Here is a 71,818-nt window from a genome sequence, read left to right as displayed (position 1 = left end):
GTGGTGTAGGTCGCAGACGCGGCTCGGAACCCGAGTTGCTGTGGCTGTGGTGTAGGCCGGTGGCTACAGCTCCAATTCGACCCCTAGCCTGGGAACCTCCATATGCCGTGGGAGTGGTCCAAAGAAATAGCAAAAAGACAAAAAAAAAAAAAAAAAAAAAGAACCCAACTATCCATGAGGATGAGAGTTTGATCCCTGGCCTGGGTGAGGGTTAAGGATCTGGTGTTGTGGCAAGCTGCAGCATAGGTCACAGATGTGGCTTGGATCTGGCATTGCTGCGGCATAGGCTGACAGCTGCAGCTCTAATTCAACCCTTAGCCTGGGACCTTCCATATGCCACAGATGTGGCCCTAAAAAGACTGAAAAAAAAAAAAAGAGGAACATCAAAACTTTAGCTATTTTTTCCCTTATCTTCTCATCCTTCCTCTCTCTTCAACCCCAGCCCAGTTGTAAGTAACCAGCAATCTACTTTCTGTGTCTATAGATTTCCCTATTCAGGAACTTCCTGGGGACAGAATCATATAATATGTGATCTTTTGTGACTGGCTTCTTTCACTTAGCAACACATTTTTGAGATTCATCCATGTTGTAACATGAATCAGTACTGCATTCCTTTTTATCAGCTGAGTAATACTTCACTTTATAGACATACTGCATTCTGTGTATCCATTCATCAGTTGGTGGACATTTGGGCTGTTTCCACTCTTTGGCTCTTATGAATAATGCTGTTATGAACATTTATGAGAAGGTTCTGTGCAGACATATGAAGTTTTTGTTTCTTTTGGGTAGATACCATAGTAGAATGGCTGGGGCATACAGTAACTCTGTGCTTCTTCATTTAAGGAACTGCCTTTCTGTTTTCCAAAGCGTTGAACCATTTCACACACCCACCGGGAGTGTATGAAGTCTCCAATTTCTTCACATTCTTGCCAAAACTTAGTGTTTACTGTTATCTGACTTCTTCTTTCTGGTCATCCTAGTGGGTATGACGTAATGTCTCATGGTGGTGTGTGTTTTCATTTCCCTGATGACTAGTGATATTGAGCATCTTTCCCTATACTTAATTGGCCATTCATTTGGATTTGAGGAAAGGAGCTCTCATCTTCCAGAACCTTGTACCATCTCTCCCCCTCCCCCTCTTCCTCACCCTGTATCCTCCCGAATTCCACTCGGCCCAAATGCTCACCTAGGTCCCCTCTTCTCCCTCCACTATACAGAACGGCTTTCCCCTCCTCTGAAGGTGCCATGCCAATCACCACGAAGGCCAGGGCTCAGGCTCTGCCACAGGTGGACTTACCCGACAAAGGCAGGACTTCTGACACTAGCTGCTTAGAGGAAAATTTCTCCATCTTCTTCTATCTGTGCAAGTGAAATATGGGAAGGGCTTACTAGCATATAACTCTTAATATTCATATGTGTTTGCATGTCTGTAGTTACTGATTTGGAGTGTTAAAATTGACAAGCTGGAGTTCCCGTCGTGGCGCAGTGGTTAACGAATCCGACTAGGAACCATGAGGTTGCAGGTTCGGTCCCTGCCCTTGCTCAGTGGGTTAACGATCCGGCGTTGCCGTGAGCTGTGGTGTAGGTTGCAGACGCAGCTCGGATCCCGCGTTGCTGTGGCTCTGGCGTAGGCCGGTGGCTACAGCTCCGATTCAACCCCTAGCCTGGGAATCTCCATATGCTGCGGGAGCGGCCCAAGAAATAGCAACAACAACAACAACAACAACAAAAGACAAAAAACAAACAAACAAAAAATTGACAAGCTGAGGAGCTACTCCAAAATTTCAGAGGAAAGGGAAGAGATTGGTGGCCTCTTAAAATTTTGGACCCCCAAAGGGCTCACTTTTCCTAAGGATGTACTTCCTTTAAAGTAAGACAAGTGGGGAGTTCCCTGATGGCCTAGTGGTTAAAGAGTCAGCACTTTGCTGTGGCTCAGGTTTGATCCTTGGCCTGGGGAATTCTGCCTGTCGCAGGCATGGCCAAAAAAAAAAAAAAAAAAAAAAAAAAAAAAGTAAAGCAGGTTGCTTTCTAAAGAAGGAGAATGAGAAACTCACCCGAGCCTGACGGTGGGCATGGTGAGATTTGTATGGAAAACTCAAAATTTCTAGAGCCATGCACCTTCAAGGAAACTGCTGGGGCTTCATAAGGAGTTCTGTGACCTCTGATCTAACCAACCTTGGATGAATTCCAGTCTCAGGCCAGTGCCCTCAACAACTCTTTGCTGTTCACTTGTATCAGTAGAGAGAACAATCACCAGTTTGTCCTCAATGTCCTCTTGTTGAGGGACAGAGGGACCAATCTCGGTGCGGTCAGGTGAGTGCAGGGGGGCAGGCTGGAGTGAGGCAAGGGCTGTGCTCATCATGGCACAACGTGAGCTCCATCCAGGTGGGCGCCAGGGATGATCAAGAGCAACCAACAAAAACTCCAAGGTAAGTCTACACCCATGTAAAGGACAGTTCCTGCCGGGAGATGATAAAGCCAGTCTGAGTTTGTGTCTTCATTCCTGGTTGACACAAAGGGATGAGAAGCTAACAAGGTGGATGACTTTGCCAAATGGACAAAGCACCTGTAGGCCAGTTTCTTCACCTGTTGAATTCGCAAATTCATTCATTCATCCATCTCTGAACAGTTATTGAGTACCTGCCAGCTGCCCAATACAGGACAAAAGGAGGAGCTAGAGATGAGTCACATGCTTGGAATCCAGCCAGGATGGAACCAGGCAGGACCCTGTGAAGCCCTCCCAAGGACAAGAGCTTTTCCACGTCCCCCCCCTTTTTTTAAATTTTTTTATATGTAATTCATTTTTATTATGGTTGATTTACAATGTTCTGACAATTTCTGCTGTACAGCAAAGAGACCCCATATGTATGTATAAATATACATTAATTTAAAAAAATTTCTGTCCTTTTTTCTTTTTTTCTTTTTTTTTGTCTTTTGAGGGTGGCAACCGTGGCATATGGAGGTTCCCAGGCCAGGGATCTAATTGGAGCTGCAGCTGCCAGCCTACGCCACAGCCACAGCAATGCCAGATCCGAGCTGCATCTGTGACCTACACCACAGCTCACTGCAATGCCTGATCTTTAACCCACTGAACAAGGCCGGGGATTAAACCTGCAACCTCATGGTTCCTAGTCAGATTTGTTTCTGCTCAGCCACAATGGGAACTCCTGTCTTTTTTTTTTTTTTTTTTTTTTTTTTTGCTTTTTAGGGCTGCACCCACAGCATATGGAAGTTCCCAGGCTAGGTGGTGGTGTAGCTCCCAGTCTACGCCACAGCCACAGCAACACCTGATCAGAGTTGCATCTGCGGCCTACAGCACAGCGTGTGGCAATGCCGGATCCTTAACCCACTGCGTGGAGGCCAGGAATCAAACCCACATCCTCATGGATACCAGTAGGGTTCTTAACCCGCTGAGCCACGCCCCCCATTTCTTGTTTGTAGGAAAATAATTTCAGCCCCCTAGACCTTCCCTGAGTTCTGAAGGGCAGATTCCGACAGCTACTAATTAGAGGAGTGAAGTCCTGCAGAAACAAAGGAAAGACAGTCGAGAAACAATAGCGCAGCCGTGCGCAGGGTTCTCGTTCCTCCTGGAGGGAAATACCTAACAATGGATCTCTGAGTTCTTCTCTAGGAACCAAACCCACCTCCCCCCTAGTCTGGTGCAGGACCCCAGATTGGTTGGAACCAGAAAGCTGATCACCACTCTGTTATCTCATTACCTCACCACCAACCAACCAGAGCAAGGTCACACACTCCACGGCTCTCCCCCCACATTTTGCCTATAAAAACTCTTCCCCCAAATCTTTTGGGGAGTTCAGGCTTTTCGAGCACCAGCTGCCTGTCCTCCTTTGCTCTGCTCCCAACTCTGAGATTTTTGGTTTTTTGACCTCACTGTGCATGGGGGACATGAACTTGGACTCAACAAGGCTAGAAGGCAAGGGGAAGGGACTGGGCCACTTGACCCGAGGAGATGCAAGAAAGGTTCCTTCATCAACATGAGGCTACTGTTGACTCTTGACAGACAGGAAGGACTCTGCCACATGGACTGAAAAAGGGAAGCTGTTTTAGACAGGTGGCACCAACAGCAAACTCACAGAGATGGTGGGTTTACTCAACTGCCCCCACTTCCCAGGGCACAGACATCCCTGTCCTTACCAAGGTATGGACTCCTGGATCCACACCCGCTGGTTTGTGATAACACTAGTTCAAAGCCCCCTTAGGGATCTAGTGCTCCCCAAGGCTTACAGAGGTTCAGGTTTATTGAGCTCATTGTTTCTGGAACACAGAATTTAGCTGAGATATACCATGACCAGAGAGTCAATAATAATTTAACATTATTATTAATATTAAATATTAATAATTGATAACATCAATTAATTATAATCATATAATTAATCATAAATCAACTAGCCCACAGAAGTCACGGACACTCCAAGTGCAGAGCTGGCCTGCAGCAATAAGGTCATAGTTCAGGGGTGGGTTCTCATGTCTGGATTTGTTCCTGAGGTGCTGGCATGGGGCCCAAGGACTTAGAGCTTTCCTTGGTGTACCCACCCTTACACTCCCAGGCTCTAATGGATCTTTAATAGCCAGTGTTCTCACCAACCACGCCTCTTGGACCCAAAGACTATAGCAGCCTCTCATCCACCTCCACCCAGCCCTCAGGGGCCTGAAACCCCCGCTTGTGCAGGCCCTGAAACTTGCAAGATCTCATGATCTCATCTTCTTGCTCAGACAGTTGAGTATCTACCTCTAGGCCCACAGGGAGAGTAGAGTCCCGGAGATGGGCTTATCCTCCCAGAGCAATGGGTACCTGTGTCCACCTCCATGCTAACGACAGGGCTGGAGGAGGACAGTGACACAGGCAGTTGCAGAAGCCCCATAAGGGACCACAGAGTGAGAGGGAAACCTAGGGGCCTTGGGGAGACCACCGTAAGTTAATAACTGCTCAAGAAGACCATCAGAACGAGGCAGGCTTGCTAGACTAGTGGAGGCATGAGATATGCCTCAGGTTATTGGGGGGCAGGGGAATGGGGTGAGGCCTGCATTCAGGTTCAGACCCCGGGCAGGAGTTTAAGGACTACACTTCTGCTGATTTGAATAAGCACCCTGACAGTCCTAGTTTGACCTTATAGGACCAAATTCTCTCTCAGCAAATACCAAGGAGGAGCTACCCCTCCAAGAAAGAGGAAGAGGCTGTCTTTTCCCACCCTCACTCCCTTGGGTGATAAAACTGTAGCCCTGGGGCAGAGCCCCTTGCCTGCCTGCTTGCATCTCTCACAAGCGTCCTATCTTAAAACATCTATTTCTTGCCTATCACTTTATCTCTTACTGAATTCTGTGCTGAGACAAAGAATTGGAACCTCAGTAAGTCCAGACACTGGGTACATGAAAAACCCTGGGTTCAAGTCCCAGTCTGGGTTCTGGCTGGGTTCAAGATGGCTCGGTTTCACTAAGAAACCCCTTCCCCATTCCCAGAGAACCGCGAGCATTGGTCCTCAGGTCCTACCTGCGGAGTTGCTTGCATCCGCTGCCTGGAGCACACTTCTTCTGGGTCTCAGGATGAGGGGCCCCCTTTTTTTTATCAGCTTTTCTTTGGGTAATGTCTTACTCTAGAGATAAAATTGACTTTGTCTGATCCCCCTGGTACTGAAATGGTGTGTTAGACCCTAAATTTTTGTGGGTTTTTTTTTGTTTGTTTGTTTGTTTTTTGGTTCTTTTTGTCTTTTTGGGCCACTCTCACAGCATATGGAAGTTTCCAGGCTAGGGGTCCAATCAGAGATGTAGCCACCGGCCTACACCACAGCCACAGCAACACCAGATCCAAGCTGCATCTGTGACCTACGCCACAGCTCACGGCAACGTTGGAGCCTTAACCCACTGAGCGAGGCCAGGGATCGAACCCGAGTCCTCATGGATGCTAGTTGGGTTCGCTAATGGCTAAGCCATGAGAGGAACTCCTAAATGTTTGTGTTTTAAAGTAAAAGTCTTTTCCTTTAGCCTCCCAGGCCTTCGTCTCAGTCTCAAAAAGCTGACTCAAGAGTTAATGATTAAAAAATATTGTTATAGCTAAAAACTAATTAAAAAAGTCTCCAATATGCTGTGTCCTGCCTTGGCCCATGAACTTATTACCAATGCTTACTTTCTAGTTCAAAGTTATATTGGGAGTTCCCGTCGTGGCGCAGTGGTTAACGAATCCGACTAAGAACCATGAGGTTGCGGGTTCGGTCCCTGCCCTTGCTCAGTGGGTTAACGATCCGGCGTTGCCGTGAGCTGTGGTGTAGGCTGCAGATGCGGCTCGGGTCCCGCGTTGCTGTGGCTCTGGCGTAGGCCGGTGGCTACAGCTCGGATTGGACCCCTAGCCTGGGAACCTCCATATGCCGCGGGAGCCGCCCAAGAAATAGCAACAACAACAACAAAAAACAAAAGACAAAAAAAAAAAAAAAAAAAAAAAGTTACATTGTCTTTAGTGTCTGGCTTTTCACAAATGATCTCTTTCTTGATTAATTGCTTTCTTTTACTAATGGTTACTTTCCAGTTAGAGTTATATTGTACCTAGTGTTTTCTTTTGTAATTGAAACACTCCCTAACACCCCTTCGCCTGTACGCAATCTTTTTCCCAGAGAAAAGGTTAAGGAGCTATAACCTTGAAGACAACCAGAAACCATCACCAGACTGATTGATGCCAGATTTGATGACTCTAGAATGACTTATAGATGAAGAATAATATAGACATCTTAATCAATAACCAATAACCATGTCTTCTACAACCTAAAAGTCCACTGTCAGATGAATGTATTAAGAAAATGTGGTACATATACTCAATGGAATACTACTCAGCCATAAAAAAAGAACAAAATAGGGAGTTTCCATCTTGGCCCAGCGGAAACACATCCGACTAGGAACCATGAGGTTGCGGGTTCCAATCCCTGGCCTCACTCAGTGGGTTAAGGATCCGGCATTGCTGTGAGCTGTAGTGTAGGTCGCAGACTGTGGCTCAGCTCAGATCCCATGTGGCTGTGGCTCTGGCATAGGCTGGCAGCAACAGCTCTGATTAGACCCTAGCTTGGGAACCTCCATATGCCATGGGTTCAGCCCTAGAAAAGACAAAAAAAAAAAAAAAAAAAAAAAGAGAACCAACTATTAGGCATGAGGATGCTTGTGCGATTCTTGTTCTTTCTCAGTGGGTGAAGGGTCTGGTGTTGGTGAAAGCTGCAACGAAGTTCCAAGATGCGGCAGGATCTGGCGCTACTGTGGCTGTGGCAAAGGAGTTAGTGTTTGCATCAAGAAGTGCAGCAAGGGGAGTTCCCGCTGTGGCACAGCGGAAATGAATCTGACTAGGAACCATGAGGTTGCAGATTTGATCCCTGGCCTCACTCAGTGGGTTAAGGATCTGGCGTTGCTATGGTGTAGGCTGGCAGCTGTAGCTCTGATTATACCCCCTAGCCTGGGAACCTCCATACGCCGCGAGTGCAGCCCTATAAAAAGAAAAAAGAAAAAGAAAAAAAAGAATAAGCAGTGAGGCAAGGAGTTCCCCTTGTGCCTCAGGGGCTAATGAACCTGACTAGAATCCATGAGGATGTGGGTTCAATCCCTGGCCTTGCTCAGTAGGTTAAGGATCTGGCTTTGCTGTGGCTGTGGTGTAGGCTGGCAGCTACAACTCCAACTAGACCCCTAGCCTGGAACCTCCATATGCCACGGGTTTGGCCCTAAAAAGCCAAAAATAAAAATAAAAATAAAAAGAAGTGGGGCGAGTGTATCCTTATGAAAGGGCAGAAACATCTGCTTATGTCATCCATCAAATTCAAGTGTAAGGTAATTCTAACAGGGCAACCATAGAGGAGGGAGATTCTGGATCATTTTGTCTCTTCTCCACTGTACAAATTTTTGTAACATAGCTACATTTTGGAGGCAAAGGAAAACCAAATTCAGAATGATAAAAAGCATCATTAAACAATTTCAGTCCATGGCTAACATGCTGGTGGCTGATCTGCAGTTCCTGGGGTGGAATGCTGGAGATTAAACCCAGGATTATTCATCTTCAGTTTTATTCCCTTGTGTCTAACAGTCTGTGAAGGAGAATGACCCGTTTCCCTTCTTTGGGGTGGGAGCCATCGTGATTTTTTTGCTTTTTTTTTTGACTGCCCAATGGCATATGGAGTTTCTCCGCTGGGATCAGCTCTGAGCTGCAGTTACGATGTACATTGCAGCTGTTGCAGTGCCGGCTCATTAACCCACTGTGCTGGGCCAGGGATCGAAGCTGCGTCCTGGAGCTCCAGACACTGCGGATCTCTTTGGGTCATAGTGGGAACTCCTAGAATTCCTTAAAATGTAATGATAGAGCCTTTAAGGTGGGGCTTAAGCCCTGGGCTGGGGTTCAGGTTCATGGAAATCTCAAGAGACGATCTAATTAATCACGGCTTCTTCCCAGTAGGGGGCAGTGTTGCTGCTCGCTCCTCAACCTTGATGTAAGGTGCCCCCTACAGAGATGGCAAAGGTCTTCTCTGCTTACCTCGGGGTTGCGTCTCTTTTTCATCTGGAAAACGTCGATTTCTTCTGTATCTTCATCTTATCGTCAGCCTCCTCTCTCTCGATTGCTTTACCCTCCGGAGAGACTGAATACACACATGGACCAGGGTCCGCTTATATATAAAAAGAGAACTCTGACCCACAACCTGCTGTGCAGGAAACCGAGCCCTTGTCTCCAGGAACCAGCGCAGGAAGCCGGCCTGCTGTCAATCAATTGTGTAGGCAACCAGACTGCCGCCTTCAGTAACAACACAGGAAGTTCATCTATACCTTTTGCAACAACTGGCCCCAAGTGGACAGGACTTAATAACTGACAGCTCTCCAATTTTTCCACCTTAAGGCCAACCAGAGAAAACTGAATGTGCGCCATAAGCCTCACAAAGGAACTTCTGCTCTAATTACCCTACCGTCAGCTTCCCCAGCTGCAGAGGTTCTAATAGGGCACAAGGAAGCCTTCCCTTTTTTCCACTAGAAAAATTTCCCACGCTTCTGCCTGCCTTTGAATCTCTGCCAAAATGCAGGCGATGGTGGCTGACTCCCTGGCTGCAGAGATCTCTGAATAAATAGCCTTTGCTAGAGTTCCCTGGTGGCTTAGTGGGTTAAGGATCTGATGTTGTCACTGCTGTGGCTCAGGTTACTGCTGTGGTGTGGGTTCCATCCCTGGCCTGGGAACTTATGCATGCTGCCCGTAAGGTCAAAAAAAAAAAAAGCCAAAGGGGGGGGGCTTTTCTTTTCTCATTTTGTTGGTCTTTATTGATTTCCACACTCCTCTGTGAAACTGATCCCTCAACTGTCTCCAGACTTGAACCTCAGGCCTTTCTAGCTATCCTTTCTCCAGGGAGTCTCATCAAGTCCCCTGACATTAAGGACCACCAGAATGCCGATGACACCCATGTTCATACCTCCTGCCTGATCCCTCTCTGAGCTCCAGAATCATATACAAAGTGCCCACTCCTTTTTTTTCTTTTTTTCTTTTTGGCCGCGCCAGAGGCATATGGAAATTCCCGGGCCAGGGATCGAACCTGCACCACAGCAGCAACCCAAGATCCTTAACCTGCTGCATCACAAGCGTCCTCTTACAAGTGCCCACTTCTAGACTTGGACTTTGAAAATGGCATTCCAAACTTCTCATGTTCAAAAGACAAACCTAAAAATCTCGATATCTCAGGAGTTCCCTTTGTGGTGCAGCAGAAAAGAATCCAACTAGTATCTGTGAGAATGAAGATTCAATCCCTGGCCTTGCTCAGTGGGTCAGGGATCCAGTGATACTGTGAGCTGTGGTGTAGTTTGCAGACGCAGCTAAGATCAAGTGTTGCTGTGGCTGTGGTGTAAGCTGGCAGCTGCAGCTCTAATTCGACCCCTAGGTCGGGAACTTCCATGTGCCATGGGTGCTGCCCTAAAAAGCAAAAAAATAGAAATAAAAATAAGAAAAAGAAAAATTTCGCCGTCTTCCCCATCTCAGTTAATGACACCAGCCTCCACGGAGCCATTCAACCTTTGCAGTCAACCCCAGGTAATCTCTTAGATTCTTCTCACTCTTGGCTCTTGGCCTCTGCCCCCATTATTCAGAGCCACTCAGCGACTTCTGACAGCTCAGCCTCAAAACTGTTCTCATGTTTCTCTCGAAGTGTTTGTGTTTCTCCCCCTCCTTCTCTCTCCTCTGCTACTAGCCTAGGTCAGACCCCATTATATCTCACATAGGCCATGTGGATGCTCCGTTCATGCTGCGGAGTGAATGAACAAGCCGCAGGGTTGGTTTCTCCTTGACCTCCCATATCTGACTGTTCCCAGGGATTCTAAAGCACCTTGTCAGCAGATATAATTTATCTTCGGGGAAACTTTGAGATTACATTTCATGAAAGATACGACGTTAACAAGGGGCTGGTGAAATGCAAAGGTAATTAATCTTCAAGTTAGGACTCTTGATAAAAAGAAGCCAAAGGTTTCCATATTGCAAAGAAGGTATGGATCCATTTGTCCTCAGCACATATTGATCACAAAATCCTTATTAATTGTCCCGGGTCATTATTGTTCTATATGGCTTTGATTACATGTTCTAACAGAGTTCTCTCTCTCTCTCTCTTTCTCAATCTCTCTCTGTATATATATGTACAAATAAATGCATGTGTACTAGGATAAAGAGTAATAGCATTACCCATGTAGCTGAATCCAACTCTATCACAACTTTACATCTTGTACCATGTGTTCCAGATAGTTCATGTATACAAAACATTAAACAGAGGTACAGAAGTGAGACCCTTTACCCCTCCCTCTTTTGTTTTTTGCTTTTGAGGACCATACTTGTGGCATGTGGAAGTTCGCAGGCCAGGCGTCGAATAGGAGCTGCAGCTGCCGGCCTACACCACAAACACAGCAACTCGGGATCCAGGCCACATGGTGACCCACTCCACAGCTCACAGCAACAGATCCGTAACCCACGAAGCAAGACCAGGGATGGAACCTGCATCCTCATGGGTACTAGGCGGGCTTGTAACCCGCTGAACCACGACAGGAACTCCTTACACCCCACCTTCTTGATTCTGTTCGCCTTCTCTCTGCAGAGCAACTGCTGATATGGTATTTATAATCACATGTGTATTTTTATACTTAGACTAAAATAAGTCTATAAGCAAGAAGTTGTTTTTTTGCTCATGGTGAGTTTTAAAAATTGGTATATTTAATTATTATTTGGCTAATTACTTTTAAAATTCAACATTATTTTCTCTTTCCCACTGTAGCCCAGTGGGTTAAGAACCTGACTAGTGTCCTTGAAGATGCAGTTTTGATCCCTGGCCTTGCTCAGTGGGTTAAGGATCCAGCGTTGCTGCAAGTTGCAGTGTAGGTCGAAGATGTGGCTGGGATCCCACGTGGCTGTGGGCTGTGGTGTAGGCTGGCAGCTGCAGATCTGATTCGACCCCAACCCCATGAACTTCCACATGCCCCAGGTGCAGCCTTTGTTCCCGCCGTGGCTCAGTGGTTAACGAATCCGACTAGGAACCATGAAGTTTCGGGTTCAATCCCTGGCCTTGCTCAGTGGGTTAAGGATCTGGCGTTGCTGTAAGCTGTGGTGTAGGTCGCAGACATGGCTCGAATCCCACGTTGCTGTGGCTCTGGTGAAGGCCAGTGGCTACAGCTCTGGTTGGACCCCCAGCCTGGGAACCTTCATATGCCACGGGAGCAGCCCAAGAAATGGCAAAAAGACAAAAAAAAAAAAAAAAAAGCTATTATTTTTTATGTATGGAAACATTCTGATTCATTCTTATTTTCTCTCCATCATTGAGGTTTATTGAATTGTAGAGAAATAATGAGCATCCATTCAATTAATTTTCATAAAGTGAATATATCCATGTGCTAGGCCCCCCTCCCCCCAGCTGAGTGGAGACACAGAAAGCTAATTGCACTCTAGCAGCCTGTCACTTTCACGACATCACCTGGTCATCATCGGCCCCACCTCCCCAGAGGAAACATCCTCCCTAACTTCTCACACCATAGTTGCCCGTTTAAAAACTCCAAGCAGGAAGAATAAGAATTTGAAGACTTGTGCCTACCTTTTTTTGCTCAAGTTTATATATGAGAAATTCATCTATCTTTTTTTTTTTTTTTTGCATAGCAGTAGTTTGTTCATTATTTTCTGTATGATTGACTGCATTTTTAGAACCATTTTAGGTTGTCAGAAAAATGGAGAAGACAGTTACGGAGTTCCTATATACCTTATCCACGTTCCCCAATTTCTTTCTTTTGTTTGTATGTTTTGTTCTTTGTTTTCTTCTTTTTATAGTCCGCACCTGCCACACATGGAAGTTCCCAGGCTAGGGGTCAAATAGGAACTGCAGCCGCAGCCACAGAAACTCAGGATCTGAACCTGGTCTGCGACCTATACCATAGCTCACGGCAACGCCAGATCCTTAACCCACTGAGTGAGGCCAGGGATTGAACCTGCCTCTTCACGGACACTGTGTTGGGTTCCTAACCTGCACAATGGGAACTTCCTTTCCCTTTTTCTAACCTCTTCTATTAGTACGGTACATTTAATGAATCCATATCAATACCTTATTAACAAAATTTCATAATTTATTTCAATTTTCTTAGCCTTTACCTAATGTCTTTTTTTTTTTTTTTTTTTTTTCTGTTCTGGGATCCCATGTGACATTTAGATGCCAGGTCTCTTTAGGTTCCTGGTGGCTGTGGCGGATTCTCAGGCTTTCCCTCTTGATGTCCATGAGTTTCGAGGAGGACCGGTCCAGCATTTTCTAGGATGCTCCACTATTGGGATTTGTCTGACGTTTTTCTCACAATAAGACAGGTTTCTGTTGCTGGTGGGCAGACCAAAAGGGGAAGTGCTATTTTCATTACATCATAGCAAGCACATGTGCTGCCAACGTGACTTATGACTTGATGGTAGCCTTCGTCACCTGCCTTAGGTAGTGTTTCACGACATCACCTGATTCTCCACTCTAAAGTTACCCCTCAGAGTTCCCATTGTGGCTCAGTGGGTTAAGAACCCCACCAGTATCCATGAGGATGCAGGTTCAGTTCCTGGCTTGCTCAGTGGGTTAAGGATCCAGTTGTGGCAAGCTGCAGCACAGGTGGCAGATGCAGCTTGGATCCGGCGTTGCTGTGGCTATGGTATAGCCTGGCAACTGCAACTCTGATTCGACCCCTAGCCTGGGAACTTCCATATGCCACAGGTGCAGCCCTAAAAATTAAAAAAAAAAAGTTACCCCCTTTCTCTCCGTTCTCTGTTGTGCAGTTTGGAAAGAGGCCACTCTGCACGGCCCTCACTTTTAGAGTGAAGAGTTTTCGTGCCTCGCCTTGGAGGCAGGGTACCTACAGAAAGTCTTTGGAATTCTTCTGCACGGGATGTTTGTCTCTTCTTCCTCATTGGCTAATCTATTCAATCATTTATTTACATTAGTATGGACTTTGTGGATATTTCTTTCATGTTCTGGGTTATAATGCAATATGACTTTATTTTGCTGCCCAAAAGTTCCAGCTTTGACCACTGGGAACATTTTCAGTTGGCTCCTACGATCCTCTGCCCTTTGATATACCTAACAATGTTTTGTTTTGTTTTGTTTTGTTTTGAGTACTTCTTTACTTTTGGGGACTATCAGATTATCCAGGCTCATGCCATGTATATTTCCTACCCCTGTCTTAGAATCAGGGGTTTCTCCAAAGAGCCCTGGTTCATCTTATTGGAGAATGGTATTAGAAACCCAAATCGGGAGTTCCCGTTGTGGCGCAGTACAAAAGAATCCAACTAGGAACCATGAGGTTTTGGGTTCGATCCTTGGCCTCACTCAGTGGGTTAAGGATCTGGCGTTGCCGTGAGCTATGGTGTAGGTTGCAGACGTGGCTCAGATCCTGCGTTGCTGTGGCTGTAGCGTAGGCCAACAGCTATAGCTCTGATTCCACCCCTAGCCTGGGAACCTAAGCCACAAGTGTGGCCCTAAAAAGCAGAAAACAAACAAACAAGCAAAAAGAAAACCAAAATCTGGGTACTCAGCCATGCTTATTGTTACTGAGGTATCATTTCTTATAAGCCCTCTCAGATGACAGAGCAAAAATATATGTGTTTATACTACACAGTGAATATATACTTAGCTATAAACACTTGTTTGTGTAACCATCTGTCCTTCTATTAGGCAACTCATGAGTTCACACTGATATCACAAATCCATTACTACAGGGATCCTACCCCTACTCCTGTTTAGCCACAAACTCCCACTCTAATAGAGAACCCTAGTCCTACCATCTGCCACCCATTGATATAATTGATCCACTCCAGTATATATCTAGCAGTATCAGAATTGCTAACCAGCACCCCGAGGGAAACCACTTTATCCACGAGGTACGGAGCTCATCTGCAGTTCCTTTTGCCTTTAGTCTTAGGGAGCTATCTCACTTCCAAAGACACTTAGGTCAACCTCGTCCCCACACCCACCCGCCCATCCCCTTCGCTGAGGTTGTTTCAAATGTTTGAAATGCAGTTAACCACTCAGGTCACAGTCTGCATACCTTCCTGGGATCCTCCAGCTTCTTCAAGGATTTTTAAAAATTTGCAATCAACAAATTGTCCTCTTTGTTCTATAGATTTTGACAAGTGCATAATATCTTACTTATATCCATCCTTACAGTAATTTTACCACTCTAAAAACTTACAACAATTTTATCGCCCTAAAAATCCCCTGTGGTATTCATCCTTTCCCCCTTCCTCTTGAACTCTAGTAACCACTGATCACTTTCCTGTGTCCATGGTTTACGTTGTCTAGAGTGCCATATAACTGGAGTTCCCATTGTGGCGCAGTGCAAAGGGATCCAACTAGTAACCATGAAGTTTTGGGTTGGATTCTAAATGCACTCATTTCATACAAGCTTCTTTTACTTAGCAATATACGTTTAAGACTCTTCTATGTCTTTTCATGGATTAATACTTTTTTGGCTGAATAATATTCCACTGAATGGAGGTACCGCAATTTGCTTTGGTATTTGTTTAATCAGTTCCTTAGAGAAGTATGTTAAAATTCCACTCTGTAGATTTTTCTTTTTTCTTTTTTTTCCTACCATTTTGTCTTCGTATATTGATGATATACATATTTCTTTTCTTTTCTTTTTTATGGCTGCAGCTGTGGCAGTTCCCGGACCAGAGGTCAAACTGGAGCTGCATCTATGACAGCAGGACAGCTGTGTTAAGGATCCTGCTATCCCTAACCCATTAGAATCTAAATGTCTCAAAATAGAAAAGTGGTTACATTACAGTAAGTAAGATAGAAGATTATCCTACATACTGGGATATTTTATGTGGTCATTAAGATAACATTTAAAAATAGTTTGTAACAACATGGGGGGTCGCTGTATTATAAAGTTAAGTGAAACAATCAAAGCCCTGGATTATACATACAGGATGCTATGCATTATTTCAAAAGACCGTAAGAAAACACACCACAATGTTAATACCATCTGCTAGTGATGGGCTTATATGGGATTTCTTTTCTTTTTTTTTTTTGGTTTTTAGGGGAACACCCTCGACCTATGGAGGTTCTCAGGCTAGGGGTTAAAGCGGAACTGTAGCCACCAACCTACACCAGAGCCATGGCAATGTGGGATCTAAGCCTTGTCTGTGATCTACGCCACAGCTCAAGGCAACACCGGATCCTTAACCCACTGAGCAAGGCCAGGGATCAAATCCATGTCCTCATGGATGCTAGTTGGGTTCATTAACCACTGAGCCACAACAGGATTTATTTTCTTATTATACCATTCCATGTTTCTTTTCTTTCTTTCTTTCTTTTTTTTTTTTTTTTTGCAACAATTGCATTCTTTTTTTTTTTTTTTTTTTTGTCTTTTTGCCTTTTCTAGGGCTGCTCCCACAGCACATGGAGGTTCCCAGCCCAGAGGTCTAATCGGAGCTGTAGCCTCCAGCCTACGCCAGAGCCACAGCAACATGGGATCCGAGCCACATCTGTGACCTACACCACAGCTCATGGCAATGCCGGATCCTTCACCCACTGAGCAAGGCCAGGGACCGAACCCTCAACCTCAGGGTTGAGGGTTCGGTCCTAGTCGGATTCATTAACCACTGAGCCACAATGTGAACTCCTATATTCTTTATTATTTATAAAAAAATACATAAACTTATCTGAAAGTTCCCTGGATTCTACCTTCTCAAGGTCATGCTGTATGTATGTATATATGTAATGTCTTTTTGCTTACCTTTCCAAAAAGGACTCCACCAGGAAGGAAAAAATGGATCATTGAAGCAAAAATGTTTGCCCCATCAAGTTTATTTGCTACCTTTTTAGTAATAAGCCATGGGCTCGGTAAACGTGCATGCATGGAGCGCCCCAGACCAGCTGCAGAGACCTCTCTCCCCCGTCAGGGATGGAGCCATACCTGTTGCCCAGTTACTGTGCAGACTGTGTATTTGGAAGTATTTTCAGAAGGGTAAAGCATTCTGTTAGTGGAGATGTTCTTATTTCTCTTCCTGGTTCTCTCCATCCCACCTGTGATGAATTATTATGATACTGTTGTTTTAGAACAGAAATTATCAAAAAAGAGAACACAGAAAAACAGAAAGGATCAACTAAATGAAAAGCTGTTCAAGAAATACGATTTAAATATTTAGATAAAATATTTTTCCAGGAAATATGTCCAAATTTAATTCACAAATAAATTTAAACAGAAAGCTAGAATCTATAAAACATATTAATTCAGTGAAAAGACTTAGTAGTAATTAGGCAGAGCTGAAGAAAGGATCCATGAATAAAATAAGTAGGTTGAAAATATCTAGAGCAAAGCACAAGAGAAAAAAATAATGGAAAGTATGAAAAAGGAGTATAAGCAATATGGGAAAAGGACTAACACAGGCCCAGCTGGATTCCCAGAAGTAGAGAAGAAAATGAATGGAGCAAAAGAAATATTTGCAGAGATAGGGATTGAGAGCTTCCCAAAACTGATTTCAAAAAATCAAACTACAGATTTTAAAAAATATTAAAAAGTCAGGCAGAATTATTCCAAAGAAAATCACAGGTAGGCACATCATAATACAAGTGCAGCAAACAAAATACAAAAGAACATCTTAAAATAAGACAAAGGGGAGTTCCCTGGTGGCTAGCAGTTAAAGATTTAGCACTGTCACTATTGTGGCTTGGATTCAATTCCTGACCCGGGAATTTCCATGTGCCATTGGCACAGCCGAAAAAAAAAAAAAAAAAAACCAAAAACGAAACAAAGCAATAAAAAATCAGACAGAGGGAAGAAAAAGATACATAACTTCAAAGAATCACCAATAAGATAGATACGTTATTTCTCAAAAGGAAAGATAGGATTCCCTGTCCCAGAAAAGGAATAACATCTTCAAAGTGCTCAAAGAAAATAACTGCCAACTGAGAATTCTATACCCAGTGACAATACCCTTTAAAATTGAAGGCAGATTAAGATTTTAATAATTCAAGGAGCATGTTGTAATCTGTGGTGCTGTCACTAAAATAATAATGAAAGAATGTAGATAATAAATTAATAGTGGGGAAATATGAAATAAAAAAACACTTCATTAATTCAAAAAAGGAAAAAAGAAAAGGAACATAGATAAAACTAATAGGAAATAATTATATAGCTGATAGCTTTAAACCCAAATGCATCAGTAATTATATTATATGTTAAAGGCAAGATACTCCAATTAAAAAACAAAGATTACAAAGCAGTATAAAAACACAAAACCTACTATAAGTGCTTTATAAGACATATCTTTTAAATATAAGGGTATAAATATAAGGGTATAGAAATGCTGAAAGTAAAAAAAACACAAAACAGGGAGTTCCCATTGTGGCTCAGTGGGTTAAGAACTGACAACTATCCATGAGGATGTGGGTTCAATCCCTGGCCTCTCTCAGTAGGTAAGGATCTGGTGTTGCCATGAACTATGGTGTAGGTCGCAGATGTGGCTCAGATCCTGCGTTGCTGCAGCTGTGGTGTAGGCCAGCAGCTGTAGCTCCAATTTGACCTCTAGCCTGAGAATTTCCACAGGCCACAAGTGCAACCCTAAAAAGACAAAAAGCAAACAAACAAAAAGAGAAAACAATATACCATGGAAACACTAAACAAAAGAAAGTTGTATTAATATATTAATACCAACAAAATATACTAAGAATCATATTAAGCATTTCATAATAAGACTCAATTCAACAGGGATGCAAAAATTCTAGATTTATGTGTACTTAATACATCATCAATGGGAGTTCCCATTGTGGCTCAGTGGGTTAAGGACCTGACATTGTCTCTGTGAGGATCTGGGTTCAAACCCTGGCCTCAGGTTAAGGATCCAGCATTGCTATGGGTTAGGCTCATTTTGAGTGGCTTTTTGTTCTTACTCTTTTTGTTTTTCTGTCCCCTTGCCTTGACCCCACCCCACAAGCCTTCTCTGATGATCATTTTGTGACTGTTCTCACCTGGGCTCTGGGGTTTAATGCTGGACCAGAATTTATAAAGGCAGGATGGGGTTGCTGTCTCGTAAGGATGGAGGGGCCATTGGTGCCATCATAAGACCAATATGTGAGTAGGTCAGTTTTTGGCTGGGGGTGGGGTCTCCAGCCCCACATCTCTGGACTCTCATTCTTCTAAAATCATGGTCTCTGGGCAATGGAAATTCATGAGTTCTTTCTTTCAGGGCTCTCAGCCCAGGTTCTGACTTCAAGCAATGTACTTACTTCCTGTCTGCCATCTTGGTTGTTTGTGTCTTAAGTTTGTCCCGTGGAAGCCAAACTGCCTGCTGATTTGGACAAGGATCCCATTATGTCAGAGGCTTCTGGCAGTCTTCTTTGGCCTTCGTTGTGCCAGTCATCTCTTTTTAGCTGTCTATTTTTATACCTTATCTGTCATGGCTTTGTGTTCAGAGCTAAAGGGTGGATCCAAGCAAGAACTCATTGAGCTGTCTTGTTCAAAACACTCCTCTCTATCATTCTTATTTTAAATTTACTTCCTTGTCACACTAGAGTTTAAAGAAGCTATTTTACTTCATCATGTCGATGCCATGACTCAAAAGGAGTAGGTATGCCTATCACCCCAAATGACAAATGAAAAACAGAGTTCAAGGGTTTCAGCTCAGGTTCAGTGCATGAGCAAATGGACAGTGACCTGCAGAGCCTGTACCTTCTCACAGGGCTCAGAGCCTCTCCCATTTTACTCTTCACTTACTCTTGGTGCCAAGAGAAATAGAACACTGAACCATTGTGGCATTTTTTAGAAAGTGTTACTGAAGTATAATTACCGAATCATAGCATTTACTAAAGACAACTCCCTTGGAGTTCCCATCGTGGCTCAGTGATAACAAACCTGACTAGTACCCATGAGGACTTGGGTTCAATCCCTGGCCTCACTCAGCGGGCCAGGGATCTGGCATTGCTGTGGCTGTGGTGTAGGCCGGCAGCTGTCGCTCATATTCAACCCCTAGCCTGGGAACTTCCATATGCCATGGGTGCAACCTTAATAAGCAAAAACAAAAGCAAAAGCAAAAAAAAAAAAAAAAAAAAAAGACAACTCCCTTGACCAGTTTTTCAATACTTTTGGTACCTGGAGGATTTGGGGATTTCCAGAAGCATATCAGAGGAGATAGGGTCTGATTTGCTGTCATAGCACTGAGTTTTAATTTAGATACTGTTGGGAGTTCCTGTCATGGCTCAGTGGTTCATGAACCCAACTGGCATCCATGAGGACGCAGGTTCAATCCCAGGCCTTGCTCAGTGGGTTAAGGATCTGGCATTGCCATGAGCTGTGGTGTAGGTCAGAGACACAGCTCAGATCCCACGTTGCTGTGGCTGTGCTGTAGGCCATCGGCTATAGCTCTGATTTGACTCCTAGCCTGGGAACCTCCATATACCGCCAGTGTGGCCCTAAAATACAAAAAGACAAAAAAATTTTAAAAAATTTAGATACTGTGATTCCCACTTATGCCTCCCATCAAATTTTCTAGTCCAAATGTCCTGCTCCAACATTCTGTTAAACTCAGCTCAACTCAGCAAATGTTCACTGAAGCTCTGTCATGCCCAGACACCCCCCGGTGGTATGGTCTGGTCTGGGACTGGTCCAAAAAGGGGTGTTCCCCGAATCATGGCTAGATGAGCCATGAGTTATCTACTCAAGAAATATCCCGGAAGCCCTTTCCACATGTCAAGCTCCTTGCCGGTCGTAGAAGAAAGTCAAGTCCATTGGTGGAGCCTGTTCTCTGGCAGCTTCCAACATGGTCATTGCTTCTTGACATGTCAGGCAGCAAATGAAGAGTCCACACAAAGATGGAGGAAGAGGGTCCATTGGGCCAGGAGATGAGCCCAGAAACTCTTGTGAAATTCCTGGTCAAAGCTGAAATGTGCTGGCCTTTGGTAGGGGCTTCAGAAATGAAAAGAATAGCCCTGAGGGCCTTAGAGGGTGAAGAATGATGGTCAGACGTGACACCCCTGTGCTGTTGGAACTTGCGCAGTGGTCCCCACCCGGAGGAGATCACTTCTGCCAGAAAGTCTTTGTGTTGGGGGTGGGAGCATTGGAGAGGCTGGCGAGAGAAAGGACATTTCGCTCTAATTTGCAAGATGGGCAAATTGGGACATAGAGCGGATTGGGTATTCTACAGCCTGCCCACAGAGGCACTCCGTAAATGCTGTCTGGAACTGACGAGTCATCCAAGGAGGTTTATTTACTGAGAAAAATTGTAAGGAAACAGATCCAAGCTCAGATTAAGATATGACTTAGTCTAAGGATTCAGTCTGAAGACAAGATGGTCATCAGCATCTTTGCACGGTTTAAAAATTGTACACACGAGCCGTTCCAGTTGTGGTGCAGTGGGAAAGAACCCGACTAATATCCATGAAGATGCAGGTTCAATCCCTGGCCTTGTTCAGTGGGTCGGGGATCCGGTGTTGCCATGTGCTCTGGTGTAGGTCAGCAGCTGCAGCTCTGATTCGACCCCTAGCCTGGAAACTTTCATATGTCTGGGTGCAGCCCTAAAAAGCAAAAAGCAAAAAAAAAAAAAAAAAAAAAAAAAAAAGAGTATATCTAAAGAGATTTTGGAATCAGCTAGAGGTTTCCTCTGAATATATTTCCTCTCATCCTCCTCGGAGTCATGACAGACACCGCCCCTGATTTCTTTACATATTCCTTCTACCCCGTGGAGGACCTGCAGAAGCTCACATGCATCTGGACTTCCAGGATGAGGTCCTCATAGAAAAAAACACAGAAACCACGACAGTGGCTGTGGACAGTCCATTTCTAAAAAGTCACCTTCATGCACAGTCCCAATAAGACTGCCTGCACTAATTTTAAATTCAGGCTTGCCAATGCCCTTCCATTTCAGGCACTTTGGCCACAAGAGTGCTCCTGTCTTATCAGGAATTGGAGGTACACCAAAATAATATCAGACCTGCAACAGCCGAGCAGATGCTAATCTCACTCCTGCGTCTCCTTGTTCCTGGGCGAGTGAAACACCCAGCATATTGTTACCTGCAAAATCCACAGCATCTAAAAGGATTATACACCGTAAGTGTCAACCGGATGGATTGGATTTAAAAAAAAAAAAAAAGGAGATGTTTGTATTCAAATGTCAAACACTGTGCTTGCAGAGTTAGCGTTCTTTCTTAGCCATAAATAACATTCCAGGCTGTAATTAATTTATCCATGTTCCTATCAGCACAGCTTTACTCCAGGACATAAAAGGGTGGAGAAAGGCAGAGAGGGGTAAACCAACACTGTTATTTCTTTTGGAAGAGATTTCATAACTGGATTTGTGCTCTTTTCATAACAAGGTTCGGGCTGTGGTCATTTGTCAAACTCAAGGGCAGCTGTGATGTCTGAATCTGTGGGTTCATGGCCAGCTGGGTCATCTCTTTGGATGAATTGAGGGGGCCAAAAATTAGTGCTGTCATCCCCCAAACCTGGGCAGATACAATTTTTTTTTTTTCTTTTAAGGACGAACCTGTGGCATGTGGAAGTTCCCAGGCGAGGGGTTGAATCAGAGCTGGAGCTGCCTGTCTATGCTGCAGCTTGCAGCAATGCCAGATCTTTAACCCACTGAGTGAGGCCAGGGATCAAACCCACATCCTTATGGATACTAGTCAAGTTCTTAATCCACTGAGCCACAGTGGAACACGAGAACTCCAGATGCAGTTTAAATGACTATTTTTCTTTTTTGGCCATGCCTGCCGCATGTGGAAGTTCTGGAGCCAGGAATCGAACCCAAGCCATAGCTCTAAGCCACAGCAGTGATACCACTGGATCCTTAACCCACTGCATCTCCAGGGAACTCCCTCCAAATGACTACTTTAATGGACAATCCTTCTGTCCATCATCAGCTTCACTCAGTGCCACCACACACAGCAAAGCCCCATAGAATTGATGCTGTAGTGTTGAATTTGCTTCATGGGAGAGATGGCTGTCACCTGTTCTAAATCAACAGTTCCTAAAGTGGCAGCCCTAGGACATCGGGGGTCTCTAAGGCTGCAGAATTGTAGGTAAAATGTTGCACATGTGAGCATTTGGGGTAGGGGTTGGGGAGAGCCACAGCTTTTTTCAGATTCCCAGGCAGGATCCTGAAAAATTAAGAACAATTTTGCTCTAAAAGGACAAACAGGACATACAAAAGCGGTCAAAAAGCAGGAGTTCCCATTGTGGCTCAGCAGGTTATGAACCTAACAAGTATCCATGAGGATGTGGGCTGGATCCCTGGCCTCACGCAGTGGGTTAAGGATCTGGTGTTGCAGTGAGCTGTGATGTAGGTCACAGACTCGGCCCAGATCCCGCGTTGCTGTGGCTGTGGCGTAGGCCAGCAGCTGCAGCTCCAATTCGACCCCTAGCCTGGGATTTCCATATGCCTTGGGTGTGACCCTAAATAGCAAAAACAAAACAAAACAAAACAAACCAAAAACCTGTCAAAAAGCAAGCTGTGAGCAAGGCCAAAACAATTCAATGAGGAAATGAGTTCCCAGGCATACAAACTGAAGGAACAGCCAGAGAAAGGGCTTTGCAGAAAACTTTGTCCTGGAAGGGAAGGGCTAGAACAAAAGTGACAAAATACCTACAGAACCAGGCAGGACATTCGTCAGGCGAGGCCTGCTAAGTGTCCTTGTCAGGGAGTGGGTGGAGTCTGCATTTTTCTGGAAAAGGGCTGATGCCATCAGCTCCTGCCATTTGTTATTCTGCCAAATATGGGCATGAAGTTTCTAGATCCACTGAGCTTTGTGAGAGAAGCCAAAATCTAGATGTTTTGAGGAAGAGCTCTCAATTTTTTTTTTAACGTGAAAAAAAATTGTAACCTGAAAAAAATTGTTTGTACAGCTGGAAGCAGAGGGCTGACCCCATGAAGAAGGGTCTGGAAGGGCGAAAAGGAGGGGGGTGCACAAAGGATGGAAATGTTGCATCTGCTGGTCTGGGAGCAGAGAGCAGAGCAGGGGCAGCTGGAATGGCCTGTGGGGCCACGAGCAGACAGGAAGTGCTTTCTTTTTGGAACAGGAGCTGCCCTCGTGAGGGTTTTAAGAGAATGTTGGAGAATGACACATTTGGGAAGAATGGCTCTTGTGTGCTGGACTCCCAGCCAGAGAGGCATCCTGGGAGGAAATCGAAATAGGCCTCTTATGAATATACATATATGTGTGTCTGTGTGTAGACACACACATATATATACATACATATGTATGACTGGGTCACTTTGCTGTGCTGCAGAAATTGACACAACATTGTAGATTAAGTCTAATTTAAAAAAAAAAAGAAAGAAAGAAAGAAAAAAGAAATAGGCAGAGTTGCCATTGTGGCTCAGTGGGTTGAGAATCCGACTAGTATCCAAGAGGATGCAGGTTTGATCCCTAGCCTCGCTCAGAGGGTTAAGGATCCAGTGTTGCCACAGGCTGCGGTGTAGGTTGCAGATGTGGCTTGGATCTGGTGTTGCTGAGGCTGTGGTATAGGCCAACAACAGTAGTTCTGCTTTGATCCCTAGCCTGGGAACTTCCATATGCTGCAGCTGCAGCCCCTAAAAAGACCAAGAAGGAGGAAGGAAGGAAGAGAAAGAAAATAGGCCCCTGAAAAATGAGAGCACCAATGGCCAGGAGAGAAGACACAGACAGGTCCAGCTGCCTGCGTGGGATGGCGACAGGGCTGGGGCAGCACAGCAGGGACCAGGCCCCAGGCGGCAAGGCCAGGCTCTCCTCCATCATTCTGCACCTCGCCATCCCCTGGGGCAGGATGAGGACTTCCTCCTCCTTGGCCTTCTCACGGGAGAAAGTATTGTCATTTTAGCCTAGCCAGCACCCAGGTTATGTTCTGGGGCTGCTCAAGAAATGCTACTGACCTTCTAGGCATTTCTCACTGAGATATGGAGTTGCCCATTGGCATAGTAGAAGCCAAGGAGTTCAGGTCCAGAAGCAAGAAGGAAGGGCAGGGAATGCCCCCAGACTAAGGCAGAGGCATCTGGATGCCAATGGCATAGCAGCCAGTGGGAATAGCAAAGAGCTGTCTGCAGGACCCTGGGCTCCATACATGCATCCTGGGTGGATTACACTGGTCCTCCCTGGGGACAAGGCCAGCGTGTGACAAGCGTTAGGAACATCAGCAGGAACTCCAAGCCATGAGTTAAGACTGGAGGTTCTCCTAAGAAAGAAGGAAAAGTGTCTGCAGCTCTGGCTTTGGATGTCACTGCATTGGGGTGGGAGGTCCCAGAAGTGCCCTCTCCCAAGGGACAGCCCCAGTGAGGGGGACCAAAAAGAATGGAGAAGATGGAGAAGCCAGAGAGAAAAAAGAGGAATGGCTCAAGGACTCTGTGGCTCTGCTGGTATGATTAAGACCAAATCACACTGGTATCATGGGAAGAGATGCAAATGAAAGAATAAAAGGAGAAGGAGAGGAAGAGAAAAGAAGCCATTTCAAGGGCACCAAAGGCAACAAAATACTCTCATTCTCATCCATAATCGCGCTTTCCCATTACAAATGGGAAATGACAACAAAAGAGTATCAGCATCGTAAAATAATTCATCACGGGTGGGACGGAGAGACCTGGGAAGAGAAATAAGAGCACGTCCACTCACAGAAGGCTTTATCTTTCTGAAAACACTTCCAAACCCACAGTCTGCACAGTAACTGGGTGACAACTGGGCAGGCATGGCTCCACCTCTGATGGGAAGTCAGTGGTCTCTGCAGCCGATCTGGGGCGCTCCATCCATGTCCGATTACCTGGCCCATGGCTTATTACTAAAAAGGTGGCATGTAAACTCGATGGGGCAAACATTTTTGCTTCAATGATCCATTTTTTCCCTTCCTGGTGGAGTCCTTTGCGGAAAGGTGAGCAAAAAGATAATGCATACAGGGAGTTCTCATCGTGGCTCAGCAGGTTAAGAACCCAACTACTATCCATGAGGACACAGGTTCGATCCCCAGCCTCTCTCAGTGGGTTAAGGATCTGGCATTGGTGCAAGCAAGCGGTGGCATAGGTCAGATATTCGGCTTGGATCTGGCGTTGCTGTGGCTGTGGTGTAAGCCAGTGGCAGCCGCAGCTCTCTGATTCGATCCCCAGCCTGGGCACTTCCATATGCCACAGGTGCAGTTTAAAAAGAAAAAAAAGATACTGCATACATATGCATGACCTTACATAATCCAGGAAACTTTCAGATAAGTTGTATTTTTTTTCTAAATATTAAAGAATATAGTGGTTGCAAAAAAAAAAAAAAAAGGAAAAGAAAACATAGAATGGTGTAAATAAGAAAATAAATCCCACTTAAGCCCATCACCAGCAGACAGTGTTAACATCGTGATGTGTTTTCTTACAGTCTTGTGAAATAATGCATAGCATCCTGGGTGCACAATTTATTTAGCGCTTTGCATTTTCCCTTAACATTATAATGCAGGGATCCCCCATGTTGATACCATCTATTTATAAACATTATCTTACTGATGGCATAAAAATATTCCAGTATGTAGAATAATCTTCTTCATACTTAACATAACGAAACTACTTTTCTATTTTGAGACGTTTAGAGTTTAGTTATTGTAAGTAAATCTACAAAGAGCATTTCTTTCTTTCTTTTTCTTATTATGGCTGCACCACCTGCGGCATATGGACGTTTCCAGGCTAGGAGTCCAATCGGAGCTTCAGCCAGGCTACACCACAGCCACCGCAAAGCTGGATCTGAGCCAGATCTGCGACCTACACGGTAGCTCACGGCCATACAGGATCCTTAACCCACTGTGAGGCCAGGGATCAAACCCGCAGCCTCATGGATACTCGTTGGCTTCGTTACTGCTGAGCCACAATGGGAACTCCACAAAGAGAATGTGTATGCCTAAAGCTTTCCTACAGTTCCCATCCCCTCTGCAGAATAGATTTCACATAGAACAAGGACATATCAGGACAAAATCATAGACATTTTAGGACTTTAAAAAGTGGTTGTGTGGATTTAGACTAGCCCGGGGGTGCAGGGAACTGACAACTCTGCCTGTGCCAGCTGCACTGCATCTTAAATGCCACACTCGGTGGACCGCGTCCCAGAGCCTTCAGTGTCCTCCTCCCCAAGGGACCCAACCCCCAGGCTGAGGCCCAAGAGGGGTGACTGGCAGAGAAAGCCTATGGGAGCCCAAGAAAATGTCTTGTATCTCTCCGTCAGGAATCCAGTTTCTCTCCTCCCTCCCTGCAGACCTTGTTCTGCAGGACCGTGTTCCCCCCGCGCTTTTACAGGACTCTAGGAATTGCTCATCCCCAGCTCCCTGTCCCAAGCTGGTGAGCAGCTGCTGTGAAATTTGCCTGGAGATCCCTGGGGCCAATGCTTCGTTTGCCCCTGGCAGCCTGAAAGGCTGCTCCCTCTGCCTCAAAGACTTGGAGCTGGGGTGTCAAGGCGCGAGTGGCTTCAGCCACTGATACGTGTCCTGCCGGATCCTCTTCTGTCTGGTCTACAGCTGCACCGCCAGCTCAGGGCCGGCGACCCGGGGTCGTAGGCGTTCAAAAATTGCTTGCCAAATAGATGCATGGCCACTGCTAGGATTCCGGGTGCCGCTAACAGGAGTCTGCTGAGGTTTTGAGCATTTTTGAAGTTACTGTTTGGAGCTGTTTGAAGGGGTGTTTGGCAAGTGCTTGGCTGAGAGTGGAGGGCTTTGGGAAGGACTTCTCTTGGCCACTGGGGCTTCTTGCCTGCCACCTCCAAACCCCTCAGGAAGGTACATACGTCTGGCTGGCTGCCAGTTCTCATACGGACGTTCTGCGGGCTCTGCACCTACCCCGCGTGCCAAAGCGCTTGCAGGAGACGCAGCGTGGGAAGGATCGGGGTAGCTCGGGGCTAGCCTGGTGTGGTCCGGGGTCCTTGGGCTCCGCGGGACGCTCGGGACGGGGCGGGGCGCCCTCTGGCTCCCGAGGCTCCGCCCGCCCCGCCGCTCCCTTGCCCCCGGAGCGCGCCGCCTGGGGCGCGACTGTCGGTGCCCTGCGCTCTGCCTGCGCGGACCCAGCTGCGCTCCCGGCTGTCTCGGCGCCCCGGACCCGGTAAGTCGAGGACTCCTGCCTCCCGGCTCCTCACACCGAGCGCGATGCCCTAGTCGGGCGACCCCGAGGGGGTTCCAGCGACCCGATCTCAGCCCCTGGGCCGCAGCGGGCAGCCCCAGGCAGGAGGCACCGCGACCCCCTTAGTGGGAGGGAGAATAGAGGCTCGGCCTCACGCCGCCTCCTTTCCCTCTGCCCTCTTCACTTCTAGAACGTCATCCCGCCACCAAATAATCACAGCATTTCCCCATTATTACTAAAGTACAGTCGTTCTTGCAGAAAATTGGGAAAATACCTAAAAGCATCCAAAGAAAACTAAAGCCGTCCACGGTCCCAGTCCCTGCTTGTTTTCAAAGACCTCCAGCTCAGGCAATGCTTGCATACATACCCGGCCTCAGTTTCTTGAGTGCTGGCATCTCCCTGGGAAAAAGGCATGGGGCAGGGAGAACATTCCTGGTATCTGATCTTGATTGTAGTAACGGGAAAGGGTGGCACTTGTAGAAGAAAGTTGACCCAAGAGCAGTCGTGTATGTGGGAGTCTATACAAGTGACAGCCACCTTCCCTCCCCAACCCCCAAGCACCCCTACGCTGATTTTTCAAACTGTTGTATGTGAACTGACTGTTTTGAGTCCACTTTTAAGTTAAGATGGAGCTTCCAGCCCCATTAAGGAAGAGCCTTGTCAACAACCACAGCTGTCACTTATGGTCCTGATGGTGGGGGACTTTGTTGTGATCACACCTTTGTTTTCATTCATGTGATGACTGGGACCCATGGGTTTCTATCCAGGGGGGCAGAACCCCTCTGTTGGCCCTGCTCTGCACCCTGCTGCCTATGAGAGTGAGCTGAGGGGAGTGTGAGGAAAGCATTCTCAGTTTCCAGAATACTCACGTGTGTCTTGTTTTTGATAGGTCATTAACAAGTAGGTTGTTCTGAAAATAAAGACCTCAGAGGGACGCGCTCCGGTGGTGTCAAGTCTGAAGGCAGAGCTGGTGAGTCAGTTTCTGACTGGTCTCGGCTTTCCTGGACCTGAGTGGGACATTCGCTCACTCACCTGTTCCTGTAGGCATGGCTGTGTCCTGGGAATATTTACTGTGCAGCTGCCCTCTGCCAGACCCTGTTCTTGTCTTTGGGCTACATGGGAACAATACAGGCAAAGATCCCTGCCTTTAAAGGGAAGACAAACAATAGACAATGAATATAATAAATAAGAAAACTCTACGAGGTGTAGGTGATAAGTACTTTGGAAAAAGGGAGAGCAAGATAAGTTTTATGGGGAGCAGGGAGGGGGGATGAAAATTATGCTGTATTATTGACAATTACTGGTGGCCTTAAACCTTTTAAGAAATAGGGTGGGTTGCAGATATACATATATATAAATATAAGTACTATAAAATTATATGTCTCATAAATAAGGTGGGTTGCAGATATACATATATATAAATATAAATACTATAAAATTATGTCTCATAAATAATATATGATTTAAATTATAATAATATAAATTATTATAATTATAATTACAATATAACATATTACAATATAGTCTAAATATCTAATAAAATCTATATAATGTAAATTATATATAATATAAATAATAAATAAAATTATATAATATAAAAAGATATGATATAAATATATAATCTACATAATATAATATAAACATATAATACTATAATATATTATGGAATAATATGAAATTTAATATACAAAATAAATAATGCTAATTAAATAAATATACATAAAAATGGTTTAAAAGTTATGTAAAAACAGACTCCATTGAAAGAGGTTTTCAATGGGTTACCCGCCAAGGTCTTTCCAGAGATCATTTTACTTTACTGATTATTTGCTCTCACATGGTAGTTATATTGAATTCAATACTTTGCATTCCTGTTTAATTCAGCAAATCCTTATGAATCACTCTGGGGTGCTGGGGTGGGGGCAAGGTGAGCAAAACAATCTCTGACCATCCTGAGCTCCTGGAATGAAATCACAGACAAGTCTACAAATGACTACAACACAACTTAGAATATGAGCGGTACAGACAGGCCACTGTGAGGGCTCAAAAGAGGGAAGGGATCATCTGGATGGGGCTTCACACACAAGTTAGCATAGGAGTGCGCTGTTGGCGGGCCAGTCGAAATTTGACAAGCAAACATGGTGGTCCCGCCTCTCTTGCAGACAGAGCAACAGCAAAAAGCAAGAGATAGGGAAGGTGAGGGCCTGTTCCATGCCTCCCCAAACCATATGGTATCGTCAAGGGGGATTTCATTATTCCCAATTTTCGGATAAGGAAACTGGGGCTCCCCACATTCATTTAATGTGCTAAAAGTGAGATTTCTCCTTCTATGTGACTTAGCTGCCCTCCCAGAGCCTGGGAATCCTGCTGTCACCCATTCTCTATGCCAAAATGCTCATCCTTCTTCCCATATTGAGCTTGCCTGGGTCCCTCTCATCAGCTCCCTGGTTCACATTTCCATCTTCTTACCCCAAAGCCCCTCTCTGTCACCCACAGAGAGATCTGGAAAGCTCTTGGTCCTGTGACCAGACTCAAGAGCTACACCCCACATCCAGCAGGGAAGTGTTGGAAAGCCCCTTTCTGATCTTCAAGGACAGTTAGATGTGGTTTCATTCTGATTTTTTGAGACCCTGGCTATCTTAGTGACTCTCCTCCTGCTCCTGGGAAAGAAGGTAAAAAGCCCAAGACAAAGACTTTCTGGAAGGGTCTGGGTCCCTGTTGGCTTCTTTGCTGCTAGAAGGAAAATGTATCTCCAAAATCTGGACATCACGTTGCAATAAAAATGAAAATAGGAGTTCCCGTTGTGGCACAGTGGAAACGAATCCAACTAGGAACCGTGGGGTTGTGGGTTTGATCCCTGGCCTCGCTCAATGGGTTAAGGATCCAGTGTTGCCGTGAGCTGTGGTGTAGGTCGAAGACGTGAAGACGCAGCTCGGATCCAGCGTTGCTGTGGCTCTGGCGTAGGCCGGCGGCTGCAGCTCTGATTAGACCCCTAACCTGGGAACCTCCATATGCTGTTAGTGCAGCCCTAAAAGGACAAAGGACAAAGGACACACACACAAAAAATGAAAACAGTTGACAATTATTTCCAAGGAAAATTGGCTCATAGAATCCTTGACTCAGTAAAAGCATATTCACCCAAATTAAGCTTAATTATTTCTACCCTTATTCTGCTTCCTGGAACAAAGAATGATGATTGCAAGACTGGATGTTCTTTCTAGGAAATGCTTAAGGAATGTTTAAAGAATGACAGGAATGTCACCCCCATCCCACCTAGATAAGTAAGCTAGGGTCCCCACCCCACCCCCCGCCCAGGGAGCTGCATGGTTTAGGGGAGACTGAGCCAAGGCTGGAACCCAGATCCTGACATTCCTCCTTTTCTAACTTGCCACCAGAATCTCTCCCTCTTGAAAGTGAGCCTGGAGTCAGCCACAGAAGCCTTGCCCTTTCAGCAAATGTTTCAGAATGATTGGTGCAGCACTAGGAAATCTGTTCCAGAAGCCTGCAGGGGTTATCAGTGCTGATACAGGAGAAATGCAGGAGGGTGGTGCTTGCTGGGAACAGCATGATGTCACCCGCTGCCCCCTCCCCTCCCCTCTGGGTTCAGTGGGCGTGCTTACAGAATGCCGGGGTGCTGGAGGCCCTTTGGTCTCCATTTGCAGCTGTTCAGCTCAGCTCAGCTGCTTAGAGCCCAAAAGCCTGAGTCATTCTCAGTAGCCCCGCAGCTCTGGGACTAAGCTTTGGGGAAAAAAAAAAATTGTGCTCACGTCGATTGGGGGCAGTGTCTATGCCTCATGAGGAGTCTCAAACAGGCAGAAGCAGAAACTTCTAGAACCCTCCCTTTCTTTCTGGGCCCAATCAGGCCAATTTGAGAATGTTTAGCAGAGGTTCAGTGTCAAACTGGTTGTATCTGGAGTTCGACCTTCCTGGTTCCTGCTGCTTCTGCCTCCTCCAGCCCTCTGTTCACTCTGCAAGCCACAAAAAAGCTGTGGTTCTCCCTGGTGGGACGGAGGGTCTTCTGATGGCATATTCAGATCAGATGTCAATTCCCAATTGGTTAGACCCAGTTTTACCTGATACAATTGGCTGGCTCCTCAGTTCCTTTGAACCTAAATACAAACCCACCTTCTCTCTGGAAGGTCAAGAACTCCTTTTTCTATGCTGATAAACTGTGAGTCCATTGGAATTCTCCATGTGGCTCAGGGGTAACGAACCAGACCAGGATCCACAAGGATGCAGGTTCAATCCCTGGCCTCGAAGTAGGTTAAGGATTCGGCATTGCTGTGAGCTGTCGTATAGGCTGGCAGCTGCAGCTCCAATTTGACCCCTAGCCTGGGAACTTCATATGCCTTGGGTGTGGCCCTAAAGAGAAAAAAAAAAAAAAATACACACACACACACACACACACACACACACACACACATATATGAATCTAAGGCTAAAAGATGAAAGTTTGGATGTATTTCTGATAGAAGACATGACCTATCAAGTCAGCTTGCCTCAATGGAGCCCAGTTTGCTACAAAGTTAAGGTTGTTGGGTCATTGGTCTTCAAGCTCCTTTGAGTTCAACAGTCTTAAGCTGTGGCCACTAGGCAGTGCTTTGGCCTGGTGATGGATGTGAACTTGGAGAATGGCACAGAAGCCCCAGCTGTCATGCGGGTCGGGTTCTGTTTCATTTACACCATCCTGTCGCTTAGAGCACTGTTGCCAAGCTCGTTTTGTGACTCATTACACAAACACACCATGTGGCCCAGCACACAGGCCTCGGGGACGCAGAAGGCATTGAGCAAAAGCAATACAGTAAATTAAGCAGAGGGGCAGAAAAAGACTTGTTAAAAATTCAGAGCTGTTATTTGAAAAGCAGTTAATTAACTTGGCTTTTCTGGTCCAGTGTAAAGCTCCGAAAGGCTTGTTGGAATTGAAGGGGCCAGCGATGAGTTAGGACGGGGGCAGCTGTGGTCAACGGTGATGCTTTCAAATTTCTCTCTGCAGCTTGCTTCAGATTACTTCAGAGATGGGCCAGACTGAAACACAACATCTGAAAAACAAACAGGATTTGAAAATAATACCATGAAATGATTGTCTCTCTCTCTCTTTTTTTTTTTTCTTTCTTTCTTTTTTCTTTCTTTTTTTTTTTTTTAGGGTCGTGCTTGCTGCATATGGAAGTTCCCAGGCTAGGGGATGAATCGGAGCTGCAGCTGCTGGCCTACACCACCGCCACAGCAACGCCAGATCTGAGCCACATGTGTAACCTACACTGGCAGCTCATGGCAACGCTGGATCCTTAACCCACTGCATGAGGCCAGGGATTGAACCCACATCCTCATGGATACTAGTCAGGTTCATAACCTGCTGAGCCACAATGGGACCTCCATGACTGTCTCCTAAAAAAATTCTTTTGGGTGCTCTGAAACACAAAAGAGCAGTCAATTTCCTAAGAGCGACACCATAGCCGAACGGTTTTTAATTTTGGCTACCAAGAAGGATCACCTGGGAAACTGTGAACAGTCTCAGTGCCAGACAGGAACCCAGATCAAGGGTCTCTCTCTTCTTTTTTTTGTCTTTTTGTCTTTTTGTTGTTGTTGTTGTTGTTGCTATTTCTTGGGCCGCTCCCGCGGCATATGGAGGTTCCCAGGCTAGGGGTTGAATCGGAGCTGTAGCCACCGGCCTACGCCAGAGCCACAGCAATGCGTGATTCGAGCCGCGTCTGCAACCTACACCACAGCTCACGGCAACGCCAGATCATTAACCCACTGAGCAAGGGCAGGGACCGAACCCGCAACCTCATGGTTCCTAGTCAGATTCGTTAACCACTGTGCCACGACGGGAACTCCTCTCTCTTCTTCTTACAAGGCCACAGTCCTACGGGGTTAGGGTCTTGCCCTTCTGACCTCATCTAACCTTAATTACCTCCTAAAGACCCTCCCTCCAAGCACAGGCACATTAGGAGCTAGGGGTTGAGCATTTGAATTGGGGAGGACACAATTTGGTCCCTAGTATGTAATATAAAATGCAGACATCGGAGTTCCTGCCATGGTGCAGTGGGTTAAGAATCCAACTGCAATGGCTCGGGTTGCTGCAGAGGCACAGGTTCGATCCTCAGCCCGTTTCATTTGGTTAAAGGATCTGCTGTTGCTGCTGCTGTGGTGTAAAATGCAGCTGTGGCTCCATTCAATCCCTGGCCTGGGGACTTCCATATGCCTCAGGTGTGGCCATAAAAAAAACAAAAAACAAAACAAAACAAAAAACCCACGAATTCCCACTGTGGCTTAGTGGGTTAAGAACCCGATATGGTGTCCATGAGGATTGAGTTTGATCCCTGGCTTTGCCCAGTGGGTTAAGGACCCAGTGTTGGTGCAGACTGTGGCATAGGTCAGATATGGCTCAGATCCTGTGTCGCTGTGGCTATGGCATAGGCCTGCAGCTGCAGCTCCAATTTGACCCCTGGTCTGGGAACTTCCATTTGCTGCAGGTTCGGCTATAAAAAGAAAAAAACGAAGGTTTAAAAAAATGCAGGAGTTCCCATTGTGGCTCAGTGGAAACAAATCTGACTAGGAACCATGAGGTTGCAGGTTTGATCCCTGGCCTCGATCAATGGGTTAAGGATCTGGTGTTGCGTGAGCCGTGGTGTAGGTTGCAGACGAAGCTCGGATCTGGTGTTGCTGTGGCTGTGGTGTAGGCTGGCAGCAACAGCTCCGATTAGACCCCCAGCCTGGGAACCTCCATCTGCTGCAGGTTCCGCCCTAGGAAAGACAAAATGACAACAACAACAAGAAATGCAGATAGGATTCCCATCGGGGCTCAGCAGAAAAAAATCTGACTAGCATGCATGAGGACACAGGTTCGATCCCTGGCCTCGCTTAGTGGGTTAAGGATCCGGCTTTGCCATGGGCTGTGGTGTAGGTCACAGACACAGCTCGGATCTGGTGTTGCTGTTGCTGTGGTGCAGGCCAGCAGCTACAGCTCCAACTTGACCCCTAGCCTGGGAACTTCCATATGCCATGAGTGCGGCCCTAAAAAGCCAAAACAAACAAACAAAAAATGCAGATAAACAACACAAGGAGTGTATTTAAGGCACTCATTCTGGTGATTACCTGTGAGAGTAGTGAATAGAAATAAAAGTGAATCAATTTATTAACTGATCAACCAAGAGAGGGCGCTGTGCAGATCCCAGGTGGCACATTCCGTGATGGGAGTGTGGGAGGGCACCCCTTTCACTGAGATTTGTAAAAATTGTGTGCACATGTGTATGTTGGTGGGGGCGTTGGATTAATACAAACTTTTTGATTTCAGGTTGCACTTTTCTCTTAGAAAGTTCAGTCTCTGGCTGTGAAACCCTGCCACTCAGGATGATCCTGTCGAATGCCACGGCCGTGACGCCCTTTCTGACCAAGCTGTGGCAGGGGACAGTACAACAGGGCAGCAACACGTCTGGCCTGGCCCGCAGGTCCCCAGGCCATGATGACGGCAAGCTGGCGGCTCTCTACATTCTCATGGTGCTGGGCTTTTTTGGTTTCTTCACCCTGGGCATCATGCTCAGTTACATCCGCTCCAAGAAGCTGGAGCACTCCCACGACCCTTACAACGTGTACATCCAGTCTGACAGCTGGCAGGAGAAGGACAAGGCTTACTTTCAGGCCCGGGTTCTGGAGAACTGCAGGGCGTGTTATGTCATTGAAAACCAGCTGGCCGTGGAACGACCCAGTGTCTACCTTCCGGAGATGAAGCGTTTGTCATAACCCCGTGGCCGGTTAAAACTGGACAAAGCCTCCTTGACGATCTGCTTTTTCTTATCCTTATAGTCTTTATTGTACGGATATAACCGTTTTCGGCTTTTTTTTTTTTTTTTTCTATTGGGAGGGGTGGATTATTAACACGCTGTTTCTAAGATCACATTCCTTCTGTAATAGACTGGCCATTGCTCCCCAGTGTCTGTGCCTGCCTTGTTCATTTCAGCAGAATCCCTGAGCTCACGCCTCTGAGAATGAGAGCTGCATTTCCCAGCCTCCTTTGCAGCGACAGGGTCATGTGATGACGTTCTGGCCAATAGAAGCAGGAGTGATGAGTGCAATTTCCCAGTGAACCTCCAAAAGGGAAGGATGCATCCTCCACTCTCCTCTCCCCCTTCCCAGCAGCTGGGGCTTGGAAGAGGTGGGGGGCCAGCCTTGATCTGGAAGGACAGTGTATTCACAGAGGGCAGGTCTGGGTCCCTGGGCAATGGCATAAGGCAGCGTCTAGTCACCACCAGCTCCGACTTTGTAGGAAAGAAACTAACTCTGATCTCCCTTAAGCTGCTGTTGTTTGGGTTTCTGTTAAAGTCACAGAATCAATACCCTAGCGAATACACCTGCCTTATGGAACTGAGCCTGAAGACATATTGTTTCCAGATTTGTCACCGGCATACTGGCCCTCTGGGTACAGGACGAGGTTACTCTGCCCTGACGATGATGGCTCTTGCTTCCTCTTGCCTCCCTGCCTCCCTGCCTCCCTGAAGCTCACCCTTCACACATCCCCTCCTCTAAACACACATAAACACACACGCACAGGCACACGCATGCACACAAACACACACAGATACACAAGGACATACACACGTACTTCCTATTTGCACAGCTCAATCCCAGGCCTCTAGAATTAAGATACAGGAGAAAACAAATCTCACTTCAAATGTGTACTGAGGGGAAGGCACTGAGTTATCATGGCAGAGGGAGGGTGGAGCCTTCCATCTCAAGGGCCCAGGGGACGGAGTGGGTGCAGGCAGGTGGCAACACCTGAGACTCAGGTGGCAGAGCTCTTTGAAGTGATGTGCCCTTTGGGGTTGAATCATGTCTCCCTCCCCGAAAAGATACCTTCAAGTCCTAACCCTGGCATCCGGGAAGGTGACATTATCTGGAAATAAGGTCTTTGTAAATGTGATTGAGGAAGGTAGGGTCATTGGAATGGGCTCAAACCAGTATGACTGCCGTCCTTTTTTTCTTTCTTTCTTTCTTTTTGTCTTTTTAGGGCCACACCTGCAGCATATGGAGGTTCCCCCACAGCTCACGGCAACACTGGATCCTTAACCCACTGAGCAAGACCACGGATCAAACCCGCAACCTCATGGTTCCTAGTCGGATTCGTTTCCACTGCGCCACTGATGGGAACTCCTCTTTTATTTTTTTTCTTTTTAAGGCCACACCCATGGCATTTGGAAGTTCTCAGGCTAGGGGTCGAATTGGAATCACAGCTGCCAGCCTCTGCCACAGCCACAGCAATGCAGGATCTGAGCAGTCTGACCTACACTACAGCTCATGGCAACACCAGATCCCTGACCCACTGAGCAAGGCCAGGGATCGAACCTGAGTCATCATGGATCCTAGTCGGGTTTGTTGCCACTGAACCACAATGGAACTCCTTCTTTTCTTCTTTGGCCACGCCCATGGAATATGGAAGTTCCCAGGCCGGGAATCAAATCTGAGCGGCAGCCATGACCTACACCACAGCTGCGGCAATGCTGGATCCTTAACCCACTGTGCCACAGCAGGAACTCCTGACTGATGTCCTTATGAGAAGAGAGACATCTGAGAGTTCTCTTGTGATGCAGTGGATTAAGGATCCAGTGTTTCCACTGCAGTGGCTTGAGTCACTGCTGTGGTAAATGTTCAATCCCCGATCTGGAAACTTGCATATGCTGCCCCCCTCCAAAAAAAGGGAGGGAAATCTGGGCAGGTACTGGAACATGTAGCTGCAAACCCAGGACCGCCAACGACTGGGGGCCATGACCTGAAGCTGGGAGGGGCAAGGGTGTTGGGGGGAGTTCTTCCCCACAGCTTGCAGAGGAAGCAGGGCACTGAGGCACCATGGTTTCCAACTTTTGGCCTCCAGAATTGTAAGAGGAGGAGTTTCTATTGCTTGAAGCCACCCAGGCTGAGCTCTTTTGCTCCAGCAGCCATGGGGAAACTCATGCAGTGCCTCCCCACCCCCACATCCACTGGAGATAGTGCTTCTCACAAGACAGGGTCCCCTGGACATGACCCTCCCAGCTGAGAGGTGGGAAGGGGCTCAGGGCTGTAGGTGGAGGGTACTGCAGACTTTCTCACGGCAGTGGAAGAAGCCTCATGAGTGTGGCCTGGCCGGGGGTGGGGTGGGGGAGCTGAGGGGTGTCAGCCTGCTTCCCTGGCTGCCCTCCCTCACCTGTGCCATCCTGAATGCTCACCTGCTTGGGCATTCCCAAAGAGCGTGGAGTACTTAAATAAAACATACTTGATGGACACCTGCACATAATGTAAATTAAAAGCAACATGCGAGCATCAGTGGTCAACCTCAGGTGGGTGGATGGGACCCACATAGACAGGGATGCTTCTGTGCGCTTGGAGGAACGGCTCCTGATGGGACACCTTGCAGGGCAGAAGCCTAGCAGCATCACTACAGCCCTTGAGATGAGTGGTTCTTTAGGTCAGCAGCCTTTGAAAATCTAATGAAAGCTATGACCCCACCCACCCCCCAAATTGCACACAGACACATATGATCCATCATCTCGGGGGGCCTTGGGCCTCTGGAAGCCCACCTATGAGTGCTGGCCTCTCCTGGCCCCACGTGACTCCCCTGCACTGACACACACAGGTGGCCCCCAGGGAAGGAAAGTAGGCTGGGCGCGTGGGTTTGGAGAAGGACCCAGCAGGCACGTGGTCTGGATTCACAGCAGCAGGTGGTCATGGGCGTTCCAGGCACACAGACTGACCCTTTAGCGCCAGTTCACATTCCCCGACTGAGATTCTGGCCACTTTTAAGGCAGGGGGAGATCCCATGAACTTTAGTCTTCCGCATCTTCGAAGGACCATGCATTTAGCACTTACCCACGCCCCGGCCCACACTTCTCTTAGGTTCAAACGTTCGCATGTTCCAATGCCGGTTATATTGAAAAACTTGGTTTAGCAAGCGTGCTGAGAGCCGGGTGCTGTTCTGAGGTCAAATTGTTAAAACCAGAATCTAAGGGTTTTGTATGCAATACTTCACGTGCTCATTGGGCGGGACAACATGCCTTTTGAGATACTTTAAAATATCTTTTAAAAAAATTAGAGGCATTCCTGTCGTGGCTCAGCAGAAACAAGTCTGACTAGCATCCATGAGGATGCAGGTTCAGTCCCTGGCCTCACTCAGTGGGTTAAGGATACAGTATTGTTGTGAGCTGTGGTGTAGGTCTCAGACGTGGCTTGGATCTGGCATCGCTGGGGCTGTGGTGCAGGCCAGTGGCTGCAGCTCCGATTTGCCGCCTAGCCTGGGAACCTCCATATGCCCTGGGTGCGGCCCTAAAAAGACAAAAAAAATCAGTCTTTCATCATGATCTGTGGGATGTGTTCTGTTAACATCACTATGATGCTTTTAGAAAGTGGATGTGCATTTTTGGAGGCTCCGATGGGGTGGCCCCAGGGGCTCAGGAACAAGGAAGTATAACTGCAGTGGATAAACTCTGCCTTCTCCCCCTGATCCTGCAGGTAGAAAGCTAGGGAGCAAAGCCCCAGGTGGAGCCCCCACCTCTTTCTAAGGGATAGGCTGAGGCTGCTCCTGAATGCCAGGCATGTCCAGCCAGCTGGGGATTCAGGCAGAGTCTTGATGGATTTGAGGTTTTTGAAGAGAAGCTGGAAATCCGGATATTTATTTGAAATCTCCTGATTTTAAAATGTTGGTAAATAATTCAAAATTTTTTTTTTTTTTTTTTTTTTTTTGCCAAACCCCATGGCATGTGGAAGTTCCCAGGCCAGGGATCGAACCCGCGCCACAGTTGCAACCTGTGCCACAAGGGGACTTCCAATAATTTAATTAAAAAAAAAATCTGTGGGCCAAACAAAATATGACCTTGAACGGAGCTCTGCTCAAAGACCAGAGTTCACCTGGCTCCAGGCGCTCAGGCTCTCTGCACATTGAGAAATTCTCAACGTGACCACCAGGGGGCAGCCACACACAGAGAGCGCCTTCCTCACAGGTGGAGACTGGCAGACAAAACCCAGTATTACTGGAAATCGCTGTGATACTTATCTTTACTGACCTCAAGTAGTACCACACACTTTAAAACCTCTGTTTTAAAGAAGAATGGCTCCGGGCCAGCCCCAGGTGGCATTTGATAGAAAGCAGAGTCAGGGAGGGGATTCTGCATCTGAAGGGCAGAGGCAGGCAGGATCCCTGGCAGCAACCCCCACGGTGTGGCCCTGGCCAGCGGCCCTCAGATCCCAGCCCCCTGAGGGGACGCTGCAGCGGGCTGTCCTTACCTGGCCCCGCGAAGCCATCCCATTCAGGTTCCAGGCCCGCCCCTCGCTCTCTCAGTGTAGAAGAGGGTATTACAACTCTGATTCTGATCGTCACGCTCTTGGAATGAGCTGTGGGGGCCACACTGGAGAGGCAGATACTCTTTGTGAGCAGACAAATCAGGCCAGTGAGCCTTCAACAAGGCTGAGGGCTGACGGTGGGCTGGGGTACACTAGCCAACACGAAGCATGGCATGGCACCTCACGTCTGCTGGGCCACCTGGCCTGGCTGGACAAATGGCTGCAGATCAGACGTGCCACGTGCAATGCACTGGACAGTGTGCCTTGGAGAGCAAGCTCCCTGAAGGTTAACCAGGCCGCGGCTGTCACTAACATGCCTAGGAAACTGAGCCTCAGCGAAGCTCAAGGACACACCCAAGGTCATCAGGTTCCTGAAGGAGGAAGCCTGCTCCCCTAACTTCCGGTTCCGGCTGACCAGCCAAGGGCTCCTGGGGCCCCTGGGAGGTAGGGAAGGAATGGCAGCGTTCTGCTTCTATTCTTTTACACACTGACTCAACCTTAATCATGTTTTATGGGCTGTCACTTTAAAATGTCAGACAATTCACTCTCAAAAAGGATCCTGATACCATTGGCGCTGTATACCTAGAGGTCTGCTTCAGAGACATAAGGTCATAAGAGCCTACGAGCTGGGCCTTTTGTTTGTTTTTTAAAGGCAGACTGGGCCAAAAATAAGCCAAATTGCACATTGTGAGAATATGTTTTGAAACAGTATCTTTGCCCTGGCTCTGAACTTCAGTCTCCCCTTCAGTCTCCCCTCAGTAATTCAATAGTGTCCATAACAAGAATTAGAAATAAGCGGGCAGGCAGAGAAAACTGTGGTCAATTCCACAGTCTTTGCATCTCCAGGCAAGGCTGCGTGGATGGAGTGCAGGTTAACACCACGGGCTTCTCTCCAGAGGACGCCTGATCTCGAGTCCAATCAGGAGGTGGCTTCTCTATGGGTAAAAATGAGGCAAATATTAAATCCGATGAAGGGACATAAACTATGGGAGTTTGAAGATGGAAAGCTAAAGACGGATCGATAAGGGGTGGTCAGTTCTCTAACTAAGCTGACTCATTGTTGGATACATAAAACATATCTGAATACAAACACGAAATGGAGTCAGGAGATTTAGAGCAAAGGACCCCTCAAGAGCATGGGTGTATGTGTCTCCTTGAGGTCAGTGAAGCCAGGTAGCACAGATATTTCTGGAAATACTGGGTTTTGTCTGCCGTCTCCACGTGTGGAGGAAAGGGCTCTGGGTGTGGCTGCCCCTAGTGGTCATGTTGAGAATTTCTCAGTGCCCCGGGAGCGCTGGGCGCCAGCGGTGCCTGGCTGGGGCTAGGGAGGTTTGCCCATTGGGCTTTAGACGTTCTTGGGAGGCTAACCTTCCGATCCCTCGTCCAATGCAGTGGGACAGGGCCCGCCGTGGATCCTAATAATGAAACAGGAGGGGAGGAGACAAGCATGTCTCTGGAAGGGCCATGGGAGGCCCCTCCTCTGAACAGGGGTCCTGGAGACGCAGCATTCCTGGCAAGTTGCTAGAACCCTTTGTCCCTTTGCGCTGGAACCTGCTCAGGCCCCTCCCCCTCCTCCAGGAATAACTGCAGGGCCTTGGAAAACTGTTGCTCACCCCGACCTTAGCCCCCTTCTGTTCCAGAACGATGACCACTCCCGGTCTAACTGAAGAGGCTCGATAACAGTAAACTAAGCGACCTCGTTCAGATACTGTCACAGGGAGGAGGACTGGAGAAAGTGGCTGCTCCTCTAGGGCGGGCCCCACCCGGCGGACCCACCCACCCCTCTCCCCGCGCTGGGCATTGGCCCCCTCATTCCATACAGTCCCCAGAAACAGGCTCCCGTCAGGGTTTCAAAGGTCTAATGCAGTGGGAGGGAGTGCGAGGAGGGGGCTGAGCTCACCCCCAGGGTCAGGAGGGCTTCCCCCAGGATGACGAAGGGGCTCTGGGGTAACTTAGTGCTGAAAGACCTTAAGGTAGCACAAGGAATGGTGACTGTGGCTTCTTTGGGGAAAAACCAGGAGATTCACAGAAAAGAATTGAGGTTTCCATGGTGCTTCCCACCCCCACCCCCCCATTCCCCCATCCCCCCTGCATATGGAAGTTCCTGGCCCAGGGATCAAACCCACACCATGGCAGTGACCATGCCAGATCCTTAACCCACTGGGCCACCAAGGGAGCTCCCCTATCCTGATTTTTTTTTTTTTTTTTGATTACTTGAGCAAACTTTGTACTGTTGGCCCACATGGCCCAGTGGACGCACATTCTAGAGCGTGAAAGTTCCAGAGCCACAGGTGAAAGGCAGGAAATCAAACTGAGGCAGCCCTCAGCTGAACATACCCCATCCGCAATTCTTTGGAGGAGTTTTGTCAGTTAGGCATAGAATACCAGAAAGTCCCAGTGACTATTATGAGTCCTATAAATACGGACTTTACAAAAAAAATTTTGAGTGCTCATGTATGCCTAGGTGCAAAAGCCACATATCTAACCGTTGTTCTGGAAAACAAAACGTGCAGCTCCCACATTAAACATGGCTGTCTCATCAGCGCCCTCTACTGAAAATCCTGGGCTAGTCATCCAGGGACTCCGGCAATTCCGCAAGGATGGCATGGTTGCTATAGCAACCTATCACCACAGGGGGGCAGAGCATCCATGGGTACCATGGAATCTGCCTCCAAGAATCTTGGAGTCCAGAGGTCTTCCTTCCTGGGACCCTGGAATGCGCTTGGAGAGAAGGTCTAGTGATGTTAGCATCAGGACAGCCTGTACTGAGCTACTGAATCAGTACTTACTGGTGGCACCAGTCAGAGGGAGAATGAATCACTGAATTTCCAAGGGCTTTTGGGAGGCAAGTCCGAGCAACCTGTACATAGTTTTTCACTTCTCGTGTGATTTTCCCTCTTGAAAGACAGGCTGTTTCTCTTCCACAAGGGAACATGTCTACAAGAAGAAGCAGTCAAAAGCGGAGGTGACAGTCTAGGCAATTGGATTTTAAATGTTTGAAAGCCTTTTACATCTAGAAGACATAGACAACTAGGTCCTATGTATAGCCTAGGGAACTATATCCAGTCTCCGGGGATAAACCATGATGGAAAGGAATATGTAGGAGTTCCCATAGTGGCTCAACAGAAACAAATCCGACTAGGAGCCGTGAGGTTGCAGGTTCGATCCCTATCCTTGCCCAGTGGGTTAAGGATCTGGAGTTACCTTGAGCTGTGGTGTAGGTCACAGATGCTGCTCGGATCTGGCGTTGCTGTGGCTCTGGCGTAGGCCGGGGCAACAGCTGCCATTCGACCCCTAGCTTGGGAATCCCCATATGCTGGGGGTGCGGCCCTAAAAAGACAAAAGACAAAAAAAAATAAATTAAAAAATAATGAAAGGAGTATGTGTATATATAAAATATATATACATATATTTTTATATTGGATATTATATATTTGTATATTTTATATAAAAAATTTTATAAAAATTATAGAATGTATATACTTTTTTTTTTTGTCTTTTCCAGGGCCTCTCCCGCGTCATATGGAGGTTCCCAGGCTAGGGGTCCAATCGGAGCTATAGCTGCCGCCGTATGCCAGAGACACAGCAATGGAGGATCTGAGCCGCGTCTGCAACCTGCACCACAGCTCACGGCAATGCCGGATCCTTAACCCACTGAGCAAGGCCAGGGACCGAACCTGCAACCTCATGGTTCCTAGTCAGATTCATTAACCACTGCGCCACGATGGGAACTCCACAATATATATACTTTTAATATATTTTATATATGTAATTTTCATATTATATATATAATTTTCTATAAATATAATTATATATTTTATATATAATATATAAAAGAATGTATATGTGTGTATAAATATATATTCACATATATTGTATATTATATATAATTTCATATAAATATAATTATATATATTTTTAATATATTATGTATAATATATATAAAAGAATGTATATATGTTCTATGTTATAACTAAGCCACATTTCTGTACAGCAGAAATTAGCACAGCATTGTAAAGCAACTATACTTTAATACAAAATTTTAAAATAAAATAAAATTTTTTTTAAAGTTTGAAAGCAAGAATTTCAAACATATTAATGTAGAAATAGATGATTCCCTGTAAAGTGTTAATATGTTCCTTGCAAACTTTTCCTTCTTAAAAAAACAGATTTGCTGGAGTTCCTTCGTGGCAGGTTAGGGATCCGGCGTTGTCGCTGCAGTGGCTCAGGGCACTGAAGTGGCTCCAGTTCCATCCCTGGCCTGGAAACTTCCACATGCTGCAGACGTGGCCAAAAAAAAAAAAAAAAACAAACCCAAAAAACAAAGATTTCCCTTTTCAATAGGTAATAGACATCATAAAATATAAATATATTTATATAAATATTTATAAATATAAATCAAACAAATCTTTTAAAAGGAAATTATCCATAGGACAATAAAAGAATTCTTAGGTCTCTTTTCAGAGATATTCTTTGCACACACAAGAATATCCAGCGTTCACATACAAACACATTTGTACTTCTTTTTCTTCACTTTTTATTTTTCTCAACTTTTTTTGTACTTCTTTTCTGTGACTTTTTCCGTGTCTTTTAACCATCTTTCTGTTGATCTGCTGACCTGTTTTTTTTGTTTGTTTTTTTTTTTTGGGTTAAAAGCCTTTTGAACATCAAAACATTTGACACCTTACCGCATGTCTTGCTAATGCTTTCCCTCGAGTTTATCATTTACCTCTTGACTTGGTTGATGGTATTTTGGTTTTACCACAAGGAAATTTTTAATTTTCTTGTGGCTGGATTTATCGGTCTGTCTTTTGCGATTTCTGACTTTTGCGTCTTGCTTGGAAAGACTGCCACAATGTGGGATTATAAAAATAAATCCCCCGTGTTTGTTCTAGCTCTTTTATAGCTTTATTTTTAAAAATCATGATTTCGCTCCATCTGGAATTTATTTTGGCTTAGTCAAGTAGAGATCCAATTTGACTCTTTCCCAGATGTTTCCCCAGTTGTCCCATGCATTTATAAGATAACCCATTTTTCTCCACTGATCTGAAACATTCTCTTGATTTTATACTATTTTTGGTCTATTTTATATGATTTTTGAGTCTATTTCTGGAATTTATTCTGTTCACCGATCTGTCTGCACATTTTTATGCTAGAATCAAGTGCTTTTAATTTCTGTGGCTTCACAGTATGTATTAACATCTTTCGGGAATATTTCATTCCTTTGTCCCCCTAGAATGTTCTTGGCTGGAACTGCACATTCAGTTTATCTATATGCAGTTTAGATGCCACTGGTCTGTACTCATTTGAATGGAGCAAAACTCTCAAAGTCTTTGTTTCCATAAGAAATTTCTCAGATTTATTTACTGTATGCTTCTGGTGAAAGAAGAGGGGAGTCAAACAAAGACAGATAACAAATGCTTATGCCTTTGAGGAAACAGTTATTGATTTAAATATTTCTTCCAGAGTCGACATAATTAAGCAAAATGAACAGCTAGAATGACAGCCCTTGGGGGAGTTATTTTTCTCAGAGCACAGTGGCAACCTTGAAAATCCAGGCGATTTGCTATTCCTTTGTTGGACTAACACCTAGGAGGATGCAGAAATTCCTGGGCCAGGGATCAAACCCATGCCACAAATGCATGTAACTATAGCCACTGCAGTGACAATGCTGGATCCTTAAGCAGCTGAGCCACAAGGGAGCTCCAGGATGGGTGTTTATGATGCAGGATGCTGTCTGCTCCTCTCTGCAGCTGCAGGAAAGAAGGAAAGTTTTCTTTGATTTTGCTGCTGTGGTTTTTCAAGTCTAAAACCTAGAATTCTATTCATTGAAACTACAGGAAAGATAGGTCTGAAAGCAGGACATGTACCACTGGCAAGGAAAAGACAAGAATAAAATTATTAACAAGTGGAGTAAGGGCTCCAAAAACTTGGCATTCAGTGTGGTTCTGGAAAACAAGACAGAATAAAAACATTAAACCCAAAGACCTCTGTTGATCTTTCACTGGCATTGTACTAAATCTATAGATTAATTCTGAAAGAATTATCATCTTTACACAAGTGAGTCTTTATAAGAATATGAAATATTTGCGTTTAGTCAAATCTTCCTTTTTGTCCCTCTTTTTAAAGATTTTCTTTGTATAAATCCTTTTTTTTTTTTTTTTTCGGCTTTTAGGGCCACATCCGAGGCATGTGGAGGTTCCCAGGTTGGGGGTGGAATCAGAGCTACAGCTGCTGGCCTACACCACAGCCACAGCAACACTGGAGCCCCAACCCACTAGCAAGGTCAGGGATTGAACTGAGCCACAATGAGAATTCCGGGACAAATATATTAAGTCTTGGTTATTGTCTTGTTTTAGACCATGCTTTTTGTCTTTAATGCTTTTTAAAATTTATCTTATTTTGTTTTGTTTTGTTTTGTTTTGCTTGGCATATGGGTACCTTCTGACAATTTGGAATGTTTATAATCTTCTAGTGTTTTTTTTTTTTTTTATTAAAGTGAAATTCCCATAACATAAAATTAACCTTTTTAAGTGTAAAATTCATTGGTATCTGGTACATTTACAATATGGTGCAACCTTCACCTCTCTCTAGTTTCAAAACACTCATCACTCCAAAGAGAACATCACACCCACTAAACACTCTTCCCCTTTCCTCTTTCTCCTAGCCTCCCCACCCCCCGCAACCACACATCCATTTTCTGTAATTTTGGATTTACCTATGCCAGACATTTCACATAAATGGAATCATACCATATGTGACCTTTTATTCTACTGTATTTTATTTTTTGCTTTTTAGGGCCACACCCACAGCATATGGAGGTTCCCAGGCTAGGGGCTGAATTGGAACTACAGCTGCCAGCCTATACCACAGCCACAGCAACGCAGGATCTGAGCCGCGCCTATGACCTACACCACAGCTCACGGCAACCCCGGATCCCTAACCCATTGAGCGAGACCAGGAATCGAACCCGAAACCTCACGGTTCCTAGTCGGATTCGTTTCCACTGCGCCACAGTGGGCACTCCTGTGTGACCTTTTTTATATCTGGCTTATTTCACTTAGGATAATATTTTCAAGATTTTTCCATGTCCTAGCCTATAGGCAGTATGTCATCCCTTTCTAAGGCTGAATATTATTATATGAGTATGTGGCCAATATTCTGCTTATCCATTCATCCATTGGTGTATAAATGGATTGTTTCCACCTTTTGGCTAGAGTGAGTAGTGCTGCCATTAGCATTCATGTATGAGTGCTATATGCCTAGGATGGAGTTGGTGGATAGCATGGTATTTTATGATTAACTTTTGGCAGAACCACCACACTCCTTTCTACCGAGGATATGGAGCCACCATTTTACATTCTTACTAACCGTGTAGGGGGTTCCAATTTCTCCATATTTTCACCAACACTTGTTCACGTCCCCTCTTTTTTTGGGGGGAGTGATGCTCATGGCGGCTTCGGTTTGCATTCCTAACTATTAATGATTTCAATCCTCTTTTCATGTGCCTGTTGGACATTTGTTCCACTGGCTATTTTTATTTATTCCTTTTTTGTTTTTATGGCCACAACCATGGCATATGGAAGTTCCCAGGCCAGGGACTGAATCTGAGCTGCAGCTGTGGCAACACCGGATCCTTTAAACCCACTGCACCGGGCCAGGGATCAAACTTGCACCTCTGCAGCAACTTGAGCCACTGCAATCAGATTCTTAATCCACTGTACCACAGCAGGAACTCCCCTACTGGCTGTTTTTAAACATAACTTTTTATAAATGTGGTTAATTCTTTTTTCTTAGACAATATCCACTAATTAATATGAGTGAAGGTAAAAATTAGAATACTACTAATTGCCTTGCCTATCCTGACCACCTTTTCTGATGATTCTTTCTTGTTGTTTGTTTGTTTGTTTTTGTTTTGTTTTGTTTTCCTTTCCTAAAGGCATATGGAAGTTCCCAGGCTAGGGGTTGATGGGCTAGTGGTCGAATCGGAGGTGCAGCTGCCAGCCTACACCACAGCCACAGCAACGTGGGATGCTTAACCCACTGAGCAAGGCCAGGGAGCCAACCTGTGTCCTCATGGATACTAGTCAGTTGTCACTGAGCCACAAGGGGAATTCCTGATGATTCTTTCTGAAGAATTTTCTACTCCTCACTTCTTTGTTCCCTATTTCGGCATCTTATTTCTTTCCTTTATGATTTGAAGTCCAGTTTTTATTAGTTTATTGTTTGCTTATTTGTTTTATTTTATCCTTAGGATTTTTATTTTTGCTGTTATAGTTGATTTACAATGTCCTGTCGATTTCTACTGTACAGCAAAGTAACCCAGTTATATATATATATTTTTTTCTTTTTCTCACATTATCTTCCATCAGGTTCCATCACAAGTGACTAGATACAGTTCCCTGTGCTGTTCAGCAGGACCTTATTGCTTTTCCAAACTGCTTATTTGTTTTATTCTTTCCGACCACTAGATATAAACTCCATGGCAGCAGGTGTGTGTGTGTGTGTGTGTGTGTGTGTGTGTGTGTGTGTGTGTGTGTGACAGGGGGATCTGTCTTGTTGCCATTGTACCTCCAGCACTTCCATAGTATAGTGTCTGACTGGCATATGGTAAGCCCTTCATAAATATGGTTTGAATGAGTGAAACGAAACTTGTCCAATTTTATCAGCAATGGCTCCCTCTAGGATAATTGTGATAATGTAGATACAAGTACGTATATTTATACGCCACTGTATTCAAGTCCAAGCACAGCTGCCATAAACTGCAAAAATTAATCTCTCACAATTCTAGGGAGCAGAAATCCAAAATGAAGGCATCAGCAGGGCCACATGCTCTCTGGAGGCTCAAGGGAGGAATTCTCTCTCCTCACTTCCAGCTTCTAGTAGCTACAAGTGTTCCTTGGCTTCTGGCAGCATCAGTCCTGTGTCTGCCCCCAGGCAGCCTCTTCCCTGTGTCTTTGTGTGTCTCCTTTCCTGTCCCTTGTCAGGACACTCACCATTGGGTTGAGGATCTACTCTAATCCAGGATGATTGCGATCGCTACATGAATTTCATCTATAAAGGCCATTGTTCCAAATGAGGGCACATTCTGAAATTCTAGGTGGACATGTCTTTTGAGCGAACACTGTCTCAGTTTGTCTGGGCTCCCATAAGAAAATAAACTAGTCTGGGTGGTTTAAACAACAGAAATGTGTTTCTCAAAGTTGAAGGCTAGAGTTCCCATCATGGCTCAGCAGTAACAAACCTGACTAGTATCTATGAGATGAGAGTTTGATCCCTGGCCTCATTCAGTGGCTTAATATCCAGAATTGCCATGAGCTGTGGTGTAGGTTGCAGACAAGGCTTGGATCCCACATTCCTGTGGCTGTGGTGCAGACCCCTGTGGCTCTGATTTGACCCCTAGCCTGGGAACTTCCATATGCCGCAGGTGTGGCCCTGAAAAGCAAAATAATAAAAAAAAAGTTGGAGGCTAATGAGCCTAGGATCAAGGTGCTGGCAGGTATGGCGTCTGGTAAGAGATCTCTGGCTTACGGACAGCTGCCTTTCTGCTGTGTCCTCGCTCGGTGGAGAGGAAGCAGGCTCTGTGGTGTCATTTCTCCCTTCCTTCCTTCCTTTCTTCTTTCCTTCCTTCCTTCTTCTCTCTCTTTCTCTCTCTCTCTTTCTTTGCTTTTTATGGTTGTACCTGTGGCATATGGAAGTTCCTGGGCCAGGGGTTGAATTGGAGTTGCATATGCGACCTCCGCCACAGCCATGGCAACACCAGATCCTTAACCCACTGAGAGAGACCAGGGATTGAACCCGAATCCCCACAGAGACAACGTCTGGTCCTTAACCTGCTGAGTCACAATGGGAACTCCCTCTGGTGTCTTTTCTCATAAGGGCACTAATCCCGCTGTGAGGGCCCCACCCTCATGACATCCTCCAGACCTAATTACTCCCCCCAAACCCCCCACCTCCAGGTACAATCACATTAGGAGTTAGGGCTTCAACTTCTGAATTTGGAAAGAACACAACTCAGTTCCTCGCCAACATCATTCAACTCATTACATGAAATAATCAAGTTCTGTTCTTTCTAACTATCTCTTGAATCCATTGACTTCTCTAAAGCCTTGCTCCCACTACCTGAATTAAGCCCAAAGCTGCCTTTCTGATTCTTCAGCCTTGAATTGTACCCACTTCAATCCATGCTCTATGATGCAGCCTGTGTGATCTAGGACAGGTGGCCCATCCTTTTTTTTGAGTATGTGCCACAAGCAGGTTCAATTGCTGGACCCCATCCCAATTCTGACTGCCCATACTAGACATCTGACTCAGTCTCTCCAGTCAGAACCGTCCTCTGGGGATATTCCTGGTGGTAAAACATGGGGTATAAGTCTGAGCACCACATGCCACAATGCATGGAGAGAGGCTGAGATGGAAGGCAGAAATGGTCCCTCCTCCCTGCACCTAGACCCATAGGCCAGTTCCAGCCTGCCCTCTCTTGCTTGCTTGAAGCTATAACGCCTCCATTTCTGCTAACTTTTGTTTAAATTTGGCTCTCATCCCAGAGCATCCTGATGGGACCCATCATTACAGATGACTCATGGGACATAACAAAAACACAACTTTATCTTGTGCTCTCACTTCTTTAATTCTCTGCCAGCTCTACACCCTGTAGGGTTTGATCTCTGCTGTCCCTAAAGTAATGTTGCAGAAATGGTCTTAGTTCAGTACTTAAGATGTGCAGTCTCACGTCACAATCAAAACGCTGCGCTTGAACTCAAGTTGAGGCTGTCTAGTTTCCAACTCGGGCTGCAGGGGCAGGAGGCCTGCAGTGGATGAGTAGAGCAGCCTTCTTTTCCTCATTTTTCTTCTGCTTCTGCTCCAAGACGTCCTCAGCCCCAGCTGATCCTCTGCACCAGGCCAGTGTTCCACAGCGGCCCCATGTGGCAGCTGGAGGCAATAGCAACAGAGGATTATTCAGATGCTGTCCCCTGGGCTTGGCTGAGGAAGCCAGGCTGCTGTCCCTCCCTACTCTGGACAAATTTCCTGGGAGTCAGGGTCAACTTGAGAAGACTTAAGAGAGAAATAAATATAGGATCTCCTGTTAGCCATTAGGAGAAGAAATGAGGGGTGACTGTCACGGAAGTGGCTCAGGTCATCACTATGTCCTACCCTCTGTTTACAGCTGAGGTTCAGGGCAGTGACTTGACCACAGTTCCTCAGTAAGTGATAAAGCCTCGACTAGAACCTGGATCCTCCAGTTCCAGAGGCTCTGAGCTTTCCTCTGCCCCTCAGCAGTTGTGTTTAATCCCCAAAAGCCAGAAGATAATGAAGGTAAAATGAAAGGCAGAGGTGACTTATCAGTGATTTTTAAGTCAAAAAATGTTTTTAAAATGTGCAAAACATCTTTTCAATGTCCTCTTGGAGGTTTTACCCCCTGCAAAGGCAGAAATATCTGGGATCAATGTTCTTGGCCACAGGACTCCTGGACGTCGGCTTTAACATCCTTTCTCAGGGCAGGGTGTCAGAACTGGTTGGTGGAGTGGGCCCTTCTAACCCCCCCCCCCGAAAATACTTCTTAGAAGGAAGGCCAAGTGTGGATATGGGCATTTATTTACTGACATTTTTATTTTTAATTTTTATTGGCCACACTTGCGGCATGCAGAAGTTCCCGAGCCAGGGATAGAACCCAGAACACAGCAGTGACTTGAGCCACAGCAGTGGCCATGTGGGATCCTTAACCCACTGTCACACCAGGGAACTCCTATAATGATGGTTTCTAACTGCCAGATCTGGAACCCATGAAATGCAAAAGCACTTCTCCCTCTTTTTTTTTTTTTTCCTGTTTTGGAGCGTCAAATCCTCATCACTGCCACCTTGGCTCCCAATTTAGATATTCTCTAAGCTAACTGGCTCTTTAGTGGACCAAAAAAGCCATGGCCCCCTGGGAGATTTCAGGTTCTAACGTCAAAGCAGCCAGAGGGAACCGGGGTTCTTCCTCCCAGGACCGAAGCTCAGACAAATATTTCCTGGGTGAGTGATTTTGCTTGATTGCCCTGAGGTCGGTATTTGTCTAGACTGAACCAGAAGGCCAGAGGAGACATACACAAGTGGGAAGGGAATTCTTGGCCCACGTGGTGGCACATTGTTATGTAAGCATTTGGGAATGACAAATAGTTGGCGTCACCAGCAAGAAGTCAGGCAGCTGCCCAGACCCTGTGGCCATCATCTTGACCGCCTCTCTCCCCCAGGCACAGGGCACTTCTCAGTCTCATTAGCTGCTTTCATGTGGCCACAGCCATGACAGGATATAGAGCCCCATTTAAAAATGACATTTGTATTTTTCTAAATAAACCTTAAACATTATTTTCCTATCACCTTTCAGGGCTTTCCTTGTTAAACAGCAAGATGAGGTTTGCAGTGAAGTGTGACATGGGTGCAGAAAAATGAACACAATTTTAGGAAGTGCCCCAAATTGAACAAACCCCTGAAACAGGACATGACCAGCACCTTAGAGTCCCCTTCATGCCCCCTCTATTCACCCTCAGCTGTAGGATATCCATCACCCGGACTTTTAACAGCATAGTTTAATTTCAGCCAACAGGGAGGGTTTCAAGATCATGAATATGCCTCCAGAGTGACAATCTGCAATTCAACATATGGAACAAGCAATTAGGAGAATTCATTGGACTCTGGGTCCAGCTTCAAAATGACATTCAGAGTGTAGAAGAGAATGCATTTGGTGCCAGGCATTCCACCTCTGGCACCTACAAGCCATATGACATTGGTCAAGTCACTTCTTTGAGCCAGAAGGAGCGTTCCCCTCTTTAAATGGAAATGGTACTGCTGCTTCAAAGGGATTCTAAGAGGCAGGAACCAGGAGGAAAGTGCCTCTCACAGGGCTATTCTCGAATGTCCATGTCCCCTTTATAACATGGACAAAGGCTGCCTCTCCTTACATCTCCCCCATTTCTCTGGAGCTCAACCCCTCCCCACATCCCATGCCAACATGCTGCTCAGCAGAATGCGGAAACCCTCTAACTTCACAGATGACATACACTCTAAAGCCTCCACCTCCTGGGAGCCAGCTGCCTGGGTGTGTCCTACCTTTTCTGAGGCAGCTGACACTGGCTTCCTTCCCGTTCAGACACCCACATGAAGAGCAGCTCATCACCATGCCCCAGGCTTCCTCCTGCCTCCCTGAGACCAGAGGGTGTTGATCCTGCTGCTCCTCTAGCTTGCAGGTGAGGAAATGCAGCTGGCAGAGGGGAGGGGACTTACCCACAGTCACACAGCAAGGGCACGGCAGGGATCAGAGCCCTGACTCCCAGCCCTTGTCCCTGCCATTTGTCCTTTCTTGTGAAGGATGTCCACTCTTCCCCTTCTCCCCTCTCATGGTCAGTGTTGGGAATCCCTACTGTGTGGCAGAGCCGGATGTGCCAGGATCCAACCATCCCACAGCAAGAGACAGCAAGAGGCTGAATAAGACTTGGACAAAGATTGACAATTAATGAGTGGATGTGTTTAACACGGTTAAACATTTTCATAGTCATAAAGAATATACAGTGAGAAATTCTCTCCCCACCCCTCACACCTGTCCTCCATCAATCCAGTTTTCACCTCCCCAGATTCCTCCTGCTCTTCCTGTCTTGGGCATCCTCAAAGCAGCTCTTCAATGCCTATAAGAACAAAGTCAGATCTGGATGATTTTCCCCTACATTTTTGTTTTTCCACACCCACGGTGTATGGAAGTTCCTGGTCCAGGGATCAAATCCGAGCCTCAGCTGCAACCTACACCATAGCTGTGGTAATGCAGGATCCTTAACCTGCTGTGCCACAGCAGGAACTCCCCCTACTTTTTTTTTTTTTATGGCCACACCTGTGGCATATGGAAGTTCCTGGGCTAGGGGTCGAATTGGAGCTGCAGCTGAGGCCTATGCCACAGCAACAACAATACTGGATCCTTAACCCACTGAGGGAAGCCAGAGATCAAGCCCAAATCCTCATAGAGACAATGTTGAGCCCTTAACTCACTGAACTGCAATGGGAACTCCATCCCCCAACTTTTTTACATGTTACATTGAAACATACTCTCCTCTTTGCTGTTTTCATTCAACAATACATTTGAAGATCTTTACACATCAGTACACAAATAGCTTCCTCATTCTTTTTCACAGCTGCATAGTATTCCATTGTATACCTATATTATATTACTAAAATATAATTCACATCCCATAAAATCCACCTGCTTAAAGTAAACAACTCTGGATCTGATCTCTGGCCTGAGAACTCCATATGCCTCGGGGCAGCAAAAAGAAAAAAAGAAGAGGCTACAACTCAATGGACTTTAGTATGTTCACAAATGATCACAAATATCACCACAATCAATTATAGAACATTTTTATGACCCCCAAAGAAGCCCTGTAACCTTTAGTTAATACCCCCAGTCCCCAAGCCAACCCAAGGCAAACACTAGTTTACTTTGTGTCTTTATAGATTTGTTTATTTATTTATTTATTTATTTATTTTGTCTTTTTGCCATTTTTCTTGGGCTGCTCCCATGGCATATGGAGGTTCCCAGGCTAGGGGTCGAATCAGAGCTGTAGCCGCCAGCCTACGCCAGAGCCACAGCAACGCAAGATCCGAGCTGAGCCTGTGACCTACACCACAGCTCATGGCAACGCTGGATCCTTAACCCACTGAGCAAGGCCAGGGATCAAACCCACAACCTCATGATTCCTAGTCGGATTCGTTAACCACTGAGCCATCACAGGAAGTCCAGATTTGTCTATCCTTGATGTTTCGTATAAACAGAATCATAACTGACTTCTTTCACTTAGCACATTTCCAGGGCTCATCTACATTGTAGCATGCATCAGTACTACATCTTTTTTATTGCCAAGTAATATTCCATTGCTACAGATAAACCATATTTTACTCATCCATTCCTCAGTTGATGGATATTTGGACATCTTCCACTTTTTAGCTATTATGAGTCATGTTGCTGGGAACATTCATATACAAGTTTTCTTTTATCTGGATGTTCATTTCCATTTCTCCTGCGTGTATACCTAGGAGTGGAATTGCTAGAGCTTATGACCTATATTTTGACTTACTTATCTAGTCACTCACTGTTGGAAATTTGGTCAAATTACATCTTAAGAGGCAGCAAGCCTCACGAGTCAGGCGGTCAGGGCCATACTAGTGAGGATTCAGGGAACAGTGGCTATCATAGAATGTGCTTAGGTCTTCTGACTTTTCCTCCCTGTGTTCCCTTTTCTCCCAGACTCTTATTCTCCCCTTTTCCAATTAAATCTTCTTTGAGTCGGATGTGGTCTGTGACTCAGGGATGTGGGAAAGAGAAGCCTGGTTCTGGTTCCTCACAGCCTGGCCCATAAGCCCACCACCCACCAAGCTCTGAGGGGGACCAAGGCCCCTCACTGTGCAGGCTCTTTCCTGTGTGAGTTTCCTCATCCTGGGGACAGTCCAAGAGGAAACTGGTGACTCTTGGCCATGGAGTTTCTTGGCCTCATGACAATGGGTCTCTCCCACACCTAACCACTGGCCACACCTGCAACAGGTATAGAACAGGGGATTTCAGGAAGCATCCAGGCTAGAAGCCAACCTCAAGGAGCTTCCTGCCACCACACTCCTGGAGGGGTCCTGTGAGAGCCGGCGATTCCTGGGTACTGGCATGTTTTTAAACAACTCTCTCGGTTTAGATCTTCTTGACAAGCCGCAGCCAGGAAGTGCTTTTTATTTAGAGCCAACAGAAGACAGATCAACTTCAATCCTTGGATTAAATGAATGAGAAAAAATGAGTCCAACTTCTCTATGCTAAGTTTCTATTTGGTGCTGCCATAAGATTTTTTGGCTATCACGTTTCTCTCTGCTCTTGAACCTCAGGGCAGCCCGACTTCAGTAGGACGTGTTCATCTGCAAAAAGGAGTTGCTCTCTTTCCTCGTAGCCGCTTAACCTTGTCTCCCCAAGTGTCAAGGAAAAGACCGCCACATGGAATGTGAGTATTCGGCTCTGATGCAAGGAAGAGCAATTCTATGTCACATTATTGAATTATAAGTGCAAAACAGCACAGATGAAAAGGTTTGTCTCTTCTATAGGATATAGAGACCATCTAACTTACTCTTATATATTTAAAAAGAAAGGCAAAAAAACCAATGCACTGCAATAATTAAAATAGTGAATTTCTTTCATGTGGAAAATGGCTTGATTTTCACATCATTTAATGTTCTCTAGTTCTTAGATGGGTATATTTTATATGCATTTGAACATATCACACCATTCTATAACAATTCACAGAAAGGTTTATGAGTTTGTACATGTGTTCCAAGTTGAAATGAGTTCTCTTGCCCTAATTACAGTTCATGATGTTCTCGTTGGGTTGATTTGTTTTTTTAATCATGATGGGAATGTTTTCCTCTTCCTTATTTAAGTTCTCAGACCATTCCATCCATGTGTGGTATAAAATTCCTGGTCATTGTACTGTTTCTTATGAGTCACCCATTTTAAATAATGACATCTGTTAATTTGGGCTTTGTCACATGAGGTTTGTACAATTAATTTTAAATGGTTTTTCCCTTAACCTCGAAGTAATAAGATTATTCATTCATTCGACAATTAACAGTAATAAAAAAAAATACTGGTCTCTCTGAGTCTGGCATTTGCCTAGTGACTTAGCAACAAGCAAATACCCAATAGAAAGCATTTATTGAAGACCATTAGTCTACCCAGCAGGCTAGGGGATTTATCCTGTGACATGTCTGAGAACATCAGCATTCACATAGAACAAAAAATGAGGATTCGAATCCTTAAAACTCAGCTGGAAAATGTCTCCAAGGATTAGGTACAACTTTTTCTTTATCACTTTATTTTCACCGGCTCCCCTAGTAGAGAAAACAGTTTTGAGTTAAACAGCAATTAAGATCTTAATCTTCAGGTCTTGAAAGGGCACACGGTGTCTTAACCCGGGGCACTTTACCAAGGAGTCCAGAAAAGTGCCCCCTTGTACTTTTCTATTTTTAAAGTAATTTCTTTTTGAAAATAAATACGCATGGTACAAAATGTACAAAAGGACATCAGTGAAACGGGCGCCTCCTTCCCCCCATTCTCTTCCCCACGGGCAACCACAGGTACCACTTTGTGCATTCTCCTAGAGCTGTTTTATACCTGTATGAGCTTCAAGCAAAAAACGTACCCCTCCTTATGCATAGGATCGTATCAACTATATCCTCACACACGTTTTCATTTGTTAAGATTTAGTACTAGGAAAACTCTTTGTTACTTTTTATGGCTGCATAGTAGTCCATTGCATGGAGGTTCCAAAATGTATTAAACCATCTCCCAGGTGATGCTCTTCAAGCTCCTCTCAAGCGTCCGTTATCACAAACAGTGCTGCAGTGACTCATATTAAACATGCATTGTTTTGGACATGGTCCAGCGTATTTTTAAGATAAATTCCTACAGGTAGAATTGCTGGGTCAAAGGTAAGTGCATTTGCAGTATCAACAGAACTTGTCAATATGTCCTCCACGTTGGGTGTATAAATGTATTTTCTCACTAGCAATTAAGCAAAGGCCTGATAACCCTGTGGACATACCCAGACAGTGTATTCTAAAATATCATGAGTTTGCAAACTTGATAGATTACGAAATTTTATCTTGCTATACTTTTTTTTTGGCCCCACCTTTGGCCTATGGAAGTTCCTGGGCCAGTGATCAAACCCACACCCCAGCAGTGACCCAAGCCACTACAGTGATAATGCCAGATCCTTACCTGCTGTGCCACCAGAGAACTCCTTGCTATAGTTTTAATTTGCTTTAATTTGCATTTCCTCCATTATGAATGATATTGAGATGCTTTTCTTTATGTTCAAGGTTCCTTTCTTTTCTGACCTAATTGTCTATATCCTTTGCATATTTTTCTACTGGGGTGGGACTTTTTCTTACAGAACTATAAGGAAGTTTAGAGGCATAAACTGCAATTTTTCTCCAGTTTGGTTTTATAGTATGCAAACATTTAAAATTCCTGTATAGTTGAATTAAACATTTTCTTTCTTCTTTTTTTCTCCACCTCTGAAATTTTCTTCTTTTTTTCTCCACCTCTGAAACAAACAAAAAGAAATGTAGTTTTTATAGGGAGACTTTTTTGGGAAAGTTGCCTCTGGCTCTGAAAAGCCCCTCATGCCCTTTGCAAAACCCAGTAGACCTCAGCTGGGCTGTGGACAGATAACTCATTCACTCCAAAAAAAGAAAACTTATTTTTCTGGCTGGCTAGTTTTAAATTTCTGGAGAAACAAATTTCCGCTGACCACTCTTTTGAACTCTTTCAATTTTTAGAAATATATTGACATATATGTTGTTAGGCTCCTGCCCACTGAACAGAGGAAAGCCTCTTTCAGCACTTCATTGATGGGAAGACACTGTCATTCACTTGGCCAGGCAGGCTTTGGCATGGAATGCTGGGTCATATCTGGACCTCTCTGTTTCTCAGGGGATCAGGGAGCCCCCAACCAGACGCAGGCCACCACTGTCGTGGGGCACCTGCTGAGGGACCACATGGAGGAGAGGAACAGCACCAACTTCACCAGGGCCCTGAAGCTTCCAGATGGGACCAGTGCCGCCTGGTACATCCTCACCATCTTTGGCATCTACGGAGTGATCTTCCTCTTCCAGTTGGCCAGCAACATCCTCAGAAAGAATGATAAGTCCTTGGAAGATATTTATTACTCAAATCTGACGTCTGAACTCAAAAAGAAAGGGCTCCAGAGCAAGGTAGCCAAATGCTCTTCACTGACCATTAGCAACAGAGCTGTCCTGCAGCCCAGCAAGGCCAGTCTGGGACCAACATGTGGAAACAACGAGTCCCATGCCGAAATCCAAGGGATCCCTTGAAAGTCAAGGCAAGAAGGTCTCTCTAACAGAGGCCCAACCTTCTTGCTAGGGGAGAAGCTTTGGGTTTACCTGGAACCTTGTGAGAGGAGTCGAGCCTTTGAGTGGGGCTGGAAGAGCATCACTGAGCCATGGGCACTTCTGGTAGAAGGAGGTATGACCAAAAGCCAGCATCCTGCTTCCTTTTCAGGTTCTCTGGTGCTTTGAGATGAGAGAGCAAGGGCAGTGGCTTCCAGCCATACTCACCCTTTACTAGAAAACTTGTGCTTCAGGAAAAGGTGTGGGACATCCAATATTTCAGAGAAATCTGGGAGACTCTTGAGGTGTATTTGAAGTGGCCTCTTGTCATGGAAAGAAGACTGAATTTGGAGTCAAATGCCTTGGATGAAAATTCAACTTCTAGATGCTCACATGGACTTTGAGTGGCAAGTGACCTGGGAAACATGAGAGTTGGGAAATATGGCTCCAGAATGAACAGAAGGTCATTCCTTCTAAAGACTCTGACTGGAATGTAGAACCACAGTTGTCAATATCAACTTCATTTTCCGAAGTTCTTTATTTTCATTGAGAGGGTGGAGTCCATTGAAAACAAGCATTAATTTTAGGGTCAGAAGAACCAAACTCTTGTGGGGGATTGACTATTAACCACTTGGGTACCCTTATTTATACCACTTTACCTCTCCTGACCTTAGTTTCCTTACAGATAAAATGAGGATAATGATGCCAGTTTTCTGCCAGTCTTACAATAGATAAGAACTCCTGAAATCATGTATATAAATATATTTTGAAAAGTAAAATAAATATGAAAATATAAGCCTTTTTGTGGTAGTGGTGATGGTAGTTGGTGGTGGTGTTGGTAATGGTTGATGTCGGTAGCAGTGGTATTGGTGGTGATTGATGGCAGTGGTTGATGGTTGGTATTGAGGATGGTGGTGCTGGTAATTGATGGTTGATGTTGATGATGGTTCTTGTTGATGGCATTGGCATTGGTGGATGGTTCATGTTGATGATGTTGGTGTTTTGGGTGGCCGATATTGATGGTAGTGGTGGTGGTTTATGTTGGTGGTAGTGTTAATGGTTGATGTTAATGGTGGTGGTGTTGTGGTTAATGTTGATGGTGTTGGTGGTAGTTGATGTTGATGGTTGTATTGGTGGTGGTTGATGTTGATGGTTGTATTGATGGTGGTGGCTGATGGTTGATGTTGATGGTGTTGTTGGTGGTTGATGTTGATGGTTGTATTGATGGTGGTGGCTGATGGTTGATGTTGATGATGTTGATGTTTTAAGTGGCCGATATTGATGGTAGTGGTGGTGGTTTATGTTGGTGGCAGTGTTAATGGTTGATGTTAATGGTGGTGGTGTTGTGGTTAATGTTGATGGTGTTGGTGGTTGTATTGATGGTGGTGGCTGATGGTTGATGTTGATGGTGTTGGTGGTAGTTGATGTTGATGGTTGTATTGATGGTGGTGGCTGATGGTTGATGTTGATGGTGTTGGTGGTAGTTGATGTTGATGGTTGTATTGATGGTGGCTGATGGTTGATGTTGATGGTGATGCTGTTGTGGACAAGGAAATGACTAGTCTACTGGCGATTAATCTATAATTAATGGCTATATTATCTTATTCTGCAGGAGAACCCATCTGCATAACAGTTAATGACCTGTCTGAATCAAGCCCATGAGATTCAAATTGTACATGTAGACAAAACAGTCACTTTTAGTTTCTGTTACCTTAAACATCATATAATTCATTCAAATGTTTTACAAATATCTGGTACCTTTATTCTTATTTCTGTTCAAAAAGAAGTAAGATCTTGCCTAGATAACTGATTAATTTAGGGAGATTATCATTAGCTGAATTTTTACGAGTGGCTTTCACTAGGCAAAGAAAACAATTATACTTTGTACCAACTTCTGTGAAGTTTATCTAGTTTTATTTTGTAGCCCCCTGGACTACACATGAATTTTTTTTCCCTGTCTGCAGGACAGTGGTCTACAACCAGCCCTGTGATTTCATAAAGGTCAGAGTTAAACCCTAAGCTTTTTTTTCTGGAGGATGAAGTAGACTACCAAGTAGTTTTCTTTTTTTCATATTTTCCAAGCATCATCTCACAGGTTCTCCAGCAAAAGTGTTGGTTTGTTTATATAGTTAGGGCTGGGCTTCATTCATAATTTGAGATGCTTACAGGACTGGATTAAAAAGTAGACACAAACATAGAAAGTAATCCACAGTGAACAGGAATGCAGAATGCACTAAAGGAGAACAAAAGGTCAGAACTTAAGTGAATTTGAAGATAAAATTCTCTCCTGTTGGTTGCTTCCTCAGTATGCATTTTAATCTTCCATAACCCAACACCCCCTAATTTACATTTGGGAATCAATATGCCTCCTAAGGAAGCTGAAACTACTCCCAGATCAAAGGCTGAAATAAGACACTGAGGTTAATGCAGTGTGTTATTATTAATTGATGAGGCCCATCTCCAGATTCACTGATTGAGTCCAACCTGGACCATGACTTAAGTAAGCCCACCCCATCAGAATGATGAGAAGGACTTCGGGAATTTTAGAACAGAGGAGACTTTTCTTGCACTGGATTGTGTTAAACACAGACCCAAGACTGCAATTGCTGGCACCATTTTGTCACCATGAGAAAAGCCAATTTGAGGGAAAAAACCAATGTGGAGAGGAAAACAGAAAATTACAGAGTCTTGATCAAACTGTGCCCAAAGCCTTAATATCCCATTGGAATTTTTTTTTTTGATGAGCCAATAAACTCCCTTTACTAAGACCTTGGGAAGCAGGCTTTCTGTCACCCTCAACCAAAAATATCTTCAGTGATACCACTGGAGAATTAATTTCCTGAAGAAAGGGGGCCTTGGAGTGGAATTTGGTAAAAGAAATATGATGTGTGGTAAGGTGGGACCATTTCCTCCACCAAGATTTTTTATATTTATGGGATTTTCTATGTCTAAGGAAAAGATAAAGTTGGTAAATTTCTCATGTCAACTCAATGGTCACTTGGAAGTGTTCTCATTATTTGACCTCTCAAAGAGCACTCAGTGAGAATTTGTTCTGTTTAATCCCCAACCCCTGACTCTTGTCATGGAAACCCCTAAAAGGGCCTATCATGTTAGACACGAGGTCTGGACTGGCTCCAAATGTATATCCTAAGGAGCAAAAGCCACTGTCTTCCCATTGACACCCAGACAGTTAGTTCTTTGGAATCTAAGGACATTTTCCCAGGCTGCTTAACTACTGTTTCATCCAATTTCATCCACTTTCTGGGGAGCTGGTCTGAGAGTTTGCTTGAGATGGAAACTGTAGGCTCCATTTTAGGCCAGGGTATTAAGAATATTTTGTGCAAAATCTCTTGAATCTAAAATGTTTGGGGTTGGGGGAGGGAGGAATTAGGAGGTTGGGATTACAATATACACACAACTATATATAAAATAGATAACCAACAAGGACATACTGTATAGCACAGGGAACTATAGTCAATATTTTGTAATAACCCATAAGAGAAAATAATCTGAAAGGGAATATTTGTGTGTGTATATAACTGAATTAGTGTGCTGTACACCTGAAGCTACCACAATATTGTAAATCAAATATACTTCAATTAAAAAAAATTAAAAATAAAATGTTCATGTTCAAAGCAATTCATCACTGTCTTGGCAAAGCCTAAGTAGTTGGACTAGTTGCGAAGGTGCCAGCACCACAGCGGTTGCTCAAGTCAGGGAAGGGGAAGAGATTTGCATGTTTCATCAACCCTGGCGGAGCAAACGGATTTCCAACATTTCAGACACTTTTTCTTTCTTTGTCCTACAGTAAGTTTCTGCCAAGATTAACAGATCAGGTCAGATGAAGCCCTTCCTCCGAAATGGAAATTATTTAAAATCAAGCTAGAAGGAATGGGGTTCACGGTTTCCAGGAATGGCTTCCTCTGGGATTTGCAGCTGATGGTTCCAGTGTTTGTACCAAATCAAATCAGGGTTACCAGAGCACGTGATCAGAACACATCTATACAAAATAAAAGTCTAATCAACTCACTATATAATGATTTGTCTGGAGTGATATAATTATCACAAGGTTTCTTTCTTTTAAAGAACTTTTAAAAGAATTTAGGTGCTAAATATTTGTTAGTATTTACCCAGTTCTTTGTAGAGTGTCAGGTGGCTCTGATTCTCAGAACTGATTCTGATTGTCTAGACTTTCACCAGAGCAGAGAAACGTCAACTCCCCTTTCAATTAAAGAGTTGGTAAAATTGAAACCAACTCCAACTAACTCGTGAAAAATAGGGGGTGGGGGTGGGGAATCTGTGAGAAGGCAACGGAGACAGCCCACAGAATCAAAACGGCAGCAGCTTATCCAGGCCTAGGAAGGAGAGAGGACGATCTGTTCTTAACTCTCACTCAGTGGCCCTGGCTGGAGAAACTTCTCTCTAGGCTCCTCCTAGAAGATGGCCCAGCCCCCATGCGGTCTCTTTGCGCCTCTGCTCATGTTCCCAACGTGAGCAGAAGAGGGCGCATTGCCTTGGATCAGGTATACCAGGTGCCCACCCCTTGGACCAATCACCGAGAGTTGGCCCAGGAAGTGGAGAGTTCTGATTGGCTGAAGCTGGGTCACATGCTCTGTCACGTGACCCGATGGCACTAAGTCTGGGAAGAAAAGGCCAGCGATGAAAACTGCTGTTCAGATGTCACCTGTGTAACCTTCTTGACCCACAGGGCAGACTTGTTTGCTCTTCTGGGGCTGCCTTAGCCTTTGGTAAACACTCCCATTGATCAAAAAGACAATGGGAGGAAAAAGTATGTATACATGTATGTGTAACTTGGTCCCCATGCTGGACAGCGGAAAATAAATACATTTTTTAAAGAATTTCATTTAGTGGAATATTTCCAAACGTGGGGACTATATTTGTTTACAAAGTATTTGGTACAGGGAGAGAGACCCCAGGACCTCCTCAGTGTGGGTGGAACTATTCTGTGGGGGATCGGGAAAAGAATTTGCTTCTCCAGAGAGGTGGAGCGGGGGCGGGTGAGGAGGAAAGGATGGGAGGGAGGAGTGATTTAGGCATCTGGCAGCCTGGCAGGACGCCCGGAGAGAGCTCTTTCCAATGGCTTGCCCACTAGCGCTCCCATCAGGCCTGAGCTGCAGCGCTAGGAAACTCATGGCACAAAGGCTCAAAGGGAGTGACCTGGGAGACCACGAAGAGACTCAGGGATGCCTCCGGTCTAAGGAGGAGGAGCTGAAGCAGCAAGTGGACCTGGGATGCTGGCAACAGACACCCTCTGGTCTAGTTTCAGTTTAGTTTTAGTTTAGTTTCAGCTATACTATCAAGAAGTAACAAAAACTATGGGGCGGCTGGTATCAGACTTAACCAAATCCCTGGAGGGTAGGTTTGGGGAAGAGGGAGCATGGTTGAGCCCTTGCGGGAGGTGCGTGAAAACTCGGTCCATCTATTAGATCACTTATCGAATAACAGTAAAAATACTGGTCTTCTGTCTGTGCCCCCATTTACCCATAAGAATATGATTTTAAGAATAAAGACTGGAGTTCCTGCTGTGGCACAACTGGAAGGGCAGCGCCTTGAGAGCGCTGAGCCCGAGTTCCATTTCATTCAGGTACAGTGGGTTAACGATCTGGTGTTGCCACAGCCTGTGGCTTAGGTCAAGACTGTGGCTGGGATCTGATCCCTAGCCCCGGGGAACTCCAGATGCCACCAGCGACCCAAAAGAGAAAGAGAACTATAGGCTTAAAAAAAATAAAGACAACATCTTACTAACTTTTACTTTACCTACTCTTTGCAAAACACACCACAATATTTGCTGAATGGGTGAATGATGCGTAGACGAGGGTGTCAATTTAGTTATTAACAGCGGGTGCTATTTCCTTTAGGACAGGGGGCACTAATAGTTTTCTCTAGGCACTTTCTTCTGGTGGAAATGTCCAGTCCCCAGACAAAATATAATGAGCATGGAATTTTTAAAAGTGATTGGTTGTTCCCAATGTCTATCCCTGATAGGAAAAAGAGAGTTGGATTTTTTTTGTTGTTTATAATTTCTCTCCCTCTCTTTCTGTTTACAAAGCACACTTACCTTTCCATCTCATTTCAATTTTTATAACAACCATGGGAGGGGGGCCAGCTTCTGGTTTTGTCCCTTATGGCTTCCTTTCCACCTACAGGCCAGATTCTTTGGTCTGCGGTCAAACCAGCTCAGACATCCTCTCCTCCAAAGAGTCTTCTCTCCTTGCCCAGCATCCTACAGATGTGCTTAAAAAAAAAAAAAAAAAAAAAGAATAGGAGTTCCCATCGTGGCGCAGTGGTTAGTGAATCCAACTAGGAACCATGAGATTGCGAGTTCGATCCCTGCCCTTGCTCAGTGGGTTAACAATCCAGCGTTGCCATGAGCTGTGGTGTAGGCCGGTAGCTACAGCTCCTATTTGACCCCTAGCCTGGGAACCTCCATATGCCGTGGGAGCAGCCCAAGAAACAGCAAAAAGACAAAAAAAAAAAAAAAATAGCAGTAATCATTTAAAAATAATGACGGCTAAAATGAAGGGACTTGGTGTGGACCAGGAACTAAAATGTTCTGCCCATCTTATCTCTTTGGCCCATTTCCCATTCTCTGCACCCCCAGGTCCTGCCTCTATGCCAACACCCACAAACTAAGCTGGAGACAAACCATGCAGGCATTTGAACGGAGGAAGTTTCCTATACAGAATTACTACATGATGATAGAGAAGAAAGTATAAGACTATAAAAAGAGGAGTTCCCATCGTGGCTCAGCAGTAACTAACCTGACTAGTTAGTATCCATGAGGACTTGAGTTCAATCCCTGGCCTCGCTCAGTGGGTTAAGGATCCATGTTGCAGTGAGCTGTGGTGTAGTTCACAGACATGGCTTGGATATGGTGTTGCTGTGGCTGTAGTGTAGGCCGGCAGCTGCAGTTCCAGTTTGATCCTTAGCTGAGAACCTCTATATGCTGAGGGTGTGGCCCTAAAAAGATGGGGGAAAAAAAGATGTAAAGAGGATTCAAAAGCATAGCCTAGGGCTGAGGGAGAGTGCCCAGGGTAGGACAAACTTGGAAGGGAGTCCCCTCCCCCAGACTGGGGTGCCCACCTCATTGGAGAAGGTGTGGCTGCAGCCACTGGGTAGTGAAGAAGTTTAAAGAGTTGCCCGGGCCCCAGCCTCTGGGCAGCATTAACAGTTTTCCTGGCCCAGGAGAGCCAAGGAAAGATGGGCATATAGAGAGAATTGGCATGTAGGAAGCAAACGCAGGGGCAGTGTGGCACAAAGCCTGGTGAGCACTGTGCCCATGATGGGCAGGCTGCAGAGAACAACTGTCTAGAATGGAGGTCAGCAGGTGCTAGTGGCTGGCCAGTAGGAGGGTCAGGGCACTGGGAGTGTGGTATGGACTGAACACTTATGTCTCACCTCCACCCCAACCCTCATCAAGTTCACATGTTGAAGCCCTAATGTCCCAGGCGAGCGTACTAGGAAGTAGAGCCTTTGAGAACTGATTAGGTTTCGATGAGTTCATGGAGGTGGGGCCCCCACCAAGGGATTTGTGTCCTTTGAGGAAGAAGACACAGGTGATACAGTCTTTGTAAGTGGAGCATGTATGGAGTTCCCTTCGTGGGGCAGCGGAAACTAATTCGACTAGCATCCATGAGAATGCAAGTTTGATCCGTGGCCTCACTCAGGGGATTGCGGATCTGGCATTGCCATGAGCTGTGGTGTAGGTTGCAGATGTCACTTGGATCCCACATTGCTATGGCTGTGGTGTAGGCCAGCTACACCCCTAGCATGCATGGGAACTTCCATATGCCCTGAGTTCGACCCTAAAAACCAAAAAAAAAAAAAAAAAAAAAAGAGAGAGAGAGAGAGAGAGAGAAGAAGCATGTATGGAGTGCTGTTCATTCAGGACAATATGTTACAAGGGAACTGACAAATTGATTGGTAAACCTCAGGTCAGAGCAGAAAAAGAAATTTATGTCATCCATCATCAGTACAAGCAATAGAATTCAGATCAACACACTGGAAAATTTATTTATGTATGTATGGATTGATTGATTGATTGATTTTTAGGGCTGCACCCATGGCATATGGAAGTTCTCAGGCTAGGGGTCAAATCAGAGCTACAGCTGCCAGCCTACATACACCACAGCCAAAGCAAAACAGATCCGAGCCTCATCCGCAACCTACACCAAAGCTCACATCAACGCTCGAGGTCAGGGATTGAACCTTCATCCTCATGGCTACTAGACAGGTTCATTACTGCTGAGCCACAGTGGGAAGCTTCATACTGGAAAATTTAATGAAGCGAAACCAACCAGCAGGATGATGATGAGCCTCCAATACAAGTCATAAAAGTCAAACTAGACCACGTCATTTCCATGACGTGGATTTCTGTGTGGCTCTCATGTGGGCACAAATCCTAAATTCTCCAGAGTATTATTACTGTAATTATTATTTGTCAGGGAGATGCTGAGCTGTTTGCCCCTCAGTCATGTTCCTCCTGTGTTGTTTGAAGCTGTGATGGCCTCATACCTTCTGCCCTAAGCTGCCACCACGCCCCAGACATGCACTTTCATGCATGTATCTGTTTATCAGCACGAAGCGCAGAGAGGAGCCCCTCTAGGCCAGGCAGGGGCCTTTATCCCACACCCCCTGCCTTGCCAACCCACTTAGCACAGAGCTAAGTTAGGAAATTTAATTATCAGAGAACAAATAAGTGGGGGGTCCCAGCTGGAGCCCAGGCTGTGTCCCCTGCTGGAATCGGAGGTGTCTGAACAAGCATCAGCCTGGCTTTTGGCACACAGGAGAGGGGACAGATCTCCTCCTGCAGAAAGAGATGCAGGGAAGCGAGGTTGGGCCTTTCCCGGATCCTGAGGGCCCAGAAGTCCTCCCAACAACCCTGAGGTTTATGGGGGGCTGCTTACATCACAAGCACATCCTGAACCAGGTGACGCCTCGGGGAGTGGAGTGTGCCAATTGGCCTAAGTCTGGAGCAGGCTTCCTCCAAAGCTTTATGGGAGAAGATGAAATGTGAACCCAGCTCAGGGTGCTGTCAGGAAGGGGGGTTGTGGAGTCCCCATTGTGGCACAGCAGAAATGAATCCAACTCATATCCATAAGGATGAGGGTTTGATCCCTGGGCCCCACTCAGTGCGTTAAGGATCCGGCATTGCCGTGAGCTGTGGTGTATGCCACAGATGTGGCTCAGATCCTGTGTTGCTGTGGGTGTGGTGTAGGTTGGCAGCTGTAGCTCCAGTTGGACCCCTAGCTTGGGAACTTCCATATGCCATAGGTGCTGCCCTAAAAAAAGCAAAAAGAAAAAAAAAGGAAGGGGGTTGGGAAAATAGAAGCCAGGTTGGCAACCGTGTGTCCACTAAAGATGCCATTGGAGAGTATCCACTGTGACTCAGGGACTTAAGAACCCAACATAGTGTCCATGAGGATGCAGGTTTTATTCCTGACCTCACTCCATGGGGTTAAGGATCTGGCTTTGCCACAAGCTGATGCATAGGTTGCAGATGCAGCTTGGATGGGTGGCTGTGGCCGTGGCTGTGGCATAGGCTGCAGCTGCAGCGCCTACTCAACCCCTAGCCAGAGAATTTCCATATGCCGGCAGGTTCGGCTATAAAAAGTTTAGAAAAAAAAAAAAGAGGCCATAGGAAGAGAAGAAAAGTAATATTTAATGAACACTACCAAAGCCTGGGAGTTTGCTGTCCACTAACCCAGGTGATCTCATTATAAACATCACAAGGTGGGTGCTATTAGGGACTAGAGGCTCAGAGAGGCTAACTAAACTGTATATTGTCAAACAGCAGATGAAAGGTTCAAGCTGGGTCCGTGTGATGTTTCTGTGAATGTGATGTCCAAAATCTACCATGATGTCCACCCAAAGTGAGGAGTGGGAAGACGACTGGTTTGGGTTAGGTTCATTTCACTCTCATGCCCCATGTGCACGGCGGGTCGGCTGGGGCTCCACTCTGTGTCATCGCTGTCCTTGCTCTGAGACCCAGGTCTCTGGAGCAGCCGCTCTCTGAAACATCTCTGGTCTCAGTGTTGAAAGAAAGAGCTCCAGAGAGTCTCAGTTGGATGATTAAATGCTCCAGCCTGGAAGAGACACACATCACATCAGCCCACCACTCCCTGGCTGAATTAGCCCAAGGTCCTCCCAACCACAAGGGGGCAGGGACGTGTCATCCTAACTGATAGGTTCCCAGGAGGATGGAGATAGACCACACCCCCATGCCCCAAATGTGGCTGTTCATCTAGGAGACCTGCTGCCGACATGGGTATGGGCCTGGCACAAGATCTACATCCTAGGAGTTCCTGTTGTGGCACAGTGGAAACAAATCCGACTAGTACATGAGGTTGCGGGTTCAATCCCTGGCCTCGTTCCCTTTGCCGTGAGCTGTGGTATAGGCCAGCAGCTGTAGCTCTGATTGGACTCCTAGCCTGGGAACCTCCATATGCCACATGTGTGTGGCCCTAAAAAGCAAAAAAAAAAAAGAAAAATCTACATCCTCCCTGGAATGCAGAGGCTCAGGTTGGGCAGCAAGAAACAATGGCCTGAGGAAAACAACTGCCTGCATAGATTAACCTCCTACAAGGATTAACTGTCCCTCTCCTGGGACTCAACCCCTTACCCCTCCCTTGACCTTGCCCTCCTCCTTCATCATTCTAGCCACAAGTTCCCACCATGAACTTTAGCCCCAGACTTCCTTGCCACAGATCCTATATAAGCCTAGCCCTCCTCACAGTCTGCCATCTTGAGCTCAGCCCATTCCTCTCTGATGCCTTAATTAATCTTTCTTTCTTTACCAATTTGGCCTTGCCTGTTCCTCCCTCAGCAAACCTACCACTAACATGTGCTTGAAAGGCTAAAGCCAAACAATTAGGGGAGACTACTGGTGGCTACCACAGAGTTGAACTGGATTTCAGCTTCTCAAGCCATGGGGTGGGGATGCAATGTTTGTGTCCTCCACAAAATTCATAAGTTGAAATCCCATCCTCCAATGTGATGACACGAGGAGGTGGGGCCTTTGGGAGGTAATGAGATCATGAGGGTGTAGCCCCCACGATGGGATTAGTGCCCTTATGAGAAGAAAAGTGAGAGCTCATCTCCTCCAATCTCTCCCCTCCCGTCACAGGAAACACTAACCAGATGTCTGCCTGAAAACCAGGGGGTGGGGCCTCATCAGACACTGGATCTACAGGACCTTGAACTTGGACTTCCAAGCCCCAGAGCTGTGAGAGATAAATGTCTGCTGTTTAAGGCCCATCTGGGGTAACTTGTTACAGCAGCACAAAGGGACTAAGACGCCTTGTTCCATGGAGGTTCCTCAGGTCTCCATGAAGGTGAAGGGAAGCCAATCCCATTCCTTACTTTCTATTCTTTTCATTTATATAAAACTCAAACCTCTCTGCACTAAAAATTCTCTCTCTCTCTCTATATATATATACATATGTTTATATGAGGAAAAAAATTTATTCTGTTCCTTTCAAAATGAACTCTGAGGAGTTCCCATTGTGGTCAGTGGTAATGAATCTGACTACTCTCCATGAGGATGTGGGTTCAATCTCTGGCCTTGATCAATGGGTTAAGGATTCAATGTTGCCATGAGATGTGGTGTAGCTCGGATCTGTCATTGCTGTGGCTGTGGCATAGGCCTGTAGCTGCAGCTCTAATTCAGACCCTAGCCTGGGAACTTCCATATGCCTCAGGGGCAGACCTAAGAGGGAAAGAAGAAAAATGAACTCTGAGATCCCTACCAGCTCCATACCCATAGGTCTCCTGATGAGGCCTTGATCTTGGACAGGGCTTTCAACTTGGTCTCATCTTAGAATCACATAGAAGTTTCTCAAAATCTTGATAATACTTAGGCCTCACTCCAGGCCAATTCCATCAGAGCCTCTGAGCTCGGGGCCCAGACATAAGCAAAGTGCCTCTGTTGAGTCCTTGGTGTACCTAGTTTGAGGACTGCTGTTCCGGGCAGTGTAGAAGCAGCTTTAAGCCCCATGGGCTGGCTCTTGTCTCCCAGGTGAAGGCCTGAGGAGAAGTCGGGGGTGGGAATTGTGCTTCAGCCAAATGAGGCAGAAGCTGGTCAAGGAAGTTTGAAGAGAATCTGGCGATGACCCTGACTAAAAACAGGAAGCACTTCCGGCTGGCCGTCCTCCCACAGGTCCAGGTATTCAAAATTCACACACATGCACCACAGAGGCAGCACACTCACTGACACACACATTCAGACGGCACACAACACATACACATATGCAAAAATATGCAGTCATTGAATCTGCACACACATATCCACCCACACATATACACACTCATGTACATATATACTTACACACACATTTACGGCCCTACTCACATATATTGGTTCTGTTCCAAATGAAAGAGACACATCAGGAAGTTTCCATTGTGGCTGGGCAGTAATGAATCTGACCAGTATCCATGAGAACAAGGGTTCGATCCCTGGCCCCACTCAGTGGGTTAAGGATCCGGTGTTGCCGTAAGCTGTGGTGCAGGTTGCAGACTCGCCTCAGATCTGGCTTTGCAGTGGCTGTGGTGTAGGCCCACCAGCTGCAGCTCCAATTCGACCCCAGCCTGGAAACCTCCATATGCCTCGGGTGCAGCCCTTAAAAAAAAAAGAGAGAGAGAAAGAGACAGATCACATATTTGGGGGAGAAGGAACCTCACCCTTGCCTGGTCCAATTCTCTCATCCCACCTGTGAGGAAAAGCAACTCTGGGGAGGGTCAAGGCTTGTGAGAAACCCCCTTCTCGGTCTGGTCAATTCTCCTTGGCTTGAGAAAGTACAGTAGAAGGATTTTTTTTAAGTGTTTTTGTTTTTGTTTTTTGTAGAAAAAGAGGTGGCTGGAAGTTCTTCTCTTGGCTGTTTGAACTTGCCCTTTGGAACTCACAGAAGGTCAAGGAGGCTATTTCCTAAAAAGACATGAGGGACACAGAATGGCGTTTGTGCCAAGGAGCCCCACAGGGCCCTTCTTGGTGACATGGGGAAGGGTGACCTCAGCATCTTGCTAATGCTCTGGCCTTGGGGGTGGGGAAGGAGCCGC

General features: G+C 45.7%; 2 protein-coding genes across 3 annotated transcripts; both read left to right on the top strand.

Moving 5' to 3' along the window:
- The first annotated feature begins 27,446 nt into the window (after window positions 1-27,446).
- Window positions 27,447-35,464, top strand: KCNE1 (potassium voltage-gated channel subfamily E regulatory subunit 1). 2 transcript variants are annotated; one of them, NM_214165.2, is made up of 3 exons: window positions 27,447-27,520; window positions 28,428-28,508; window positions 34,830-35,464. In NM_214165.2, exon 3 carries the CDS (start codon window positions 34,886-34,888, stop codon window positions 35,273-35,275), a length of 390 nt encoding a protein of 129 aa, NP_999330.2. In that variant the 5' UTR covers window positions 27,447-27,520; window positions 28,428-28,508; window positions 34,830-34,885; the 3' UTR covers window positions 35,276-35,464. The 2 variants fall into 2 exon arrangements, with proteins under 2 accessions (NP_999330.2, XP_005657212.1); XM_005657155.4 differs by having other exon boundaries at window positions 27,449-27,520; window positions 34,848-35,464.
- A 19,947-nt stretch (window positions 35,465-55,411) lies between these two features.
- Window positions 55,412-62,380, top strand: SMIM34 (small integral membrane protein 34). Its single transcript, XM_021070952.2, has 2 exons — window positions 55,412-55,839; window positions 58,329-62,380. Exons 1-2 carry the CDS (start codon window positions 55,833-55,835, stop codon window positions 58,727-58,729), a joined length of 408 nt encoding a protein of 135 aa, XP_020926611.1. The 5' UTR covers window positions 55,412-55,832; the 3' UTR covers window positions 58,730-62,380.
- Window positions 62,381-71,818: the final 9,438 nt, after the last annotated feature.

The sequence above is a fragment of the Sus scrofa genome, chromosome 13 (assembly GCF_054392235.1).
Source record: "Sus scrofa isolate SSC_HxYL_T2T_F1_AM1 chromosome 13, Sscrofa_HxYL_maternal_Yorkshire_Landrace_v2.0, whole genome shotgun sequence".
In the NCBI taxonomy this organism is placed as follows: Eukaryota; Metazoa; Chordata; class Mammalia; order Artiodactyla; family Suidae; genus Sus; species Sus scrofa.
Note: the sequence above shows the minus strand (reverse complement) of the source record. Positions and strands in the feature narration are given on the sequence as shown.

Bases quoted from the DNA above. Each gene is read 5' to 3' on its own strand.
- KCNE1 (NM_214165.2), top strand. From the start codon at position 34,886: ATGATCCTGTCGAATGCCACGGCCGTGACGCCCTTTCTGACCAAGCTG.